Source organism: Myotis myotis, unplaced genomic scaffold, assembly GCF_014108235.1.
Source record: "Myotis myotis isolate mMyoMyo1 unplaced genomic scaffold, mMyoMyo1.p scaffold_m19_p_33, whole genome shotgun sequence".
NCBI lineage: Eukaryota > Metazoa > Chordata > Mammalia > Chiroptera > Vespertilionidae > Myotis > Myotis myotis.
In genome coordinates this window covers 1,417,548-1,478,504 of record NW_023416339.1, presented here as the reverse complement: position 1 = coordinate 1,478,504, position 60,957 = coordinate 1,417,548, and the positions used below count along the sequence as shown (strand labels likewise).

The following is a 60,957-nucleotide window of genomic DNA, read 5'->3' as shown; positions in this document are numbered from 1 at the left end:
CTTTAGGATCGGAGCTAGCACAGCAATGTGAAAGGATGCAATGGAATGGAAGACAAGGGCAAGATGTCCTGTTCGCTTCTTGGTTAGACCAGCAAACATTTAGAGAGCACATACAAGGTGCTAGATTACCAAGGGAACCCAGGCAGCCCAAGCCTCTGCCCTCAAGGAGCTGACCTTTCAATGATTCAGTCTCCTCCATCTGACAGTGAACAACCCGCCACCCCACCCCATACAGAGCATGCATGTGTGTGTGTGAGAGGACCAGGTAATCTCACCATCTCCAGGTTTGGCTTGTAACCGGGATTGCTCAGGCGGGAGCAGATCCGAGAAACAAAGACACAAACGCATCTCGCAAAAGCCAGGACGCTCAGTTCTCAGGACAGGTAAGAGATTTCCTTGTTCTACTTCAAAGCGGGCCACTTGGGCAGCTGGGGCTAGACCAAGAGCTCGCTGTGTGTTCTGGAAACTGTAGTTGTAGGAGGTCTCTAACTGCTACGACCCTGCTCAAGCCTGATTAAATGACTGGGTCTTTGCAGTCCCCAGTGTGAGCCACTGTGCATCACAGCCACACCAGGACCCAGCAGAGGGACAAAGTGAAAAGAGAGAGTGGGCCCTGGGCTTAGCTGCTGAGGGCTGCCGCGTGGGGCCCCACCCAGCTGGCAAACACCAAGCTCTCCATGGCAACAGGTTCAGCTATTGTCCTCCTCTTCCTGTTCTGCTGACCTCTGCCACTCCCACTGAGCAATGGGTTGCCTTAGGTGGCCCAGTACCTTCTGGGGGGACTGTGCCCACTGCCCTGGTTGCACCCGGCATCCGAGATTCTCCCTAGGGCAGGATGTAGGGCCAAAGGGACAGTAGTGTCCCTAGCCAGAATCCACCTGAATCCATCTGCTGACTGATGAGGAAGTGCCCAGGGAGAGGTAAGGGAATTGCCAAAGGGCATAGAACAGTGCCTGGCACCTCTTACCCTCTTTTTGAGTCCCAGAGGCATGAAAACTGAGGCTGGGAGACCCAGCTGGTGAGGAGCGGAGATTTGAGGGTTGCTTCATCCCCTTTGGGAAAAATAAAAATCTGGACCAACTATTACATGCAGACGGAAAGGTTGAATTAGAAAATCACCATTTTTCAGCCAATAGATGAATAAATGATTCATGCCAGGCTCATCATTGAGGAAGTGGACATTCCGCTTCAAAGGACCAGCCTGCAGATTTCTTGTTAAATATATTTCTTTATTGATTTCAGAGAGGAAGGGAAAAGGAGAGAGAGATAGAAACATCAGTGATGAGAGAGAATCATTGATTGACCGTCTCCCGCACACCCCTTACTGGGGAACGAGCCCGCAACCCAGGCATGTGCCCCCGGCTGGAATCGTACCTGGGACCCCTCAGTCCACAGGCTGACGCTCTATCCACTGAGCCAAGCCTGCTAGGGCTGCAGATTGCTTGTTAATTGTAATGGGGAAAAGGTACCAATGGGGAACCTGGAAGGCACCACCTTAACCAAGTGATCAAAGTTAACATCACCAGTGATGGGACTGGCCATGTTCACATGCCCCCTGCTGTGATGTCCTGAGCAGGACACAACATCACCTACAAAATACTTTGTCCTGCCTAAAGTGTTTAACCTGAATCTAATCTTGAGGAGACAATCAGACACACCCTAGTTGAGGTGTGTCTGAAAGGAAGGAAGGATGGGTGGAAGGAAGGGGGAAGGAAAGGAAAGGGAAGGGAAAGAAAAGAAAAGGAAAGGTGAAGAAAATTGACCTGGACTCTTCAAACAGATCTATGTCATCAAAGGCATAATCAGTCCCTAATCAAATGAATGAATAAAAGCCTGGGGACACTTCTAGACTGAAGGAGGCGAAAGAGAGGTGACTACCAAAATCATAGACCCTTGATTGGATCCTCCATAAAAATTTTCAAAAAAAGATAAAACAGCTATGAAGGATATTCTTGGGACAATTGGAGGTATTTGAATGTTGAGTAGATGTTAGGTAATATCCATGTTGAATTTTCTGAGATTAAGCATTGTACTATGGTTACATAAGAGACTGGTCTTCTTTCTAGGTGATACGTGCTGAATTATTTAGTGGCCAATTTGTGATGGCTGCAACTTGTCAAATGGTTCAGAAAAAATATGTATATGGTATTTTTTTTTATATTTTATTGATTTTTTACAGAGAGGAAGGGAGAGAGATAGTTAGAAACATCGATGAGAGAGAAACATCGATCAGCTGCCTCCTGCACATCCCCCACCGGGGAAGTGCCTGCAACCCAGGTACATGCCCTTGACCGGAATCGAACCTGGGACCTTTCAGTCCACAGGCCGACGCTCTATCCGCTGAGCCAAACCGGCTTTGGCAGTATATGGTATTTTATATACAGTATAATATGGTATACATTAGTATTTTTTTAAAATTCTTTATTAGTTAAGGTATTACAAATGTGTCCTCACCCCCCCCATTAAACCCCCATACTCCCTCCCCCACATTAGTATTTTTAAATATTTTTTCATTGATTTCAGAGAGAGGAAGGGAGAGGGAGAGATAGAAACATCAATGATGGAGAGAATCATTGATCAGCTACCTCCTGTACACCCCCTACTGGGGATTGAGCCCGAAACCTGGGCATGTGCGCTGACTGGAAATTAATCGGTGACCTCTTGGTGCATGAGACAGTGCTCAACCAACTGAGCCACACTGGCTGGGCACGCATCCTTCATATCTTACTCATTTGTCCCCCACGGTTGGTCACCAGGCAACCTCCAGCTCCCCACACCACAGGGATAGCCATGGACATACCCCTTTAGGGACCTGGTAAACATCTGCCTAGGAGAGAGGCCTGGATGCAGCGATGCTGGGTCACCGGGCACACTCAATTGCTGTGGCCCCTCAGACTACCTGCCCCCCTCATACCCACTGGCAGTATGGGAAGGTCCCATGTCCTCACATTTCCACCAGCGGTTGGCATTATTCAGCCCACTAAATTTTGCCACTCTGACTCACTGTAAAATGCTGTCACCATTGCTTTATTTTATATTGCTGTAATTTCTAACCATTTTGAGCATGTCCTCATTTGCATGTTAGCCTTCAGGTTCTCCTTGTATGTAAATTACCTGTTCATAGCTTTTGCCCTGTTCGCTCTTGACCTTGCTATCTTTTCTTGTTCGTTTGCATGAGTTCCTCACACAGTTTAAATCTGCATTGTCCAGTCTGAGCTGTCTAACATGAGGACTTGAAATGTGGCTGGTATAAACTGAGATGTGCTGTTAGTGTGAAATACACACCGGATTTCTATGACTTAGTGGAAAGAAAAGAGGATGTAAAATATCATATCTCATTAACTGCTTTTTTAATACTGACTACATATCATAATACTATGGATGTATTGGGCTAAACTAAATGTATTACTCAAGTTAATTTCACTGTTGATTTTATTTTTTACTATTTTAATGTAGATATTAAGAAATTTATAATTGCCCTACCTGGTTTGGCTCAGTGGATAGAGCATCAGCCTGCAGACTGAAGGGTCCAAGGTTCCATTTCTGTCAAGGGCACATGCTTGGGTTGTGGGCTTGATCCCCAGTAGGGAGCGTGCAGGAAGCAGCCAATCAATGATTCCCTCTCCCTTCCTCTCTAAAATCAATAAAAAATAATTTAAAAATAAAAATTTATAATTACATATGTGCTTGCATAGTTCTACAGAATAGAAGTGGGATAGAGAGCCCTTGTCAGTTTCAACAATTACAGATAATGTTTAGATAGAGGCAGGCACTGTTCTAAGAATTTTATATTTATTAAACCATTTAACTCTGAATGGCCTTGTGAGCTAGCTACACTGTTCAGCTTTGCAAATATATCCTCCCATTCCGTCATGTGATGATTTGCTTATATTCTTGATATTCTTCATTAGAGGGAAATTCTTAATTTCAATGTAATAGAACTTATCCATTTTGTGGTTTGTGCCTGTAAAATTTAATCAAGGAGGCCCTTTCTATTGTTAAATCACAAAGGTATTCTTTTTTAAAAAATATATTTTTATTGATTTCAGAGAGGAAGGGAGAGGGAGAGAGAGAGAAACATCAATGATGAGAAAGAATCATTGATCAGCTGCCTCCTGCACACCCCACACTGGGGATAGAGCCCTCAACCCAGGCATGTACCCTGACTGGGAATCGAACTGTGACCTCCTGGTTCATGGGTTGATGCTCAACCACTGAGCCACGCCAGCCGGGCACAAAGGTATTCTACTTCATTTTCTTCTATTCATTCTCTGGTTTTACTTTTCCTGTGTCTTTATTCCATTTCTAATCCCCCTTGGGTTGCGGGGTAGGATACAGTCATATTTCTCCATAACCTGCACTGCTTACCAGCTATGTGACCCTGGGAGAGTCTCTTCCCCCATGTGCCTTAATCTCCTCATCTGTAAAATGAGGGTCATCATCATAGTACATGGGTATAATAATTCTAAAGTTGTTACAATTAATATTAGGATGAAATGAACTACTCTGTGTCAAATGCCTACAGTGGCTCTTGGCAGGTAGTAAGTGCTCAGCCCACTGCAATTATTAAACTGCATTGAGGGTACAGAAATGAATAAACCGTATGGCATAATAGAAACATGATAGAAGTAGAAACCATTATTAAGCTCTTACTGTGTGCCAGGCCCCATGCCGACTGCTTTTTAGGCGTAATTCCACTGGATACTATCCCCATTCCACAGAGGAGAAGACTGAGGCTCAGAGAGGGGGAGCCACTGGCTCAGAGTTGCACGGAGACTCATGGTGTGGCCCCTCAGCTCCAGCCCCAGCACATGGGACATCCCACTGGGGGTGTGAGTTTCATCTGCCTCATTTGAGCCTGGCTCTGAGATAGGGGGACAGAGCAGACTGAGGAATGATGGTGCTAAAGCACATTGCCCTGGCCGACTGGTCTCAGAGTTTGATTGCCTGGCTATTAGTGGCCGGTAGGTTGGACTCCCCTTATAGCCTGACAGGACTGGACTGAGCGGGACAGGCCCGGAGGGGAAGAAGAGGTGGTCCTGACTAGGCTAGGTCTTGTGGCCTTAGGTCTCAGCCCCAGCTTGGGTACCTACCTACCTTTGGCTACAGGATTTTAGAATGTCGAGATAAAATCTACCAGCAGTGCCTTTTTATGAATGGGCAGATCTCTTTTCAAAATACATCTCCAATCATTTCCTATCACCTTGTCCCCACCTGGTCCAGCCTCATTGTCTCCAGCAGTTGACTTTCTCTCTGCCTTCCTAGCTCTTTCCTAGCTGTACCCCCAAGTCTGTTTCCTCCACGGCAGCCAGAGGGCACCTGTGAGTCAGATTTCCCCCCTCCCTGCTCTGCTAATCACCCCCCACCTCCCCACCCCCCCCCCCAATGAGGCCATGTGCCCTCAAAACACTCTTCAGTGAAGTATTTCATCTGGAGTCAGGCCTGGCCATGTTGATGTCTTGCATAATCATCCCAAAGAAAGTTGGGCCCCTAATGAGACAAACAACCCAAGTCCCAGTGCCAACTTCCCGGCAAAAGGAACTCACACCACGTGCCTCCTGACTCAAACTCTTTCAACTGGCTTCTCTGCCTGGGGCACCCAGGCCTGTCTCAGCAGGGCCCAGACATCTTGCCTGTCTGTCTTAAACCTGGGCATGCCCCACCCTGCTCTCTCCTGCTTTCTCACTTCAGACCACACCAGGCCCTAAGGCCTCCCACTCCCAGGCTTACTGGGATCCACATCCCCCGTGTGCCTCGGGGCCTCCTCCACGGGACTTCAGCCCAGTGGCCCACTCCTGAGCCCCAACAAGCTCCTGTCCCCTGGCCTGTGTGCCCAGGGCCTGTCAGACCTCTGCCCTCCAAGCTCTCTGGGCATAGGAAGTGCCTTGCTCAGTGTAAATGGGCTGAATGATGCTCCTTCCCCAAATGATACGTTCCTGTCCCCAAACCTTATTTAGAATGAGGGTCTTTTTTTTTTTTTTAATTGAGCCTGCCCAGTGTGGCTCAGTGGTTGAGCATCAAACCAGGAGGTTGCGTACATTTTAAATATATTTTTTTATTGGTTTCAGAGAGGAAGGGAGAGGGAGAGAGAATCATCAATGATGAGAATCATTGATCAGCTGCTCCTGCATTCCCCACTCTAGGGATAGAGCCCACAACCCAGGCATGTGCCCTGACCTGGAATTGAACAGTGACCTCCTGGTTCATAGGTCCACGCTCAACCACTGAGCCACACTGGCAGGGCTAGAATAAGGGTCTTTGCAGACATAATTAAGGATCTTGAGATGAGTTTATTCTGGAGTAGGGTGGGCCCTGATTCCAGTGACACCTGTCCCCGTAAGACACAGAAAACACAGAGACAAGCAGAGGGGAGGGCCATGTGAAGACCAAGGCACGGATTAGCGCCACGCAGCTACAAGCCAAGGAGCGCCGATGATGGCTATCAGCCACCAAGAGCTGGGAGAGGCCTGACACTGAGTCTCCCTCCCAGGATCCAGAAGGCACTCAGCCTGGCCACACCTTGGGTTTGGACTTCTGGCCTCCAGAACTGTGAGAGAATAAACTCCTCTTGGTGTCAGTCCCCCAGCTTGCGGTGCTTTGCGTGGCAGCCCAGGACACTAAACCCTCTGTGTTTCCCGGAACGCTGTGAGCTTCACAAGGTCTGTATTTCCCAGAAGACTGTGAGCTTCACAAGACTGCTGTGCTTGTTGCTCCCTGGCTCCCCTGGCCCTTAGGAAGGAGCTGCGCCCAAGGACGGACATATGAGTCATGAAGTAGGAGCAGGGCCCAGGAAAGAGGGTCTTTTCCTGGAGCCAAAGAGAACATCCACTCCTCTCAGATGGGCAGGGGCTGAAGGAGCTGGAGGAGGGGGCCCTTCCTGGGGAACCACAGCAGACCCCCGGCCGGGGCTGTCTTTCCTCTGTACACTCCCTGATGTGAACACATGTTGCAGGCCCTCTGGTCTGAGTCACTTTGTCACTCGGTGACTCATTCAACAAACCCCAGAGGGTTACTTCTGGGCCAGGTGTCACTCTGGGCACTAGGGATGCAAAGACGGTGGTGACCTCAAGGAAATATGGTGCTCTGGGAGGGGACCTTCTTGAGTGTTCCCCAGATTGTCTCTCGTCCCCTCATGACAAAGAGGGAAGATGTCTGCCCGAATAGTCACAGAGTTCCAGTCTCCCTTCCCCATCTCATCTTGGACAAGCGTGGAATCAGCAGACGATGAAAGTGTTGTCAAGTCTGTGGGAGGGAACAGGAGTACCTGTACTTTAAGGACTAGGTTTTCATAGATGCTTATTGTTTGTGTTGTGCTATTTTAAGATGAAAGGTTGGTACATTGAAATTTCAAGAGACTGATGATGACATATCTCAGGGACTTGAAGTTCTCTTCCAAATTAAATGACACTCCACCTCCTCACTCCCAGCAAAGGAAAATTAAGAGAAAACAAAAATCAAAAACTTTGCAAGCTCAAAACCTTCACACTCAAAGGAAAAGCCAAACTTCTACCTGCAGCTCCCCCACCCCCTGCTCTATACCATTTGCCCCATCACCCCCACTGTCCTCCCTCCTCCCACTCTCTCCTCCCTCACTCTGCTGCGGCCTCACTGGACTCCTGGCTGTTCCTTAAACAACACAGGCATGCTCCTACTTCAGGACCTTTGCACAGGCTGGCCCTCTGCCTGGAATGCTATTCCCTCGCTCTCCACTTGGCTTCCTCCTTACCTCCTTCTTCAAGTCTTTGCTCAAATGTCACCTTCTCAGTGAGGCATTTGCTGACTTTGTTACTTAAAATTGTGCCCAACACTCTACCCACTTGGTTTAATTTTCTTCATCACTCTCAGCACTAACATATTTAATGCTTTATTTACTCTTAATTACCCACCGCCCTTGACTGTTAGCTTTGCCAATATAGGAATTTTGTCCAGTTTTGTTCACTGCTGTGTCCTTAGCATCAAGAACAGGGCTGGGCACACAGTAGGTATTCAATGAGTGCATATGAATGAATGAGTACTTATGTGTCAGGCAGGCACTATGCTGTGTGCTTTAATAATTAGTAACTATTCAAGGAGACCTGGGGCAGGCTTTCTGCTGAGTGCTTTAGAAAGACTGTCCATGTTAATTACACACTTGCTCTCCGTCAGGCTTGTGGCTAGCTGAGTTCTTGCTCTGGGAAGTGAGAAGGGGTGACTTCTATGATTAGTCCTGTTTCACACGGGAGAAAACCAAGGCTCTGAGAGGTTTTGTCGTTTTTCTTGGGGAATGCAGTGAGCAGAACTTGAACTCAGCACAGCCAACCTCTAGAAACCAAGTTCTTAGCCATGTTTTTTGCCCCGATGTAGTGCCTCGCCCAGTTTTCACAACGCCCCTATTAAGTCTGTACTTTCATTGCCCCTGGTTGTCAAAGGAGGCCACTGAGACTCAGAGAAATAAAGTTACTTGCCCAAGGACACACAAGCAGCGGAGTGGCAGAGCCAGGATTTAGAGCCAGGATGGCTCAGCCTAGGAGTAGAGTGAGCATGGTTGTCATAAGATAGCAGCGGAGCCCCAACTGGTTTGGCTCCCAGATTAATGGGTCCCAGGTTTGATTCCAGTCAAGGGCACCTCAGTTTTAGCCTCGATTCCAGGCCCTGGTCGGGGTAGGTGCGGGAGGCAACCAATCAGTGTGTCTCTCACGTCCATATTTCTTTCTCTGTGTCTCTCCCCCTCCCTTCCACTCTCTCTTAAAATCAATGGAAAGATATCCTCAGATGAGGATTAACAAAAAAACAGATTAATCCCCCTCCCCCCCAATGAAAAATAAAAATAAAAACAAGATAACAGGAGAGTGAGCCTACTTTAGATAGTGTTCTTGGGCTGGGTGGGGGCCAGGGCTCGAGCTAGAGTCTCAGCAACTTTCCTGAGAATTTGTTTTTTAAAGCTCAGCCAAGCCCTGGCTGATGTGTCTCAATTGGCTGAATGTCCTCCTATGTGCCAGTTCCATTTCCAGTCTGGGCACATGCTGGGGTTTCAGGCCTGATCCCCAGTAGGGAGCGTGCAGGAGGCAGCCAATGGATGTCTCTCTCTCCTCCCTTCCTCTCTCTCTAAAATCAGTAAAAACAATTTTTGCCCTAGCTGGTTTGGCTCGGTGGATAGAGCATTGTGAAGGGTCCTGGGTTCGATTCCAGTCAAGGGCACATGCCTGGGTTGCAGGCTCAAACTCCAGTAGGAGGTGTGCAGGAGACAGCCAATTAATGATTCTATTATCATTGATGTTTCTATCTCTCTCTCCTTCTCCCTCTCTGAAATAAAAATATATTAAAAAACTATTATTATTTTTAAAAAATATATTTTATTGATTTTTTTACAGAGAGGAACGGAGAGAGATAGAGATCTAGAAACATCGATGAGAGAGAAACATCGATCAGCTGCCTCCTGCACACCCCCTACTGGGGATTTGCCTGCAACCAAGGTACATGCCCTTGACCAGAATCGAACCTGGGACCTTTCAGTTCGAAGGCCGACGCTCTATCCACTGAGCCAAACCGGTTACGGCTATTTTTTATTATTATTAATTTATTTTTAAAACTCACCCGAGGATATTTTTCCATTGACTTTTAGAGGTGGAAGAGAGGGAAAGACAGAAACATTGATGTGAGAGAAACACATCAATTCGTGGCCTCCTGCATGCGCCCTGACCAGGGCCTGGGCCAGGGAGGAGCCTGCAACAGAGGTACGTGCCCTTGCCGGAATCGAACCCGGGATCCTTAGATCCGCAGGCCAAGGCTTTATCCACTGAGCCAAACCGGCTAAAAACATTTTTTTAAAAAAGCTCAGCTAAGCACACTTGACCTAAAAGACCTGGGCCACACCCCAGGCTGTGAGCTAAGAGAGCTTCACATAAGCATATAGTTATGCTAATAACTGATGCACAGTCCTGGTTCTATGCCAGGCCCTGGGGTATATCTGTATCTAGAACTACTTTACAGCCCTAGAAGAGGTACTACAGTAGTCCCAGGACCCTCATTCACAGAAAACATAGTCCAAGACCCCGTGGATGCCTGAAACCACAGATAGTACTAAACCCTGTATGTACTTTTTTTTCCTATACATACCTACCTATGGTAAAGTTTAATTTATAAATTAGGCACAGTCAGAGATTAACAACTAATAATAAATGAACAATTACAACACTATACTGTAAAAAGAGTTATGTTAATGTGGTCTCTGTTATTGAAAACTTTCACCTTTTCACTTAAAGGAAGCACTTCATGGCTTCTCTTTGGCATATCCAAATAGCCAGCATTGCTACCCTTGTACTTTGGGGCCATTACTAAGTAAAATATTGCTATTTGAACACAAGCACTGAGATACCATGACAGTTGATCTGATAATCAAGATGGCTACTAAGTGACTAATGGTTGGGGGGGGCGGGGGAGGAGCATACATCGTGTGGATGTGCTGGACAAAGGGATGATTCAGCTCTGGGCTGGATGGAGCAGGCTGGCACAAGACTTCCTTGAACTACTCAGAATGACATGCAATTTAAAACTTACGAATTATTTCTGGAATTTTCCATTTAATATTTTGGACTGCGATTGACTGGTGTTAACTGAAACTGTGGGAAGCGAAACCACAGATTGAAGAAACTGAGGCACAGAGAGGTTGTCACTTGCCCAAGGTCACACAGTAGAAAGTGGCTGAGCTGGAACTGAAACCTAGAAGCAGGAACAATGGCTAGGGGAGAGTAAGGGGCCACCAAACACTGACCTGTATCTTCACTCCCATGTAGGTAGGCATGGCAGAATAAAGGAATGAGGAAACTCTTTATTTCCACCATACACTACGTAGAGGAAAAAATTCTGAGTGTACAGTATGCACCATTTATGTAAAACAGAAAAATGCACTTACACAGCATCTCTGGGAAGGCATACACTCACTGGGAATATTCGATGGGTTGGACTCAAATAGCAGGGTGGGAGGATTCTCACTCTGTGCCCTTGCAAGTTTGGTATTTCAATTACACAGCCAACAACTGAACCCCAAATTTAGAAATTACAGTTATACAAGCACACTCTGAGGATGCACAAAAAAATGTTTTTAAATAAAATCTCTGATGCCTTGGCTTGTCTATACGGGCACAGAGGGAAAGGGAGCTGCAGGCCCGAGAGGAGGGGGGGACTTGACTCCTCACCTCAGGCTTGATAAACATTTTGAATTTTGTACTGTTTAAATCATGCAGAAATGTGACACTACTGGTACAATGGACTAAGATGAGGTGGGTAGAGGGGAAGCTCTGCATGTCCTGACAGGCCAGGAACTCCAAAACGTGCTGAGAGGCAGCATGGGAACAGGAAAATGAATCCCTAAAGGGCAGCCCAGGAAGTGGTCTGCTAATGGACCCACCAAACATCTCTGGACACACACATCCAGGTCCAGCATGCGCAAAACAGTGCACACCTGAAAAGCAGGTTTTCTTTCCACTTGAGTCTTTTTTTCACCATGATCACTGCTCTGAAGAATCACTGCCCCACCCACACCCTCAGTAGGTTGTTCCCGCAAGTTCCCATTACTGTGTGCACATTCAGGCTTTGTGCACTTTCGGATATTAAGTTCACAGGAACCTGCTACATAATGGAGTCTGGGGGCAGGGGGTTGGCAGCACTGTGGATGGTGACCCTGTCTGCAGCCAAGTTCAGTTCTGCATTAAATGTCTTCTTGGTGCCTGAGGCAGTTCAGTAAACATCTTGTGATGAGGTCCTTTTTGGTTCTATCTGGGGTCACTTCCCAACTAGGATGGCTCAATGTGGCTGCTCTTCTAAGAAGAGACCTGTCCTAGATTTGGGTGAAAAGCTCTCAATTCTAGTTCTGTGCTTTCCAATAGTTGCCACTAACCACATGCAGCTGCTGAGGACTTAAAATGTGGCTGGAGAGACTGAGAAATTGAGTTCTTAATGTTATTGAATTTAATTTCCATTTAAACACAGAACATTCCCTTCATTATAAAGTTCTCCTGGACAGTGCTGCTCCCAGACTGTTCTCAGTGGTTAAATTGCTCTAGTGGGAAGGGAAAGCCACTCCTAGGTTGACTTTAATATGGTGTTATTTTTACTGACTTTTGTAGCTAAGTAGCAATACATTGTTTCCAGCCTGTATAATTACTTACCTTATAGTAAAACCAGTCCCTTAAAAAAAAAAGTTACAGAGTAAAAGCAGCCTCCGTGGTGTGCAAAAGAAGGGAGAGCAGGAAGCTGTCTTCTCCAGGGCAGGCAGCCAGCACCGGCCTGGAGTCCTAGTCAGGCTTGGCCAGGGCCTGCCCAACAACCCAGCCTGTTCCAGCAAGAAAGGAGTGGAAGAGGATAAGAGGACAGAACATGCACTGCCCGCCTGGGCCCCAAAAGACAGAAAGGAGAAATGCTTAACTTTGGCCCCAACCTTCACAAACAAATAAGCTCTGAATCCAGTGGGGTCTTGGATATCTAGATGCAGAGTCTGGGTGGGTTGACACTCCCCAACCGACATGGAGCCCAGGAGGGAAGTTATCTCTTTGGCAGAGGACTCCTGCCTCTCCTGCAACTCCTCCCTCCTGTTCTGGCTGGAGGGATACCCAGCCCCGCCCCAGTCAGCAGAGCCCTCAAACAGAGTCGCAGGACTGCTCCCCTGAGGTTTAGCATCAGACTTTAATGCTGTCTTTAACGCTGCACATTGACAAGTCACACACTTTGGTCTTGTATTGGCAGTGGCAACTTACAATGAGTCTAAGGGTCTGAGCACCAGACTGGCCTCTAGGGAACAGATACTCATCCCCCCCGCACCCCACCCCCCCTTCCCTTCCCATTATGGGCCTGTACAGAGAGCAGCAGCTGCCATGGACTGGTTTCATTTGAAAGTACAACTTTACATGGAATTATAAAAACATATTTACAGACGTCCCACAGTGCTCCTATAATCAGGAGCAAAGACCCTTTTATCAAAAGGGATTATATCTAGGGCTGTGCAAAATTCAAAAGGATCAGATCCTTTTGAAAGAGTCCAGAGTCCATTAAACAAAGCATGTCCCGGGCCATTGGGAAGGCCCAGTGTGCCAAAGATTGCCTTAAAGGAAAAGACCCTTCAGTGAGCACACTTGGCCTCGGAGCCTGAGGTTGAAAAGGGCTCCTGACTCTCCAGGGAGAGGTGGCTGTGCAAGTCACTCTGAGGCTGGCTCCCTTGGTCCTGCTGGAATGAGAGGTATTGCTTGTGGGTGCAGGCCGGGCCTTTCTGCAAAAATAGTCTAGGTTCTCAATTTGAGATGGCAAAAGATGGGATTCTTCAGAGGAAGAGCAAGACATGGGAGACAAATACAGAAGGAAACACAAATTGGTCACACAACAAATTGAAGAGCATACAGGGAAGGTGTGGTGACCAGGATGGCAGGTTGCCATCACCTAATGGCCGCAAGCAAAGGGATGACAGAGGGCTCAAGTCCAGCTGCAGGGCTGCCTCTCGGCCCTGGGCAGGGCCTGGAGGAGGGGTGGGCCCATCCCAGGAGGGCTGCAGAACCCAGTGGGGCAAGCTGGAACGCCTTCTCCTGCTGTCACCACCACCTACCGCCCTATCGGCTCGAAAAACCACTGAAGTCTAGTGCACGACTTTGAAAGATTGTAATATATTCTCTGGAAAACATTCAGCAGTACGAAAGCCCTCCCTGGGCCCTCCCGCCCTCTCACGGGTCCACAACTGGTGGAACGGTCCAGAAATCCTTGAGCTCTGGAAAGGTCCCTGGTCAGTCCTTGGGGAACACAGGTGGCTATTTTGGAAGAACCTGCTCAAGTATGGTTCTTGACGTCTGGGGAATCCTTTCGGGGAAGATCACTTCAAACTCAATAACGAGGTCCCCGCGTTTCTCGGGTGTTTTGGGGAGAGGGAGGCCTTCTCCAGGAACTTTTCGCCGCATTCCAGGCCTGATGACATCTTTGAATACGATGGGTATGGTCCTGCCGTCCAGAGTGGGGACATTCACAGTACAGCCACACAGAGCCTTAGAAAAGCAAAGTGACAGCATTAGGTAAAGGGTATAACTTAGGAAGCTCCACTCCAGCCCAGAGGCTGTTTGGGGTGGGGTAAGAGCCATCAGGCCTCTGCAACTAAGACTCTGCCCCCAGGTCTACCCAGGTCAGCATCATGGAAGCTCCAGAAGAATGGAGTTTTGATAAGCTGTGTACCTGGTGCCCCCTCTTAACCCTCCCCTCCCCCCCGCCCCATTCCCCAAATCTAACAGACACCGAGAGCTCAGAACTATCTGTCAAACAAAGACAAGTATGTGTCAAAAAGCAGCCCTTTCTCCAGACACCACTCTGCCTAGTGCCTTACCTCCCGAAGGGTGACCCTGGCTGGGTAAATGACATCAGAGCCATCTCTCTTAAAGATATTGTGTGGCTTGTCCTTTAAAACAAAGACGATGTCAGCTGGAATGTTGTTAGAGGTCTGGTCTCCCTCCTTGGGGAAGGTGATTTTGGTCCCTTCTTTCCACCCCCGTTTCACTTCAATGGTCAAGATTTTGTCTTCGTTGCGAATGCTCTTCCCATCGGGGTTCAGCCTTTTATGGGAGATCTTCATCTTCTTGGTACAGCCGCTGTAGATCTCTTCAAGGGAGACCCTAAGGTCATGGGTGACAGGGGGGTCTTGCTTCTTTCGGGTGGGCTCTTGGGCAGGGCGAGAGCGGACAAAGTTCATGTTGGTGAAGCCACCCATGCCCATGGGGAAGCCAGAGAACGGGTCATCAATGTCCATGCCTTCTTCCCCGTTCCGCTGTCCAAAAAAGGTGTCAAAGGGATTTCGGCCACCGAAGAACTCAGCAAACATGGCATGAGGGTCTCCATGGAATGTGTAGCTAAAGGAGGTACCGTTAGCACCACCGCCGCTTCCACCACTGGGGCCACCGCCCTTTAGGCCTGAAAGGAGAATTAAAAGAAGTCAGATGGCTGGCCAGGGGCTTTCCTTAAGGGAAAAAACCTTGGGAGCCACCAGGAGAGGAATTTTATTTAGCCTGTCAGAGAAGAACAAGGGAACCCGAGTTTTTGTTGTTGTTCATCCTTACCCTAGGATATTTTCCCATTGATTTTTTTTTCTTTCTTTCTTAGAGAGAGAGGGAGGGAGGGGAGAGGGGAGAAGAGAGAGATCAATGTGACAGACACACATGGATTGGTTGACTCCGGCACATAACCCGACCAAACAGGGAGGGGGATTGAACCTGCAACCCTTCAGTTCAGGGGCCCATAGTCTAACCACTGAGCACACCAGCCACGGCAAGAACCCGAGCCTTTACCTCCATCAAGGCCCTTCAGTGTGGCATGACAGCGGCAAGGAGCTCAGGCTCTGAAATGGGCCTCTCTAGGGGCTACCCAGTTCCTGTCACTTCTTTTCTGACCCGCCCTCCCAAAATGATATAAGGACTTAAAAGAATTCACTAAGAGATCGGATAAATGCCCAGGGGACTTGGCTCAGTGGTTGAGCATGGACCTATGAACCAGGAGGTCAGGGCTCAATTTCCCGTCAGGGCACATGCCCGGGTTGCAGGCTTGGTCCCAGTGGGGGTGTGCAGGAGACAGCCAGTCAGTGATTCTCATCATTGATGTTTCTCTCTCTCCCTCTTCCTTCCTCTAAAAAATCAATTAAAAAAAGAGAAAGAGATCAGATGAAAAAAACCTGACCGAGGGTCAGCTTTCAGAAAGTGCTTACTCTCAAGTCCTTTAGGGCTGGAGCCATGTGTGGGGAGAATAAAAACGTTGGTAAAATACTCGGAGGTTTTCAAATTCTCACACCCTGGCACCAACTGCCACCATATAAAAAGCCAGTTAATTTCTTAACACCAAATCCAGAAGCCAGTCTGAGTCAACCATGAGCAACTGGACAAACAAGAAAGCCGCTTTCTCCTCCCCGAGGAGGGCTACCCGGGGAGGCGGGGCGGAGGCGGGCCCCTGTTCTCTGCCCCTTGCCGGCCGCAGTGGCGCAGGCTGCCATCGCTAGGCCTGGCTCTGGGCTGGGTAAGCCCTTGACTGCGATCAGCTCACCCCGCCCTCCCTGGCCGGGGAGTGAGGTGGAGAGAAGTGGCGCTCCCAGTGCGGGCTCACCCTGCACTCAGGTGGTGCGCGGCGCTCAGCAGGGGCCCGGCCCCGCACCCCTGGACAGCACGGCACGGCCTCCGCCAGGCCCAGGTCAGCCGGGGCCTGTGGGCCCGCAGCGTCACCGGCCGAAGACACGTCCGTTCCCCTCTGCGTCCGCACCCGCACCCGGGGCCGCGGGCGGAGGCGCCCAGGGAGGGGCAGCCCCAGATGTGTTAGAAGCTTCTGGGCGAGCGACGCGGCCAGCGTTCCTCCTCCCTTCCGGCGGCTGCCAATCCGAGGGCGTAGGCCCGCGCGGCCAGAGGGCGGGGGCTGCTCGCCGCCGGCCCCGGCCTCCACCCCCCGCCCGATGCCGCAGCCCAGCTGCGGTGCCTCGGTTTCCCAGCCTGTCAAACGGCGGGGGCGCGCCCCGGGCCGCGCGCGCACGCACCTTCCTCTCCGTAGCGGTCGAAGATCTCGCGCTTGCGCGGGTCGCTGAGCACGTCGTAGGCCTCGGCGATCTCCTTGAACTTCTCCTCGGCGCCGGGCTCCTTGTTCTTGTCCGGGTGGTAGCGCAGCGCCTGGCGGCGGTAGGCCCGCTTGATCTCCTCGTCCGACGCGCCGCGGGCCAGGCCCAGCGTCTGGTAATAGTCCTTTCCCATGGCCCCGCCTGCGGCCTGCCGCCCAGCTGTCGGTGTCCCCCCCGCTCCGCCGCCCCGTCCCGGACTCTATATACCCGTCCGGCGGAAGCTTCCAGATCCCGCCAGCCCCCTCCAGAACCTTCCGTCCCGCCCCCCGCGACGCGTCGGCCAATCCCCATCGCCCAGCCCGAGACGCGCGACATCCGGGGCGGGGCCGCGCCGCCAACGGCCGCCCGCTCGTGGCCACACCCCTTCCCTCCGCCTTCGGCAACGCCTCCCCGGGCCGCGCGCACCGGGCCGCGGGGGCCTCGCGACCTGTTTCCCTTTCCCGGACGCCACGGCCGGCCGCACGGCCCGCCCCGGCCTGGGCGACAGGGTCCCACCAGGGCGGTGGGGCGGGGCGGTGACCGTGCGGGTCCGCCACGCCCGGTCGGGTCCTGACGGGAGACCCCGGGCAAGTGGCTAAACCTCCTCCTGTCTCACCCTCCCTTTCCCGGCGGCGAGGAGCGTGCGGTTCGGAGCCCCAGGACTGCCCCGTCCGGTCAGAAATGTCCTAGGAAGCCAGGCGAGGACCTGGGAAAGCTCACCTCCCGAGAGGTCCTCCCAGCCCCGCTGCTCCCGGGCCTTTCACTTTACCGTTTTCCCGAGAACACGTGCCACTGAAATCTGAAATTATCTTGGTTTCCACGGCCAATGTCACCCGCTCTCAGCCTGCGACCCCACCAGGGCAGGCCCTGGGACCTGTCAGTGCTGGGTCGGCGGTACCTTGAACAGTGTCTGGCACTCGGTCGCAGTGGACGCTTCGTGAATATTTTTGGCTCTTTTGAACGCACCTCCTCTTTTTCTCTCGCCACTACCTTTTGATTTGGGGAACATAGTGTGTCCGACACCTCTCAGGGCCTGTTTCTGCGGGTGACGTGATTCCTTTAGGCTCTGGGAGCCCGGGGTGCCTGTGGTCCCAGACAGGGCTGATGGGAAAAGGAGGTTCAGGAAGGGATAGCCTGGGAAGGGCACCGGGAAGAGGGGGGGGGCACTGCCCCCCCCCCCCCCAGCGGCCGGTTCCTGGAAGTACGGCTTGGGAGGTCAGGGAGGGGTGACATCGGCTCCAGAGCCAGACAGCTGGGTTTCATTTCTGCTTCCAGCACTTCCTGGCTGCGTGACCCCGGGCTACTTACCGAGCAAGCTATTCTGGGCCTCAGCTTCCTACTCTGTGCAATGGGGATGGTGGTGGTACCTGCCTCATAGAGCTCTGAAGTGGACATGAGTCGACCTTTGTAAAGTGCCGGGGACAGGCCTGGCACAGAGGAAGTGCTCTCCGCGGGGTAACAAACCCTCTTGTTGAGGGAGGGGCTGCCGAACCACCAGCTTCCTGGGAACACCACAACAAAAAGTTCAATGACTGTATCCTTATGCAACCTGGGACTCCTGAAAAGATGACGCTGGCCTTCCCTGTGGTCTAGTAGCGGGATTCCAGCCCTCCATGGCCACTCACGGACCCGGGGGCTCGGACGCACTGCCAGCCTGGGAGCTGCGTATGGGCTGGTGTCCACTGGCACAGCATAGCGGGGGGCATGAACCAGTCATGGGAGAAAGAGAGTTTGATTTTTAAAAAGTTACATAAATAGACAGCAGAAGAGTCACATTATGGGAAAAACCCACAGTTTCGGGACTTGCTCATACTTATAAGCTAGTATTTATTTTATAGGATAAATTTAGAGTTACAAATGTGACAGCTTCCAAAGTTCCTACCCAGTTGTTCAATTAAACACTAATCAAAGTGTTGCTATGAAGGTATTTTGTAGATGTGGTTAATATCACCAATCAGCTGACTTTAAGTGCAGGGGATGACTCTGGATAATGTGGGTGGGCCTCATCCAATCAGTTGCAAGGCTTTAAAAGCAAATACTGAAAGGTCTTAAGACAAATACTGATACACCCCTATGGTCCATTGCAGCATTATTTACATCAGCCAAGCTGTGGAGGCAGCCCAAGTGCCCATCAACAGATGAGTGGATATGTCCTGGCCAGTGAGCTCAGTGGTCAGAGTGTCAGCCTGCACACTGAAAGTCTCAGGTTCAATTTCTGGTCAAGGACACGTACCTGGGTTGCAGGTCCAATCCCCGGCCCTGGTTAGGACATGTGCGGGAGGCAACCAATCCTCCCTCTCTCTTTCCCTTCCACTCTTCTCTAAAAATCAATGGGAAAAATGTCCTTGGGTGAGGATTAACAAAAATAAATTAAAAATAGATGCTGGATTAAAAAAGCTGTGTTATATATATACAATGGAATATTAGTCATGAAAAAAGAATGAATCTTACTATTTGCGACAGTGTGGATGAACCTAAAGGGTATTGTGCTAAGTGAAATAAGTCAGTTAAAGAAAGACAAATACCATACGATTTCACTTATATGTGGAATCTAAAGAACAATATAAACAAAACAGAAAAGGACTCAGATACAGAGAACAGACTGATGGTTTTCAGTGGGGAAGGGTGTTGGGGGACTAGGTGAAAAAGGCGGAGGGATTGAGAAGTACAGATTGGTAGTTCCAGAATAATCATGAGGGTGTAAAGTACGGCATAGGAAATATAGTCAATTATATTGTAATAAGTATGTTTGGTGACAGTTTGGTGCTGGCAATATCAGGGGGAACATTTGTGAAGTATATGATTATACACTATACTGTACACCTCAAACTAATACAAAATAATATTAAATGTAAATTGTAATTGAAAAGAATTAAAAAACAAAACAAAAGTTAACTATAAATGAAAATACTGAAGTTTCCCTGAGGATGAAGTATCAGCTTCTGGCCAAGAGTTTCCAGCCTGCTGGTCTACCCTACAGATTTCAGACTTGCTTGCCACTCCCCATAATCGTGTAAGCCAATGCCTTAAAATAAATCTCTTAATACTCACACACTGACAAACACATATAGCCCATTGGTTCTGGTTCCTTGGTAGACCCCTGACTGATATAGGAACTAAGCAGGTGAGTCTGGAGTTAGCCTCAGCTGAAATCCCAGACCCACAATTTACTCATTTACTACCTGTGCCATCTTACATAACTTGCTTGATCTCTCAGAGTGTTAGGTGTGTCCTCCATAAAATGAGGATAAGAGTAGCTCTTACCACCCAAGGTTACTATGTGGAAGGAATTAAGAGGAGCCAGGAAATGAACATTATAATAACAGTTAACTATGTGCCAAGCCATTTTCAAGTGGTCAGTGTGTATTAATTCATTTAATCCTCATAATAATCCTAGGAGGTTGGCCTAGTGTTAACCTTCTTTTTACAGTCGAGGCTCTGAGGTCATGTGACTTGCCTGAGGTCACCCAGGGAATAAGATGCTGAAGTGTAGCATGTTTAGCACACTGAGTGCTTTCTGATAAGCACTGAGCTTGTGTAAGATATGATTCAGATGATGATAAAGCCTTAATTATAAAAAAAAGTGCATCACCACTCTTTTCAATTCTCTTCATCAAAAAGGCCTTCAAAAGCACAACTGCCATATGAGCCAGCAATCCCACCCTTGGTAGAACACCTGTGTGAAATAAAAACCTATGTTCACATAAAACCCATGAACCAATCATTATCAAGGTTTTACTCATAATTACCGACAGCCATTAAAACCTAAATGTCCTTCAGTGGGTGATTGGATAAACAAACTGGCCTAGCAACACGATGGAATATTATTCAGCCATAAAAAAGAAACAAGCTACTGATACAGGAACTCTTTAAATGCAGATGCTCTTTAAATACATGGTTAGTGAAAGAAGGCAGACTCAAAAGGCTATTTCCTGTGTAATGCCATATAATAGCACCTTCTGGAAAAGGCAAAAGTATTGGGGCAGAAAGTGGTTGTTGGCGGCTGGGATCTACTACAGGGGGTACAGGAGAGATTTTTGGGATGCTGAAAATGTTCTATATCTTGACTGTGGTGGTGGTTATACCACTATCTGTATTCAGAACTATAAACTGAAAAGGTGTATCTATATTATACCATAATAAAAATAAATAAATAAACATCCCATGGGCTTCACAATAAAAAATGCAAATCAGGGCAGGGCTTGGGAAACCTCTCTCTGGGGCTCCTGACACAGCAGAAAGTTGCTAACCAGCCCTAGCTTGTCTTTTCTCTGCTTCACCTTCCCTCACAATTCGAACCAGCTCTATCATGCACTCCCAAACCAGCCAAGCCAGGTTCTGGACAATCAAGATCCTACCTAACTCATGTGTGGGATGCAAACAGAACCTGTGAGCTGGATACAACTGAACACACCAGATCTTTGGTGTCCAAATTATTGTGGGGTCCCCCAGGTCCAAGATCCCAGGAGGCCCCACTTATCTTTCAGCGCTGCTAAATGCAAGATCTGTCTGGAATTTCCTCTTTGGAAATTGCTCCCAGGGGCTTGTTACAGTCAGCTCAGCAACACCAAATGTGTCTACTTGTCACTGTTATTACCCACTGAGGCTAATAACACAAGCATGATTTAGCTGTCCCCAATGACAGGCACAGCCAGAGCCGCAGTACAGTGTCATGAATGGCTGTACAAAGTGGCCAATTTTCATTCCAAGGGTGGATTTGATTTTTGCTGACAGCCTGGTTACTGGAAGCCAGACGAAGCCAACAAGAGGTCCTTACTCCTTCAATACTTGTCAAAAATAAAGAGGAATTTTCTCCTCTGGAGGCTTGCTCCTGCCTTTCTATGAACTTCTTGTGGGTGAGCAGGGTGGAAATTATTTGTATGCTCCATATGGCACAGAGCATAGTAGGTTCACAAAATGAGTTGGTTCCTGTTGAGTGAGTGCAGGGCTCAGGAAAGCAATCTCAAAAGGGGAACTCCAGAATGTTCCAACTCCCTAGGAATGTGTACAGAATTCCCCCAAGGATGCCATCTATTTGGTCAGGACACCACAAGCCTCACCTAGCTGGAACCCAGTGATACGGAAGAGGCGCCGATGCAGACTACACTGGAGAAACTAGAATTTGACAGAACTAGCGAAGTAGCAAAACATGGCTAGATTTTAGGGTTTCAACTCTACCCGCTTAGTACCTCACAATTTGACATCTCAAGTAATTCAACTTGGTAGGATTTTAAGATGTGGTCTCAGAGTGAGTACTCTCATTGTTTCCCCTCAATGACGGCAGCAAATGAGGCCGGTTGGGACACAAAGGTTTCAAGATACTGTGAGCCCCCCAACTACCAACAGAATAAAATCGATGCTTTTGAAAGTGCGATTATAAAACACCTTTGTGTTTTCATCTGTTTTGTCAGGATAGGCCGAGTGAAAAAGATAGTTTCTGAAGACCACAGCCTTTGCTGTTACTTAGAAGTCTCCAAAAGTTGTAGCTTCAGAGTGTTTAGAACCAACCTGGATGATTAAGGGCTCAGCAATGACTCACCCTTGCCCCACCCTATGACTCAGAGGTCTACCTTTGAGGACTTCTCACCATGTCCCTGATATCAGATCATCATGGGTTTCCAATGATGCAAGTTGATGGTGGCTCAGGGCAGGCCTGGAACTGGGAGAAAGAAGAGAAGGTGAGGGAGTGTACCAGGTACTGCCCGTTCAGCCTGTCCAGAAATGTTGTATGCATGAGTATGAGTGTGTGTGTGTGTGTGTGTGTATGCGCACGCGCGTGCGAGGCACAACTGCCAGCCATAAATGGGAGCTGTGTCTGTGATTTTCAATGTTCCAATAGGTACGTTAAGAAAGTAAGATGATGCCGAACCGGTTTGGCTCAGTGGATAGAGCGTCGGCCTGCGGACTCGGGGGTCCCGGGTTCGATTCCGGTCAAGGGCATGTACCCTAGTTGCGGGCACGTCCCCAGTGGGGGGGCGTGCAGGAGGCAGCTGATCGATCTCTCTCATCGATGTTTCTAACTCTCTATCCCTCTCCCTTCTTCTCTGTAAAAAATCAATAAAATATATAAAAAAAAATAATTTGAACTTTTTTTTTTTTTTAAAAAAAGCAAGTAAGATGAGTGGCTCAGTGGTTGAGCATGGACCTATGAACCAGGAGGTCATGGATGGATTCTGGGTCAGGGCACATCCTGGGGTTGCGGGCTCTATCTCCAGTGGGGGGCGTGTAGGAAGCAGTCAATGATTTTCTCCTATGGTTGATATTTCTATTTCTCTCACTCTCTACTTTCCTCTTGGAAATTAATAAAAATATATCACCAAAAAAAGTACTTTGTTAAAAAAAAAAGTAAAATGAAACAGGGGAACTTAATTTTAGAAATATATCTTCTTCCAATATATCCAAAATATTATCATTTCAAGGTGTAATAAACATAAAAGGTTATTATGAGATTTAAAAAAATTATTTCCTTTTCGTACTGTCATTGGAATTGATGTGTCTGACATTTATACAACACATCTCAAATTGGACCAGCGTATTTCAAGGGCTCACCAGCTTCATGTGGTGACCATACCGGACAGCGCAGGCAGAAACAAATGTGGGTCCCCTGCCATAGGGAGACGGGAGCTTGCACTAAAAAGGGCAGTGAAGACACCCCCTGATTTCAGATTGGGAGGGTCTCAGGGTGCTTTCCCCCACCCATTTCCCCTTTCCTTCCCTCCCATTCATGACAGATAGGGGTCTCCTCGCCGGAGGCCACTCCATACCAGCGCTGCAGCCCACGCCCCCAACCCCTAGACCTCTTCGGTTGCTCCCCAGTACCCCAGGGGCCGCCAACCTCGGAATTCACCTAGCTTCGCCGCCCGCCTTGTGGATGCTGCCCTCCCTGTCACTCAACTTCTTGCTTCCGCCCCCGCCTTGCAGTAACCGTCGCTTCCTTTCGTTTCCACAGCGACGCCATCAAGAGGCGGGGAAAGGGGCGCGCGGCCTCGAGACCCATTTTGATTGGTGGAGGGCCACGCCCCTTCTTTCTCGCCCACTTCGTGCCTGCGTACCGCCCCCTCGATGGATTCCGCAAGCTGATTGGCTAGCATTATGGTGAGAGCGGCTAGTCTACGCTCAAACCAGCCCCGTGGGGAAGGGACGAAGGTGGGCTCCCTACACGCTGATTGGCTGGAAGGGCACCGGCTGCAGGGAGGGGCGGGGCGGACGCGGAGCCGTGGTTAGTCTCGCGCAGCAGTCGTGAGCGCGCGAGGGACCTGTGCTGCGTTGCGTGCTGGGAGGCAGCAGCAGCAGTAGCAGCTGGAGCAGTAGCCGCTGTGTGAAGAAATCATGAAGCATTACGAGGTAAGAAATGAGGATACGGCCACCGCAAACCCACTCTTTTTTCGCGGGTCCACGAGATCCCCCTTTCCTGTCCTGTGCCCGGAGGACTGCTGGACGGCGCAGGCGCAGTGGGCGCGGTTGTGCCCCGGGACGCTCGCAAATTTCAGTGCGCATGTGCAGAGGAGGTATTTATAATTCTGCAATCCAGGCTGTTTTGGGGATGCCTTTTCTTGGGGGTCTCTGCTGCACCTGAGGAGTTTGCAGTTTCCTGCAGCTCTCCCAGCGGGCAGAGTTGCAGGCTTTAGCAGGGGAGGAACGAGGGTGCGGGACCCTTGCTCCCAATGCGTAGGTGTCTTGCACAACCTGGCACCGTGTCGCCACCTCGGGCTTAGGAAGGGGCTTTGCTATCAGCCCTCTCTGGCACGACCTTTGGACCCCTTCCCTCGCCTGGCACGTTTCCGAGAAGCTTAGGAGGTGAGGAAGGTGCTGCCAGGGCTGGTTCCCGCCAAGCAACAAAGCTGATCTGGCTTCCTGGTAATCTAAGAGATCATCTTTGTCAACCCTTGTGTGTCACAGAAGTCTCACGCCCACAGCCACTCTTGAAGCCCGTCTTCTGACTCCTAAGCTGGGCTTCTTTTTTTCCCGTAAAACGAAGTTTCTTCAGGCTCGTAGAAATCTCTCTGATAATATTAGTAATTTTATCACTTAATTATTGCTGACTTTTTAGTGACTCATTTTAGCAAGTGCTCACTCTTGTGCTAATAAAATTCAGTTTCCTTCTTCTCTTATCCTCATAGCCTATGAGGTAGGAGACTGTTATTGTTATTATTTCCATTTTTGTAAACCGAAAAACGGTCTCAGAGATGTCACGTGACTTGCTCAAAGGTTCCCAGCTAGTAAATGCAGAACACAGAGAGAAACTCAGAACTCCAGAGTTCCTTGCCCTGGCCGGTTTGGCCCAGTGGATAGAGCGTCAGCCTGCGGACTGAAGGGTCCCAGATTCCATTCAGGCCAAGGACACATGTCTGGGTTCCGGGCTGGATCCCCAGTAGGGGGTGTGCAGGAGGCAGCCAAACAATGATTCTCTCTCATCATTTATGTTTCTGTCTCTCTCTCCTCCCTTCCTCTCTGAAATCAATAAAGAAATATATATTTAAAAAAATAAACAAGAAAAAAACTCCAGAGTTTCTAGTTATTAGCCACTATGTCATGCTGGTCCCCAAATAAAAATTAGCAGGTTGAGAGATTTCTCCTCCCCTCACCAACTAATTAAAATTTTTTTTGGTAAAATATGTATGAAATTTATCTTTTTTAAAAAAATATATTTCTTTATTGATTTCAGAGAGGAAGGGAGGAGAGAGAGATAGAAACATCAATGATGAGAGAGAATCACTGATCGGCTGCCTCCTGCACACCCCCCAACTGGGGATTGAGCCCGCAACCCAGGCATGTGCCCTTGGCTGGAATCGAACCCGGGACCCTTCAGTCCACAGGCCTATGCTCCATCCACTGAGCCAAGTCGGTCAGGGCCATCTTTATTCTTTTTAAGTGTACAGGACAGTGGCATTAAGTATGTTCACATTGTTATGCAACCATCATCAGCATCCATTTCCAGAACTTAATTCTTTTCATCTTGCAAAACTGAAGTTCTGTACCCATAAAATACTAACTTCCTATTCCCCGCCTCTGCCCAGCCTCTAGCAACTGCCATTCTACTTCCGTCTCTGTGAGTTGCACTAAGGTTAGGCACCTCATGTAAATGGAAGGAAGGATTCATTGTTTTTATTCATAAGTTGAATACCACTACCTCTGCCTTTTATCCCATAAGTCCTCAGTCATTTTTGGCATGGTACTAAGAATAAGGAGGTACAGTTCAGTAATCTCTCATGCCCCATTTAACTTTGTGACCATAAAATAAAGTTCTTCTAATATAATTTTCCCTTTTAAACCCTCTGTGTAACCCTGGAGAAAAAGCCACATTCAGTTTGAAAGATGTAGGATGGAAGGTCTGTGTGGCATTTTTATAGTGGAGTTTTAACCCCCCCCCCCCCATTAAATTTATTGGGGGTGACATTGGTTAATAAAATTACATAGGTTGCAGGTGTACAGTCCTATAATACATCATCTGTATATTGCATTGTGTGTTTACCACTCAAAGTAAAATCTCTTAATTTTACTAGTCAGATCAAGTAGGCCTCTGAGAACCCGTGGGGTGGGCACTTTTGTTCTGAGAAGCTGGGCACAGATTGGAACCCATGGTTGGACTGGAGAACATGTTTTACCTTACTCAAACCTTTCCCTCCCAAAAGGAAGGGGGAGCGTCAAACCCACTGTTCAAAATAAAAAAAATAAAAAAAATGAAAAAGAATAGTTATTTTGCTGTGTTCTCTGTTATCATTCTCTGCTAACCTTTGCCAAGTATTCACTAAGATGATAGCTACAGAGTTTCTGAATGGGAGGAGCAGTCACCTCCCTGCCGGGTTTGCACAGCAAGCAGATGAGTCCAGGGGTGTGTGTTTTTACAGATTTATAAAAGTAGCAAGGATGCTTTCACTCACATTTAGCAAAGATTGAGAAAAGGTTTCAATTACTGTCCACATCAAAGAATATATTTCTGTTTGGGACAAGTGATCCCCTGTCCACAGAGAGATTGGCCTCCCTCAGAAGGCCTTTTTGGCCCCAGAGGTTTCTCCTAGATGGTAAAGTCCAGTATACAAGTGCAGTTGATGAGTGATTGAAGTATTTATACAGAAAGGAGCAGGACTCATGCAGTGTCAACAGCAAGCTAACCAGGATTGACATCTGATGTTATGGCAGTTAGAAGTTCAGCTAAAGGGAAGGTTTGTTGTAGTTCGCTGTCACTGCCTATTTTCCCTCTGTGATCTGAAATGAAAAAGTATTCCTTCAGTGGCCTGAGACAAGCCTGTAGAGCTGGTCTCCCTCTGGCCTTGGCTGAAGCTGGCTTTTGGAAGTTCAGAGCTGACCTTGGGATTATCTTGGGGTCAGAGCAAGTTAAGATAAGAGAACTACTTATCTCAAACTATAGGTTTTTTTTTTTTTTTTAATTGCAGTTTTTGCCTGCTGATTAGAGGTCAAAACAATGATACCAGTAGCAACTGGAAAAACAGCTTATTGCATCTTGTAAATGAAGAGAATCGGCACCTTAGGCCTCCCAAGCCCAAGTCCCTACTCATTTCCTGCAGCTGGGTACCCCGAGGTGAGGAAGCCTCATCCTCTCGGGGTCCCCACTGCCCTCATATAGGATCTTCCATCACCTCACCTCAAAGGGTAGCTCTGTTGGTGCCCATTTTGCAGATAATTCTAGGCCAATATTGTGCCTTGCCTCAGGCATATTGCTTCAGCTGCCTCTACAGGTGTAAGTATGTGAAAGGTCTGTAACTAGAATACCAGTCATGGGACAGTTTAGAGCCAGAGAACTGAGTAGGAAGGTGAAAATTAAGGAGAAAGTGCAAGTCATGTTTAATGGTGTCCTAGGTGTGTGGGCTTTGACTAGCCCTGGGCTGAGTCCTGGCTCTGCCACTCTAAATAATGGCATGACCCGGAGCAGCTTACTTCACCTCTGTGAACCTGCCTCTGGGTACTCCTTGGAGTGAAGCAAAGTTTTAAAGTTTTAAAGAACAATATGAAGTTGCTGGAAACATACTAGCAAGGGGTATACATAGAAGGGGCGGTGCTACATGCAGATCTGGGTCATCCTTTTTAAATGTTTTGCACAATTCCATTGTATGAAAAGAAATCAGTTTGATTTACCTAGCCATTCAATAAATCTCCAAATATCCTGTTGAGTGGAATAAAGCAAGTTGCAAAAGATTCTGTAAGTTGAAAAAAAGGAAGTACCAAGTGAGACTTACATGTACTGTTGTTTATGGGTATATACCTAATCTAAGGATAAACTGTAATACAAGGTGAGAAATGTGTGGGAATTACACAGTAGTTAGAAGAACCATTGCTTTGGGAGAAAAAGATGGGGAAGAAAAGTTATGGGGAGGCTTTAGCTATGCCTGTTTTATTAAAAAAAGAAAAAGAATCTAATATAACTAGAATAAAATGAAAATTTTACTTCAGAGATGGGATTCTAGGTGTTTCCTGTAATTTTTTCTTCTGAATTCTTGTGTCCTTTTGAAATAGAAGGTGAGGAATAAGTAGGGGTGTTTTTGGCCATCGAACCCTGTTTTAACATGTGGTTCTCTGATCCTTGCAGGTTAAATTTGGTGCCTGTTTGCAGGAAGGTGATGTGTTCTAAGATGGGGACTGCTTGATCTCTTTACTCTCACCTTTTTTTTTTTTTTTTTTTTTATTGCTTTAAGTATTACAAAGGGTATTACATATGTCTCCTTTTTTCCTCCTCCCTTGACAATCCCCTGGCCTCCCCTACCCCCAGTGCCTTATATCCATTGGTTATGCTTATATGCATGACACCTTTTTTTTTTAATGTTTTTAAAAAAATTGATTTTAGAGAGAACAAGGGAGAGGATAGAGAGATATAAACATAGATGAGAGAGAGACATCGATCAGCTGCCTCCTGTACCACCCTTACTGGGCATCGAACCTGCAACCCGGGCATGGGCCCTGACCGAGAATCGAATTGGGGACCTCTTAGTTCATGCGTCGACACTGAACCACTGAGCTACACTGGCTGGGCTCTCACACCCTTCTACATTGCATTGAACAGGTCTTCAGAAAGTGCTTTTGGGGTTGATTTTGCATTTGCAGACAGGATGGACCTTAGTTGTAGCACCCTCATCTGAGCTATCTTTTTGTGGCTAGATAGTGATAAAAGCAGGGACACTTGACATTTACGGTGTCCTTCCAAAAACCCTGAGAGGTGGGTACCTTTGTCCCCCATTTTGTAGACTAGGAACTTGCCCACAGTCAGTCACATCATGATGGAGACAGGATCCAGACCTAGGTCTGTCTGATTCCTCATTGATAGAATAGCGTGATGCTGGTGCTGCTGACAGCTGCCATTGTTTATTAAGTCCTATGAGCGTCTGATCAGGTGGGCAAGAGTATTATTTCTACTTTACAGGCTCAGAGAAGTAATTAAGTTGCTCAAGGTCGTAGACCTAGGAAACAGTGTGCCTGTCCCCTGTTACTGTCCCTGCGGTTGATGCTTTCCTGATGCTGCTCCAGGCCGCGGATGGCTGTGTATGTTTCTGAGGACACATCCATGGCTGGAGGGTGGGAGAGGCGCCGTGGGCCAGTGGGGACTGCTGGCAGAGGGTCTACCTCTGCCTTAAAATCGGTGGACTGTAGAGTTCTGCAGCCATGAAAGCTTGGTGAGCTTTAAAGGCCTTTCTTGTGATGGCGTGCCTCAGGCTAGGAGCCTGTGAGCTGGTTTTAGGCTTTTGACACCCTGCAGATTTCTTGCTCTGAGCAGGTAGTGATTCACTGTTTCAGATTGTCCTGGTGGGTCCCCTCTTCTGTCCCTTGGTAGCTCTGCATTTCAGCCACTCCCTTCCTGCGAGCCTGAATCTGAGAACCCCGAGCCTGAATGAGCTCTAGAATTCTCGGGTTTGTCTTCTGTACTCTACAGGTAAGGGATCTGAGGCCCAGAGAGGAGGGCCTTTGCCAGGGCCACAGGGCCAGTCCCTCACTGGGTTTGGCAGTCCTTCCTGCAGGCTTTGGATCTGAGTTGGATTCAGATCCTTAACTGCCCCATAAAAAGCTGAAGCCCATGGACAGGTTCTGCAACCTCACAAGCCAGTTTTCTCACTCATACAGTGGGGGTCAAGGGTGTGCCCTGCTGGCCCCTCCCCCTTCAGAGCTCCTTGTTGCACACTGACCATTACCCTGCTGGGCATAATGGTCCCTAACCTCACTGGGTTATGGCTTCAAGGGGCTATTGCTCTGGTGAACATTAGATGAGCAGATGCCTGGAAGGCACTCAGCTCAGGGCCAGGCAAAGCACAGGACGGCAGCTAACATTTAGCAAGTTCTGTTGATCTACCTGCCTTCAGAGGCCTTGGTGCTGAGTTGGAGGAGGCAGGTTGGGGTGGGCTGAGGTGGAGAAGGGGAGGGTCTAGGCCAGTGGTTCTCAGCCTTCCTAATGCCACGACCCTTTAATACAGTTCCTCGTGTTGTGGTGATCCCCCAACCATAAAATTATTTTCGTTGCTACTTCATAACTGTAATTTTGCTACTGTTATGAATCGTAATGTAAATATCTGATATGCAGGATGTATTTTCATTGTTACAAATTGAACATAATTAAAGCATAATGATTAATCACAAAAACAATATGTAATTATGTATGTGTTTTCCGATGGTCTTAGGCGACCCCTGTGAAAGGGTCGTTCGACCCCCAAAGGGTCGCGACCCACAGGTTGAGAACCGCTGGTCTAGGTGGAGGAGGCAGGTAGGAGGTGGGTGAGGGTGGGCTCCAGGTGGGGCAACTGAGCCCCACTGGCTGGGACTGGGAGTGATCCTGTGCTTAGCAGAGCCCCTGGAATAATTGGTTCCTGAGGAGAGGGTAGTTGGAGGGTTGATAACTGTGCTTGGAAGGGACCTGCACCTGTTGTGACACGGTTGTTTAGTTGGGAATCTCTGCACTTTCACTGACAGGCTTGGCTGGGTGAGAAAGGCCAGAGACCTCCAGCTGGTGGGTCAAGTTCAGGCTACGTCTTAATACCCTCTTGCAGACATTGACAGTGGCAGCTGAGAAGGTTTGAATACAGGAAACAGCCAGAGCATCATCATCACCACCATCAAGCTACTGCCAGTGTAGTGCTCACTTTAAGTGCTTTTTATCTAGTAACTTGTTTAACCCTTATAATTAATCTGTGAAAGAGATACTGTTTGACAGAGGGGGAGACTGAGGCACAGAAAAGCAAAGTGACGTGCCCATGGTCACAGTGAGTGGCAGAGCCCAATTCTCCCAGACCCACATGGGCTCTGCTGTGTGTGGGCCCAGGTGCTCATGCCCTGAGGAAGGGATGAAGGGGGTGGCCTGTGGAGGCCACTGGGTGGATCTGCCTTCGGACATTTACCCTATCAGTATTTCATTTTTCTCACCCGTGAAGTCAGGATGCGGACACCTGTCTCAGAGGGCCACTGGGGAGTGGGAAGTGCCCAGCGCATTCCTGGCCTCCAGTCACTGTCCAAAGCATTAGGTGGATCAGAACCAATCGCTGGCAGATAAAGACAGATCTGCATTAGTCATGCACCTGAGTGCTTTCTGCATGTGGTCTCTTGAACACCTGAAAACTGTCGGTGAGCAGCCAGTGGGGCTACTGGAGATGGCTTCGTGTGAATAACATCCCCAGGAGGTGGAAGAAGCAGCCAGATGCCAGGGATCAGCTTTGACATAATGTCATAGTTACATTTTGGGATGATCCGCTCTTTCCTGCTTTGTGGGACGACCCTCAGTGAAGGCAAAGTGCTCGCAGAAGCATGGCAATGGGAGGGTCTTAGCACTCTGGCTCCCACCTTTTGAGGCTTCTAGTCATTCTCTGTCCCCTGCTTTCCTCACTCAACACTGCACGCTTTCACTCTTCAAACACCCACAGCCATGTCCCTGCTCCAGGAGCACATGCTGATCCCTCAGTCAGGAATGCGCTTCCCTCTATTCTTCACTTGCCTGGTCCCTTGTTTTTGAGAGCTCAGCTTCAGTGTCATGCTGAGAGGCCTTCCTGGACCATCCCATCTGGAGTACAACCCTCAACCCTACTCCCCAGCCCCCCCGTAATCCTTTCATGGGCTGTTTCGGCTGTGGTGTTCTCATTTGGTTACTTGATGGTCTTTCTATCCTGGTCAGACTGAGCTCTGTGAGGGCAGGGCCTCTGTCTTGTTCCTACAATCTCCTCAGCATTCGGTTAGTGCTTCTTTGTTGAATGAATGAGTGGATGAATGAATGCATCTTCTTCTTGGAGTCAGGCTCACAGGGAGCAGAGGGTGAGAGTGGGGTCCGCTGCAGGGGCCTGGATGAGTCTGGTTTCTCACATGGTGGGCTGAGCGGCCTCGTTAGGGGTCCTGACGTTGGGAAGGCAGCTTCTTATGGCTTCTGGCCACTTGCTCTGGGTTTACCTAATCTCAGCAGGACTATTCCCCGTCATCCCACCCCTTCAATGTGAGCTGCCAACACTGCACCTGGGCCCACCCCTCCCCACACAGGTGGCTGGCAGGATCTGCTGCTCTGGGTGTACTGTGGGGCTTCATTTACCTGTTTCCAATCTATCACTTCATTAGTCCGCTAGTTCCACATGTTTTTTTTTCTCTTTACCCCTCACATACCAGGAATACTGGAGTGAATGAATCTCAGCCTCTGCCCTCAAGGTCGTGAGCCTAAGTGAGGCCTGAAGGAGGGGGAGGGGACCAGCATGTGCTGAGGCTGGGAGGCCAGACTTCCTTGGGTGTCCCACATCAAGAAATGAGGCCGGCCAGCCAGGGCTTTGTAGCCACCCGGATGCCTGTGCACTTTAACCCGAGGGTGATGGACGTCCCTTTTCCCTGTTGATTTTATCTAAAAGGTTAATTTCCAGGGGGTGGTTTAAGTCCGTGGGGGCTCTCTTGTTATGGTGTTTGTTACATAAATGCTCAGGGTAGTTCCCTATTGACAAATGGTTAGTTAGAGATGGGCCAAGCCTCCCCCAGCCCTTGGAGGGATAAAGGGCCTCTCATTAGCTTGCAGTGAGTGACTGGCAGGCTGGCACAGCCCTGCCCCGTCCCTGCTTGAACCAGGCTCTTATGTAAGCAGAGTCCCCAGGCCATTCAGTCAGCCCAGGGGACTGCAGGGTATGTGTCCTACCCTGGGCCCTTCGGAATTCTTATTTTCTTCCTGTTTAAAGGGAGCGTTGGCCAGGGCCATGCCAGTTGTGTGGTGGGCCCATGGGAACAGTGTCTGTCATCAGGGTGGATGTGGGCTGGCCAAGTCTGGGAGAGGGTGGTTTAACATTGGCACTGAGGCTTCACGGAGCATTAGGAAGCAGGTTGAAATTTGAGGGGGTCACAAAGGGAGCCTCCAGTCTTATGGGGAGAAGCTGTCTCCCAGGCACCTTAGGAGTCTATCTCGGCAGGGGGTTGCTGCATCAGGCTTGTCAAGAGCTGGGGTTGGGAAAGCGTAGCTCTTGAGGGTGGGTGAGGGTAATATCAGAGTTCTTGGGCGATCTGTAGTCTGAAACAGTATATTATTGGATACTATTTGCTCTAGAGAATCAAGTCAGACAAAATCTCCGGGCTGGGGGTGAGGATCTGTAGAGGACAGGGCTGGAGTTCAGATGGGTAACTCCAGTGCTGGGACGTTTTGGGGAGAGGCTGCTATTCTCATCTTGTGTGGAAATCCTGTCATTCAGGTTTCAGCTTGAATGTCACCTCTCTGAGAGGCTCCCCCTGACCCAGCCAGGCCACCCTATCACCTGTCACCCTATCACCTCTCCTGTGTTAGTTCTCCACACAGACGTAGCACCTCCAGGGAGCATGTCAGTGTGAGTCCCTCACTCTCCTCTTTAACCGCGGCTCCTGGCGGGGCTCGGGAGACATGTGGAGCGAGTGATTTGGTGTGTCTGCTAGAGACACTGTCCTGTAGAGCAGGGTGCAGGGTAGGCCCAGGCAGTCAGCCATGCCCCCCCCCCCCCCCCCCGAAGGCACCGCAACTCCAAGGGAAGGACCTTTGCCTGCTTGCAGGGTGCTTGTTTGTTTCAAGGCCTGGAGTTTATGGCTTGGAGTGCATGTGGCTTCCCTGTGTTAGCGTTGGCCCCCTTCTGTCGTGAAGCTGGTCTCTGCTCATCTTGAGCTATTTTGGAGCTTGACCATTCTCTTTTTGCCCCTTTTGACCCAAAGTTACCTGAACTCTTGAGTTGTCCTGTAAGGATAAGATGGGGATCCTGTGGGAGGTGCTGAAGCCATGATCAGTCCCCAAAAATACTTCCTGCCAGACTCCTAGGCCAGCTCAGGAACTGCAGTGCCCACCACATTCCAGCTCACCTGGGGCCTCTGGACAGACACCATTTCCAGTCTCCGGCTGGGTCTTAGAACATGTACCATCCAGGGAGAAAGTATGGGGAAGGATGTCCCTGTCAAGACTCTTCGATTCCTTTCCTCTTGCTTCATTTCACTTTCAACCAGAAGGGCAGAGCAGAGCCAGCAGGCACCTGTGGGGCTTGCAGGTGGGAAGACAGCCGTGGGCGTCTTCCTGAACCTCTCGCAACAGGTAGGGCTGGCATTTTCAGTTTACCTTTCCCTTGATAGATGTGGCTAAACATTAGAAACATTCCAGAAACCCAGTACCCTCTTGCTCTTGTTACTACTCTATCTTCATCCCAAAATGTACATTTTTCCCCTCAGCATTTTCAGAAGTTCCTTATGATATATATATATATATATGTGTGTATATGTATATATGTGTGTGTATGTATATATGTGTGTGTGTATATACAAGATATATAATTTATATCTTGACATAGGAAGTTTATTTTTTCTCTTAAAAGTCGGCGGCTTGTTTTGAATCAGTGACAACTCAGGATCCAGGAACTAAGGTGTCTCTTCACCACTTGCCACCTCTATGCTCCAATATAAGCCACAGAGTCTCTGGCCTGGGTTGTTTCTGAGACTCTCTGCTGTATCTGCCTGCTTGCGGGCCTTGCCCGCCCCCCCACTGGCTGCCCAGCAGGGAGAGGGGTCCTTCCAAAAACCAGACGAGTTGTGGCACTCCAGCAGCTTTCCAGAGTGCTTGTCCTGACCGCCCTTCCAACCTCCTCCTCTGTCGTTTGCTTGCAAGTCACTCTGCTTCAGCCTTTTGATGTTCTTGAGCCCTGCAAAGCTCCGTGCTGCCACAGGGCCTTTGCACCTCCCCCAGGGAAGCCTTGCGGTTTGGTTCAAATCACACTTCCTTAGAAAGGCCTTCACTGACCACTCCTGTGGCACTCTGGTCTCCTGCCCTTTGTTTTCTTTTTGGCGCCTGGTACAACCTGACCTCGTGTCACGTGATAGATGCTTTGCATGTGTTCCCCTTGAGGGTAAGTAGATCCCGTGGAGGGCATGGCCTTCTTGGCTGTGCTCACTGTTGTATTCCATCACCTGGAACACTGCCCAGCACCCTGCTGTTACAAATAGTTCTTTCTGTTCATCCTGGAGCCCAGCACCTAGCACGGGTTGGCACATGGCTCGGCTCAGCAAGTGTTTGCTGCGGGGGTGAAGAACACGAACTTCTCTGCCAGCAGAAAAGGCTTGTAGAGGTTCCAGATGCCCTCTGCACACTGTTGAGCCCTTTGCAGGTTCTGTGCAGCAAGCATATCCTTGCTCTGTGTGGGCGTGGGCCATGGCTTCTAGTAGGGAGGGGTTCCCTGGTCTGGGCCAGCTGCTCTGGAGGAGCACGGGGACCGGGCTTGCTATGCAGGAGGCAGCCACAACCACTCAGCCGCCCTCGGGCTGAGCCCAGTGGCTCACTCTTACATACTGAGATTTCATAGCCTAGGTTCGAGCTCCTTTGGGCCAGGTAGGGTCCCAGGAGATGGGCAGCCAGGAGAGCTGTGGCCAGACTGGAAGGTGGGGCCCGGATCTCCCACCCTAACCTGGTAACACCTGCCATGCCACTTGCCTCTTGGGGACCTACATGGGGGTGAGAAAATGAGTGATGCCAGTCCCTGGGGACCAGGTCCTATTGCCAGTCCTAGAACTGGGTCCCAAGTCTTTACTTTCAGAAAAACAGGGGAGGGGTGCCTACCTAATGGGTTAGTCATTGTAGCGAAAGCAGCCCTAGACAATACGTCAACCAAGGAGCATGGCCAATACAACTTTGTGGATACTGACATCTGAATTTCTTGAAGTAGGTTTCCTTTGATTTTTTCCAACCATTCTTAGCTTGTACACAAAGAGGCAGATAGGGGACCGGAATTGGCCTGTGGGCCATGGTTTGCTGACCCCTTGGTCTAAGCCAGTGGTTGGCAAACTGCAGCTTGGCAAACTGCGGCTCGCGAGCCACATGCAGCTCTTTGGCCCCTTGAGTGTGGCTCTTCCACAAAATACCAGCTCTTCCACAAAATACCGACTTCTGCGCATGGGCCACGAAGTTTCAGTTGCACTGTACGCGCGCGCCCGCACGTGGTATTTTGTGGAAGAGCCACACTCAAGGGGCCAAAGAGCCGCATGTGGCTCGCGCGCCGTGGTTTGCTGACCACGGGTCTAAGCCATCCTTTATTCGTGATAGAATTATTCCAATAGCCTACTGCCACCATGTTTCTTTACTGCTCCTTTAAGAACCCAAGTCAGGTCATGTTCCTGCTCTGCCCAGAACTCTCTATAGCCCCCACCTCACTCGGAGTAGAAGCCAAAGTCCTTACCCAACCTATGAGACCCTGCACCCCTGGTCAGCACCCTGCCCTCATCTCCTCCCAGTCCCACCCTTGTTCCCTCCCTCCAGCCACAGGGGTCTCTGCTCTGTTGCTTGAATGCACCAAGCATGCTGCACAGGCCATTCCTCTGCCTCCATGCAGATCTCTGAACTGCTCTTTCCTTCACTGCTTGGCTCAATGTCCCTTTAGGGAGGCCTTTCTTAACTATATGTAAAACTGAACACCGCTTTACTGCCTCTCCTGTCCCCTTTTCCTATGGTACATGTCATCTTCTATATATATAAAAAAGCCTAATATACAAAGTGTCCCCTTGGGAGTTTGACCCACCGGGAGTTCGATCACTCGTTATGACGTGCACTGGCCACCAGGGGGCAGCGCAGAATGAAGGAAGGCCCTGGCCTGTAGCTGGCAGCCACTAGGGACCCTACTCATGTACGAATTTTGTGCACTGGGCCTCTAATCCTCTGATATGTTATGTGTAACTGTCTCCATTCCCAGACTAAAATGTCAGCTCTGCAATGGGCAAGGTTTTCTGTCTTCTTCCACCCCAGAATCCCTAGAGCCCTTAACAGTGCCTGCTTGGCTTGTAGTAGGTGCTCAGCAGTATTTATGCAGGAAATGAATAAGATTGTCTCCTCATCTGCCAAAGGGGGCTAATAGTAAAGGAGGTAATTCACGTGGAGGACGTGTCTCCGTGTCTGGCACACTGTAAGTGTGCAGGAAGCACCAGCTGCCGCCGCCTGTGTACGGCTGGCAGTGTGGACTCCAGACCGGCTGTTCTGCAAGCTGAGCTCCCCGGGGTGGACTAACCTGCTTGCTGCACTGGGGCTGGGAGAGCTGGGCGCACAGGTTGGGGGCCGGCCTGGATGAGCTCCTCCTGCCGCTCTGGTCAGCCTGTGTCCACAGGGGTCAGCATCTCCGGCCTCTTCCAGTCTTCTGATCCAACAGTGCCTTCCTGCCCAGAGATACGGAGAGACAGGTGGTCACCAACCTCAGACTGGCTATGGGGTACAGGGGTGCAGACCTGGGTCATCTCTGGGGGATGGGCCTGGGACAGCCCTGGAGGAAGAGTATTCAGTTCCTGAGGAGCAGAGACAGATGGGGTCCTGCTCCTGGAGCTTGTGCCTGTGTGCCCTTGAGCGACGACCTGTGCTTCTGAGCTTCGGCCTCCTCCTCGGTGAAATGGTGTGACTGCCAACCTAAAAGGGAGCCAGTGGTGGTGGTGGAGGCTGTGTGCTCAAACCCACGGGAGGGGGCAGTGAAGGGGGTGGGTTGGCGGGAGAGCGACCTCAGGGGTTGGCTGAGGCCCCACTGCAAGGGTCTGGGAGGGCTGCCTCTGCTGTGGTAAGAGTTTTGGGCTTCTTCCAGAGGGCAGGGGTTTGAGGAAGGCAACCCAGGTTGAGGGGTCGCCTCAATCTGTCACCTGGGAACTTCCGAAGCTGTGGATTCCGGGCCCCATCAGAGATCCCGATTCCCTTATCCAGGCTGTCTCACAAGCAGGCAGGGTTTAGGACCACTGGGCAGGGCTTCTGTGTTAGGTCCTTTTACGAACATTCCCATTGACCAGATGGAGAAGCCAAGACTCAGGCGGGGAAGCTTGGGCAGACTCTGGCCTTGCAGCACTGCCTCTCGCTCAGTGTTGGCTCGCCTGTGGCACTGCTTTTCTGGGCCTGTTGATGGCCTTAGCCTGTGACAGGAAAACGTGCGGGAAGGGTTTAGACGGCTGCTGAGCCTGCCTGGGACCCTCTGTGTGGTGTCAGGAGTTGACAAGCCTTTTGCCCTCCATAAGGCCTGACTTCTGGGGCCAAGGGCGGCTGAGGCCAGGGAGGAGTAAGCTCAGTCCTTGGGCTCCCCTGCAGGGCACTCCTTCTGTAGGTGGCATCTTTTGCAGAGTCCAGACCTTCCAGACTGGTGTCCTGAAGTTGGAGTGGCAGCAGGGAGGAGGGTGCCTTCCAGATAATCTGATCCAGGGCTTCCCTGTCTTTTTCTGTTAGCATTTAGTTCTGCTTTTCAGAGTGGAGGCTGTATTGCATCATAGTGACAGGGGCTGTGAGCCAGCAGTCTGGGTCGGTGTTGGCTCTGGTACTTCCTGGCTACATGTCTTGGGCAAGGGCCCCCTTGTTTTTCTTTTTTAAAATATATTTTTATTGATTTCAGAGAGGTAGAAACATAAATGATGAGAGAGAATCATTGGTCGGCTGCCTCCTGCACGCTCTCCACTGGGGATGGAGCCCGCAACCCGGGCATGTGCCCTTGACCGGAATTGAACCTGGGACCCTTCAGTCCACAGGCCGATGCTCTATCCACCGAGCCAAACCGGCTAGGGCCGTGGTTGGCAAACCGCGGCTTGTGAGCCACATGCGGCTCTTTAGCCCCTTGAGTGTGGCTCTTCCACAAAATACCACATGCGGGCGTGCACGTACGGTGCGACTGAAACTTCATGACCCATGTGCAGAAGTTGGTATTTTGTGGAAGAGCCGGTATTTTGTGGAAGAACCACACTCAAGGGGCCAAAGAGCCACATGTGGCTCGCGAGCTGTGGTTTGCCGAGCTGCAGTTTGCCGACCACTGGGCTAGGGCAAGAGCCCCCTTGTTTTTGAACCCTGTTATGTGAGCCACCCAGCAGGGGTCACAGGCCGAGGTGAGGCTAGGTGAGTTATGCAGATGAAAGTCTTAGCTGAGTCCTAGGAACGAGGTCAGCATCTGATACATGTTACTCGTGGTGGCATTTCCAAATGGAACAGGTACAGCCTGTAGTCACCCAGAGAGGTGCGTGGGCTGTGGGTGCTGGCGAGCAGCCAGTCAGATCCAGGCCTGAGACCCAGAGTCCCCCGTTGTGTTAGTCCAGCGCCCCTTTCATCTTGGGCCTTCTGTGGTCTCAGTGACCAACCTGGGGGCACCCGAGCACCTGAAAAACATCCTCTGAGGCTAGTTGCTACCAGATACGTTGCCAGCTTCTCCTGGCCCTGGGTCCCACAGCCTAGGGACATGGCATCCAGACTTTGTGACCCCTCATCTGGCCAGTGGGCGCAGGGTCTGGGAGCTGGCTGGGTGGGTGCCTGGGAAGAGTGATCAGCTTCTCTCTGTCCTTTCCCGGTCTGGGATGATGACATTCCACCCCCACCTCTGCTGCCCCGGGCTCTTCGGCTGCCCTGGGCTCCTCCGAGAAATGGGGTCACAAGGCGAGGCCACTGGGGAAGGAGGTATTTCTGGCTGAGCAGGTGTGGCCTGTGCTGGCATCCTGGCAGCTGAGCCCAAGGTCTTTTCAGCTGCTCTGGCAGGAGCAGTGTGACTTCGATATTTTGGAAAGTGTAAGGGAAAGCGAACCTAGAGTGCTGAGCTGCTGAGTGTGGCAAGTGCGCTCAAGCCTCGCATTGGTGAAGTTGGTTAGGTAGCCGAGATGGGCCAGGCCGCCATCCTGCTGTGCCCTGTGGTGGCTGTGGGAGCTGAGTGCCTGGGCCGGCCGGCTGAAGGACCTGCTGGGTCATTTTCATTTTTGCCTGGAGTCCTAGGCTGCTCTGAGCAGGGTTTGCACCACAGCAGGCCTCTTGTGCCCCAGCTTGGGGAGAAGATGTTGCCCACCAGAGCACACAGTCCTCTGCAGGTACTGGCTGGGTGCTGCTAGGCTGCCCAGCATGCCACAGCCCAGTTTAAGGGCCTTTTCCTGGCAGACAATCCCCTGTGGCATCCCAGAGAGCCTGCTGGAGGCTGGGTGTGCTGCCCTGTGCCACCTGTGTGTGGGCCACTGTAGAGCATGTCCTGGCTGGAGGTGCAGCCCCAGAACACTGTGTGTGGTTGCTGGTCTGGGCTCAGGCATTTGCATGACTTGGGTGCACTCTGCACCCTTTGGAACTTGGCTTCCTCATGGCTCCTGCTCCCTTGGCCACCGTAGGGACGAGGGAGGATGAGGAGAGGGGGCTGGGAAACTTGCCATTCCGGACCAATTGTCCTCATTCATAGCCACCAGACATTCCCTTCTTAGGACACACAGCAGTTCCTGCTGTAAAGGTGGGAGGTGTTAAATCCATGCTGACTTTTTGGCCTCTTCCAGTCCCTCGTCCAAGGCCCTTGAGGCCATGGAGTCTGGTTTACTGGTGGGAGGAGCCTGGGAAGCACCAGGCTGGCTGTGCTTGTAAAGATGGCGAAGCACAGGCTCCTGGCTCCGTGACCTGGGCACTGGTGCTGGGCCCTGTGTGTTGTGTTTGCCTGGTGGCTCCTGCAGAGCGGAGCAGCATCACAAACAGCTCTTCCTGCCTGGGCTCCTCCCACCGGCCTCCTACTTGCTCTTCCCGCTCGTGGGGCTCAGACAGAAACCTCAGGTTTCTCTCTCCTCTCATCTCCACATGCCAGCAAATGATCAGCAGATCCTGTTTCCTCCACCTTCATAGTCTGTCCGCATTTCCCACTTCGCACCCCCATCCTCACCTCCATCCTGGTCTCCCAATTCCCAGGTGGCACCTGTGAACACCTGAGTCAGGTTATGCTCCTCTTCTTCTCATGAACCCTCCAGGCTCCTGCCTCACTCAGTAAAAGCGAGAATCCTCTCGGGTTCACAAGGCTCTGTAGGAGCTGCCCCTTTTACTCCCCGTCTTCATGTCCTCCCACTCTCCCCTCACTCCCTCTGCTCCGGCCGCGTAGCCTTCTTCCTGCTCCACAAACGCGCCTGGCACCATTGCACTTGCCGTTCCCTCTGCTTGGAATACTTCCCCCCGAGATGTGTGCATGGTGTGTTCCCTCATTTCCTCCTGGCCTTGGCTCAGACGCCCACCCTGAGGGAGGCCTTCTCTGATCACTCTGCCTAAAATGGCCACCCTCCCCACTCCTGATGCCCCAGCCTTCCCATTCTGTTTTACTTCGCAACCCTGGGTGACACAAATCATGCCACTATTGCCTGCCCCTACCCCCTGCTTGCCGCCCCCCAGCACACAGACTGTAATGCAGGTCCCCTAGAGGCAGGGGCTTGGTTTTGTTCACTGCAGCTCCCAGTCATGGGAAGGAGGGGTGCAGGAATGAATGAAGAAGCCTCTTTGCTGGTAGGTGGCAGAGCTGGGGTTAGGGCTCGCTCTCTTGGTCCCTTCCTGGTCCCATCCTGTACTGGAATTGGGACGCGGAGTTGGGACCAGGGGACTGTGGAGCAAAGCTGCTGCGAGCACCCTTCCAGGATGTGGGACTGTGGGATGGAGCTGCTGCCACAAGGGGGCAGCAGAGATGTGGCAGCCTCCAGCGCTGGTGAACTGTAGTAATACCCTAGTAGGGACTGCGGCAGAGGCCCCACCTCTCGTCCCAACCCGAGTCTTACTATTGTTAGGGTTGTGCTCACTGTCAGCAGCTGGATGAAGCATCATCGCACCAACCCCCTGACGTTGATGTCCTGTAGATGGGCCCTTTGATGTCCGTGGTCAGGATTTGGGGACAAGAGGCCTGGCTCCCTGGGCAGTTGGCAGTGCTATTTCACTAGTATTGGTCTGCATTATATTTATCCTTTATAAAACTTAATTCTAGGCTGGCTGTATTTATGTACTTTTTTTGGTGGTTATTATCTCTGTAAATCTTGCAGTAACCCTTTGAGATGGCAGGTGGGGGCAGCCTACTTTGTAGATGAGGAAACAGGTAACTTCAGGGCCTCACAGCCAGGAAGTAGGTGAGTCGTTGCTTAGGAGCCTTACACGGGTGTTTGCAGAGCACAGCTCCATGCTGGGGTATGTTCCGGGTGCTGGGAAACAACTGACAGCCCAGTGGGAGGTAGATGGTAAATGTCTGGGGGTTGATATTTTAAGCTGATGGCCAGGAAGGGCCTCCTCACTGCAAAGTCGTCTGAAGGTCTGAGGAGATAGGGGAGGAGCCCTGTGGGGTCTGGGGGAGAGTGTTCTAAGCAGCTGGAACAGCATGTGCAAAGTCCCGAGTCTCTCTTACGGTTGCATAACTATGCTCTTGTTCTGTCATCGCCAGACAGGGCCGACCCCTGGATCCTTGCCTCCCTGACAGCTCTGGGCACTGGCGCTAGCTTGGAGCAGGTGCTCAGAAACCGCTCCCCTCTTTCTACTACTGCTACCTTGATCAGTAACATTTTTATTTCCACGAAGACAGTGAAGGCCAGGGGCCCTGATGCTCCACAGTGGCTCTGGGTGCTCCTCTCTGGGTTGGGGAAGACCACAGGGTGGCTTCTGCTCGTCCCCTCCTGCGAGGTGGGCTGTGGTCTTGCCCCTTGTCCTCGCCACCCCCCACGCCCCTCTGCCACCTTGTGCTGCCACGAGTTGCTGTTGGCTGGGCCCCAGAATCTCAGGCCTCTGGGTGAGAATGCCTCCCAGGCTAGTGGAATGTCATCGTATGCACCCCAGGCCAGGGTGCCTGCCCTGCCCTTGTCCTCTGTCCATTGTAGGCCATGGGGCCACACTCCCTGCCTACAGCCACTGATGGACCTTGAGCCAGTGACCTCCTCACAGGCCTCACTTCATCCATCCATAGAGTAGAACATGTTGCCCTTTCCCAGCCCCTTCCCTCTGTGGGGCAGGAAGGGCTGCCCCTGTGTTCCTCAGTAGGGCCCACCACTCCTTCGCCTTCTCCCCAGGATGGGGCCTGGGCCTGCTGTCTTTTCTGTGCTCAGCAGTTGCCTGTGCTCTTTGACCTCAGGCTTGGGTCCTACCCTGGGCCCCTATCCCACTCTGGCCTCAGGGCTGGGCAGGCATGTGGTACTTGTGTTTCTGAAGCATAGGGCATGGGAGGCATGCTTGGGCACAGAGCAGGGGGTAGGGGTGGCGCTGAGGTGGGGAGGGTTGCAGTTGGGGGGGTGAGCTCAGGGACTGAAGACTGGGAAGCACATGACAGGGCCCCCACCTTTAGGCCGTCAGTGTGGGTGGGGGAGGGGGTGAGGAACCTCTGCTGCTCCCTGCCCAGAGACCTTTGTTTTGATGGGTAATTGGGACTTGTTAGCCTTCCCACCTAAAAACTTAATTGAGGTGAAATTCACATAACACAACACCCATTTAAAAGTGAAAAGTTTAGCGGCACTTAGTACATTCACAATGTTGTACAACCACCGACCTCTTCTAGTTCCACAACTTGCCATCTCCTCGAAAGGAGACCAGGTCCCCATTAGCTGATGCTCCCCTTCCTCACTCCCCCAGCCCCTGGCAACTACCATTCTGCTTTTTGCCTTTGGGATTTAACAGTTAGGGACATTTCATATACAAAGTGACCCCTTTGTGTCTGGCTTCTTTCACTTGGTAAAACTTTTCCCCCAACTAGCATAACTTTTTATTTTGAAATAATTATAGAGACACAAGGAGATGCAAAAACAGTACAGAGAGGTCCTCGGACATCCCCCCCCCCCCCCCCCCAGGGCCTTTCAGACCTCTCTTGGGGTAAAGATGGCCTCTGGGCCCCAGGATTTGGGGCCAGGAAATGGGAAATGAGGACTGATCCTGTCGGGTGGCCTGAGCTGGAGCAGCCCCCACCCTGGTGGGTCGGGCCCCTCGTACTGCCCTTGGGCTGAGCTTACCTCTGTGAGGGCTCAGTCTCTCCTGTCCTTTGGTCTTGGGCTGGCCTGGGCGCAGTGTGGCGGCTGCTGGGAGTCTCGCCCCTCTCCTGGCCGCCCTCTCCTGCTGCCCAGCTTCCTCTCCCAGCAGCCAGTTGGGCCCCCGACGGCTGTCCTCTCCTCCTGGGCCCTGGTCTCATGCCCAGTTGGGGGAGGGTAGAATTTTAGCCCTTCCCCAGCAGCTGGCAGGCAGGGAGCGGGCTGGTTGTATTTTAAGCTGTTGAGTGGTTCAGCAGGAACTCAGAGGCCTCTTTCCCCGGAGGCACGGTGTTGCCTTCCTGTGGACCACACCGGCTCTGAAGGCATGTGGGCACTGCCCGCCTGGGACCCAGCAACTATTAATATACCCGCAGCCACGGGGCAGGCACAGGGCCCTGCTGTTCTAGCCCTTCCCGTACATTTGTGTGTGCCCCGTCCGTCTCCCATGAGGCCCCTTGGTGGGACTGGTACTCCAGGTGATGAGACCAGCTTTCTGTTTTTGGCCCCTCTGTCTGGCCTTGTTACCCCTGTGGCTCAGAGGGTTCAATAACCTGTGCCCAAGGCCACAGGGCCTGGCCGAGCTCTCTCTAGTGTGTGAACAAGGCAGGTTGGCCAAGACTTCTTGGGTGCTGGGCCCTCTCCTACCGCAGGTCCATGGGGTGGGTGCTGCAGCCACCAGCTGGCCAGCAGGGAGCTGGGATTTCACCCCAGGCCATGTCCTTCCCTTCGTGGCAGCTCCACAGGCTTTGGGACATTGTGCGTCTGTCAGGCACCACGCTGCACTTCTCGTGCGTTGTCTCATGGGACCCTCCCAGCCCTGCTATGTGCTCCCCAGGCCGAGGCCCAGAAGAAGTGATTCTGTGGCAGGGCCAGATTGTCCCATGTGCTGTCCACCACATCCCCTGCTTCTCTCACTGTCGGTGTGTGTGTGTGTGAGGGGAACCCCTTCTTTCAAGGGCCTTGGGTGGGTGGCATGCCCTCAGAAAGCCTTGCGTGGACCTTGCATGGGGTTTCGAGCCCTGCGCCTCTTCCCCACGCTGCCACTGACTGAGGGCCACCAGGGGTGGGAAGGGTCCTCAGCACGTGTTTCCCAGTGGCCGACTTGGGGACAGACCCAGCCCTACCTGCCCCTGCTGGGTTTGAGCTCTGGCACGTAGGCCTTTCAGGACCGGCCTGCCCACCGGGCCTCAGTGCTGCTCTTCCATGTCCGTGGTGTCTGCTTTGACCTGTGTGGGGTGGTGGGTCAGATCTCCCCTCCCTCCTGGAGCTTCTTCCCTCCCAGCAGCACCCCTCTGCTCTGCACTGTCTGGGGTTCAGGGAGACCGTGTGTGAAGTGGGCTGTGTGCTCTGGGCTTTGGGGATCTCAGGATCTGGGCAAGGCAGCTATGTTGGGCTTACATGATGGGAAGACTGCCCTGAAGGTGACCTTGAACATGGTCTGGGTGGATCTAGTGAAAATGTGTGGAGAGGGAGGTCAGGGAGGTGGGGCCAAGGCCTCATCAGCCCAGGCTGGGGTGCTTTCTGGAAACTTCCCGGTTTCTTTCCCCTTTCCCCTCAGAGGCTCTCTGCACCAACAACTCTGGAATCTGTCACCTCCCTGGGAACACAAATGCACAAGGGAAATAATCCGAGTGTCTCTCACAGCTCAGAAGGGGAAATGGATGATCTAGCTCTCGGATTCTCAGATAGCTGGGATTCCTCCAAGCCCAGTGATCTCTGCCGGCCTGAGCCGGGTGCCGGGGTGTGGGCTGGCCTCTTACCCTCCTCCTCTCTGGGTATGGGGGCCAGGAGACACCTCCATGCCTTCCTCTGGAGACCTCCCTACCCACCAGTGTTCTTTGGGGGCTATGTCCACTTGAAAACCTCACTTTCAGGGTGACCCAGCCCCTGGGGGGCTGTCCGCGATCTGTGCCATGGCTCCTCGGGGGCTCAGTCTGGGAAGTTTTATATTTAGCTGGGCATGGCTGTAGGGCCACTCGGGTTACAGCTGCACAGAAGGTGGCAGTGCCAGGGCAGGCGTGGGCTCCTTTCCAGCGCCGCGGCAGAATTTGATCGCATGGCCTGCCCCAGAGCGCTGTGCGTGGGGAGGTCGGTGGTGGGGCCTGACAGCCGGCAGCTTGGGCCACTGGCCTCGTGGGCAGAGCAGGGTGGCATGGACCTGAGTGTGAGCTTGGTGGCCCGGGAGGCCAGCCAGGGCCAGGGCCCCAGCCCTAGCGTAGGCCTCAATGGCCTGCCCCGGCCTGCACCCCCCAAAGTGGCCAAGAAACCTAAAAAGGGCGTTCTCTTCTTTGAGGTGGAGATTCTGGATGCAAAGACTCGGGAGAAGCTGTGTTTCCTGGACAAGGTAGGACCGCGGTGCCGGCTGCACTGGGTCAGGGTGCTGGGCCCATGCCTCTTCCTTATGGGGCTCCTGACCACAAGGGAGATGGGGGTGCTCCTCCAAACTGCTTGGGAGGTGCACAAGGGGTCCTATCCTCAGGCCTGGGCCTGTCCCTGCCAGCTCGGGGTAGAGCGGGCAGCCCTGGCCGCTGGGTGTGGCCGGGACTTGGCCTCACCGTGCAGGAGGAGGTGAAGCAGCCTCAGTGGAGCCTGCAGGGCTTTGGGCTGGGAGGGGGTAGAATTGTGACCAGGCCAGGGCAAGGGGCTTGTCCCTTCCTAGGGGAGGTCTGGCCTGGACTGTGGGTCTTTACTCTGGGGGAGATGTGGGTAGGGGTGGAGAGGAGAGGCCCAGCTTCTCCTGCTCAAATGTCTCCCAGCTTGGCTGGGGGCATCCTGGCTGCCTGGTAAATCTGGGCCCTCAGGCCCACTGCTGTCCCCACTCTGACAGGCCCTTGCTGCTCCTCTCGGCCATATGGGTCTGGGGCTTGGACCCCAACCTTCCCCACTCCCATAGCAGCTACCCAGGCCCCCATCCACCCCCACCTCAGCAGGAGGGATCCTGGATCAGGGGTCCTGGCTCCCCCCAGGGCTGACTTCCCTCCGGCCCGTGCTTCCCTCAGGTGGAGCCCCATGCCACCATCGCAGAGATCAAGAACCTTTTCACTAAGAGCCGTAAGTCCAGGGCCCAGCCACACTGCCTCCTGCAGCCCCTCTGGGCAGGGGCCTCTGGGTGGGACCCCTCCTGGCAGCCTCTCCCGCCAGGGTCTGCAGAGATGCCCATAGTGGAGCCCAGGACTTTCTGGGCTTGCCCGTCGCAGCGCCCCCGTGTGGCCACTGGTAGGAATGCCCTTGCTTGATTTTCGGAAGGACAACATCCAGCTTCTGCCAGTGCTCTTCCGGGCTGTGTCCTGGAGCCACACAGGCCACAGGGGCCTTGCTCTCAGTTGGAGGAGCTGTGGGGTCCTTGGGCCGCACCAGGCTGTGTGCTGTGACGCCCTGCTCTCCCCGCAGATCCACAGTGGTACCCTGCCCGTCAGTCCCTCCGCCTGGACCCCAGTGAGTACAGCTGTTGCTTGACCACCCCTGGGCACCCCGGTGGCAGTGGGAGGCCTGGGTAGCTCCTGAGCTGTGGCCTGCCTCTCTGCAGAGGGCAAGTCCCTGAAGGATGAGGACGTTCTGCAAAAGCTGCCTGTGGGCACCACAGCCACACTGTACTTCCGGGACCTGGGGGCGCAGATCAGCTGGGTGACGGTGAGTCCTGACCCTACTACCTGCAGCCTCCTCTCCCATCAGCCACATTGGGGTGACTCACCTGCCCGTCTTCCCAGGTCTTCCTGACGGAGTACGCGGGACCCCTTTTCATCTACCTGCTCTTCTATTTCCGGGTGCCCTTCATCTATGGCCACAAATATGACTTCACGTCCAGCCGGCACACGGTGGTGCAGTGAGTGGGTCAGGGTGGAGGGGGTGATGGGGGGTGGGGAAAGGCCCGTGGATTGGCCCCTCTGAGCCAGCTCTCCTCCCAGCCTCGCCTGCATCTGCCACTCATTCCACTATGTCAAGCGCCTACTGGAGACGCTCTTCGTACACCGCTTCTCCCATGGCACCATGCCCTTGCGCAACATCTTCAAGGTAAGGCCCCGGGCCTGGTGTCCCAGGCCCACCCACCCTAGCCCCGCCCTCGCAGGACCCAGCTCTCTCTGCCCACACCCTTTAGGGTGGACCCCCACCCCCCGGACCCCGCCCTCCACTGGGCCAGGCCCCATCCTGGCCCTGCTCCCTTTCAGAATTGCACCTACTACTGGGGCTTCGCTGCGTGGATGGCCTATTACATCAACCACCCTCTCTACACGCCCCCCAGTAAGTGGCTTTGGGACCCTGCTCCTCCTGTGAGCCCCCATCCCCCACCAGGCTCCTCTCATCGGCCTCCCCTCTGGCTTTCTTTGCAGCCTACGGAGCTCAGCAGGTTAAACTGGCACTGGCCATCTTTGTGGTAAGCAGGCAGGCTGGTGTGTGTGATGGGGTGGAGGGAGTCTGGGGGGCTCTGGGCTGACCCTGCTCCTCTGACAGATCTGCCAGCTGGGCAACTTCTCCATTCACATGGCCCTGCGGGATCTGCGGCCAGCTGGTGAGTGGTCTCCTCTGGGCAGGGGGTGGGCAGGCTGGGCCAGGGGGTCTCACTCACCCTTCCCATCCTGCCTGTCAGGATCCAAGACCAGGAAGATCCCATACCCCACCAAGAACCCCTTCACGTGGCTCTTCCTACTGGTGTCCTGCCCCAACTACACCTATGAGGTGAGGGCCTGTCCTGCTCCCCTCTCCCTTATGGGACTTCAGGTTCCATGTGAAGGGGTCAGTCCCTGGAAATAGAGGTCTCGGCCCTGGGGCTCACCAACATTTACGAGGTGGGGAGTGGGGAAGAATCAGGTTGCCTGGCTCAGCAGTTGCTTTTGCAGTTTGAACCTGAGAGCATCTGGAGATGCAGACTGTGGCCCCGGGGGGTTGGGAGTTGTGTAAGGCTGGGCTTGTGGCTGTTAAGGGCTGAGGGGCATGTGGGCCCCCGCCCCCCACCCCCAATAGCTGGCCTGCCCTCATCTCCACCCTGTGCCCACAGGTGGGATCCTGGATAGGCTTTGCCATCATGACACAGTGTCTCCCAGGTGAGCCCACTTCCCCCCTCAGCTGGGCCCTGCCCCACTCGGTGCCATGCACCCTCCCTAACCTCCTGCTCTGCTCTGCAGTGGCCCTCTTCTCTCTGGTGGGCTTCATCCAAATGACCATTTGGGCCAAGGGCAAGCACCGCAGCTACCTGAAGGAGTTCCGAGACTACCCACCCCTGCGCATGCCCATCGTCCCCTTCCTGCTCTGAGTCGCCTGCCTCCACCAGCAACTACAGTCAGGCTCTCGGGAGCCGGGCTCTCGTACCCCACCGTGTCCTCCTCGGGGAGGAATGGGGTACACTGCTCTCCAGCACCTGGAATAAAATCTGCCTGCCCGGCTGCACTCGGACTCAGGCTCTGTGTGTTTCTTTGGGGGGTTTGGGGACCAGTATACCACAGGAATAGGCAGGGCATGGGCTGAGGGCCTGGAGGCTTTTATTTCTCCCCTTGTCCAAGGGTGGTGGGTGGGCCCCACTACACGGCCACCTGGCTGGACCCCTGGCTTCTGGCCAGATCTGCCTCCCTCTGCTCCCGCCGCTTCTTCCGCTGGAGCAGCCGCCGCTCGCGCTCAAACTCCTTCATTCGCTTCACGTAGCTATGGGAGAGCATGAGAAAGGGCGTTACAGCTCCCTGGCCTGAGGTCCCCCCCTCAGCCCTGGGAAGCCAACAACGGGGCTGGAACTCCACCCCAGAGCACTCTGGGAGGCCTCGGAGACCTGTGCCTCTGGTTTAAGTCTGGGGTCTGCCCCCTCTCTGCCTCTCTGGTGGACCCCAGTGAGCCCTGGGCCTCCTGCCTGGAACCCTGGCTTGGCTGATCCTCCAGGTGGCCTCAGGATGCCTGCCCCACCCACCTGACCCTTCCCCTGCCTCCACCCAACAGACCCCCTGAGAGCCTTTTTCAACTAAGGCTCGAAACTCAGGTCAGTTCACTGTCCTTTGCCTCAAGATCCTTGAGCTGAGGGTAGGTGGGGGTGGGGAGTGAGGGATAAGGGGTGGGTCTGGGGCTCACTCGAGGTGCTCGCAGTAGTCCCAGTCGTGCTGCTCGTGCTTGCAGGCCAGGAAGTTGGGGAAGCTGTTGCGCTTGCATTTGAGCAGCCGGATAAGGTAGTGAGCAGTAGTCTCGCTGCTGGAGCACCAGCTGTGCATCATTCATCTGCTGCTGCGTGGCCACCATCTCTGTGGGGAGGGAGAGGGAGGGACTCAGCCAGGGTGGGCTTTCGGGCCCCTAACTTCTGGAGGTTCCCATGATGCCCTGAGTCCAGGGAGACCCAGCCACCCACATGCAACCAGGAGTCACAGCTCAGACCCGTCCCCCACAGGTCAGCTGTGTGGCAGCAGGTGACTGGCGTCCTCTGATGGAGGCAGATGGAGTGTCCTTTTCTCATTTGTTCAAAGGCAACCTGGACACCGAGGCCCAGGCAAGGGGAGTCCCTGTCTCCCCAAGCACCTCAGCATCCACGTGGATCCTCATCTCCCCAGACAGTCCCACCCTGCAGAACCCACTTTCTCCCAGCGCCCCCCTCTGCCGGGCATAACCCAGTGTGGGGGCTGGGCAACCTGGATCCCAGCTGTGCCCTCTCACCAGAGTGTGGCCTCTCGCAAATTCAGTTTCTTCCCCTCAGGAGTGGACTAACGTCCCCACTCCCAAGTCAACCGAGTGAGCGTGAAGGAACGAATGTAGGTGCTCAGTGCCCCCTTCAGTGAGGCTGAACTAGCCACTGGGCTGCGCCCCATTCACCTGGCAAATCTGACCTGGGACCAAGTCAACCTTCAGGGGTTGATGGGGGCCCTTAGAAGTAAGTCTGGGCGCACACTCCATGCCGGCAATCTCCCAGCTCCCTGCAATCTTCCCCACTGGCGTCTCTTCCCTCTGCTTCTGAACCCTGTGCCTCTGCCTCCTTCAGGCCCTGGTCCTCATCTCCTGCCCCTGCACAGAACCCCTGGCTTCCACACTTCGCACAGCCCTGCCCACACAAGGCTCTCACAAGGGCAACTGAGACCCCAGGACACTGCCCTTCCTTAGCTGCTTTCTTGAACATTCTCTTCCCCTGGCTCTCCCCTCCCCAGGCTTCCTCCCATCTCTGTGGCTTTGGCTTCCTGAGGTCCTCGCTGAGAGCCTCTGCTCCTTTTAATCCATGGCTTCCATCACCACCCGATAGACCCTTAAGCCCCAACTCGGTACCCCCTCCCTCACCTTGTCTGAGCGCCAGGCCCATAATCCACCTGTAGCCAGCCCCCTGCTGGTTTCCATGGCAATGTGACTGCAACTTGCACCTGGCATAACCAGTCAGCAGTTAGGATTTATGGAGTCACTGTTAGGGATCCTGCTCTTGGAGGGAGACACAGTACAAACAGGTGGAGCCAATGTCACAGAATGTCCAGAATGCTAAGCATTGGAAAAGAAAGCAAGGGAGAGAGAGGCAGTGTTGGAGGTGGGTCACAATTTTAGTGAAGGGATCCTTTAGAACAGTGGTTCTCAACCTTCTGGCCCTTTAAATACAGTTCCTCATGTTGTGACCCAACCATAAAATTATTTTCGTTGCTACTTCATAACGGTAATGTTGCTACTGTTATGAATCATAATGTAAATATCTGATATGCAGGATGGTCTTAGGCGACCCCTGTGAAAGGGTCGTTCGACCACCAAAGGGGTCGCGACCCACAGGTTGAGAACCGCTGCTTTAGAAAGTGGCATCTGAAGGTGAGGGAATGAGACATGAAGACCCCCGGGGGAAGGGCATTCCGAGTAGCGGAACAATAGGTGCAAAGGCCTTAAGGTGAGGGGACAGCCTCAGGATGCCCCAGGGATTTGGATTGAGCATGTGGTCTGAGTGTGGGCTTGCCAAGTGCAAGATGCTTGTTAACACTGTGGAGAGATGCCAATCAGGCAGCGGGGTCCATGAGTCTGGGGTTCAGGGTCAAGGCCCATCTGCAAGTAAAAACTTGGGAGCACTGGGACACAGAAGGCATTTGAAGCTAGGACACTAGCAGAGAACCCCAGGGAATGAGTGGAGACCCGGGCTCCCCAATATTTACGATACGGGGAGTGGGGTTGGATCAGTGAAGAAGCCCACATTGAGGTGGGCAGGAGTGGGGGAATCCTGGCAGCCGGGTGAGGAAGGGCTTCCATGAAGAAGCAGCGATCAACTATGACTGGCATTGCTGCAGTGGGGTTAGTTGGAACTGGGAATTGAGAGTGGGTATAGCAATAGTGCGTGCGACAAACTTGATCAGAGCTCCTGCAGTGAAGTGGAGAGATAGCTGGAGGGGGAGGGGGTCCAGGAGGGGATTGAAAACAGTCAAAGTAACTATTGTATTTGCATGTTGATGGAAAAAACAATGTTGCAACAGAAAGGGAGAATGATAGGGGTGCCCTTGGATAGGTGAGAGGATGGGATGGAGGTCACAAGGGGTTTTCTGGAGCAGGGTCAGATCATCTGAAGTAACAGCAGAGGAGTGCCAGGGAGCCATGAGAGCTCTTTTGACAAGTTTCTATTTTCTTTTAAAAATATGTTTTTGTTGATTTATTTTAGAGAGAAGAAGGGAGAGATAGAAACACCAATGAGAGAGAATCATTGATCAGTGCCTCCTGCACACCCCCAACTGGAGATGGTGCCTGCAAGCCAGGCATGTGTTCCAACCAGGAATCAAACCATGACCTCCTGGTTCACAGGTGGACATTCAACCACTGAGCCACACTGCCGGACTCCACTGATTTTTAGAGAGTGGAAAGGAGGGGGAGAGACAGAGAGAGAAAACATTGATGTGAGAGGCACACTGATTGGTTGCCTCCTGCACGTGCCCGACCAGGACCAGGATCGAACCTGCAACTTGACTGGAATCGAACCCGAGACCCTTCAGTGTGTGGGCCAACGCTCTAACCACTGAGCCAAATAGGGAAACAGCTTCTATTTTCTTAATAAGAGAATTCAAAGTGACTAGCTGAAAGGAGGTACTGGAGTCAAGAGAGAAGGCATGGGACACTCATCTAGGAGGGAGGGGGCGTGGGAAGGGGCAGGGAATGTATCAGGAAAGCCAGCAGCACGAAGGATCAACCAGGGGGTTGGTGGGGAGAACAGTTGTAGAGGCCGATGATGTTCAGCTGAATAGGGGCAGGAGCCAAGGAGAGCTGGGCTTACCCAGGGTTGTGGTTTAGCCAAGCAGGAGGCTGTGGGTGTTTGCAAAACAGAGCAAAGCAGGTGTAAGAAGGCAGGTGGATCAATGGACGGCAAGTTCATGCAGGGCTGACCAACTACCAGGAATCGGGCCACTGAAGGAGTCCACCTCCCAACGTTCTCTCAAATCCAGACCTCTCTGCACACCCCCACTTGGAGGTCTCCCCTTCTCCAAGTCCTCGCCCACCCGGCAGCCAGCACAGCCTTTTGCCAAAGCAAATCTGATCGTGTCTCCTCTGCTTACAAACGCTGGCTCTCCCCTCTCCCGAGTCTCCCTGTGGTCAGCTCCCACTCCTTACCCTGAGGTCTGGCTTCCAGCTATTGCCTCCTGGAAGCCCGCCTCCAGACTTCTCCAAGGTGTAGCCCCCCCAGATCTGCCTGGTGCCGCTGTCTCACTCCCAGGGCTGCGAGTTTCCTTTAATCAGTGCCTGCTGTATCCATGGTGCCCAACTTGGGACCCCGGCCCAGGACTGGCGTTCGATGTGCTTGTGATATTACTACATTAAAAAGCAACGTGCAGCCCTGGCCGGTGCGGCTCAGTTGGTTGAGCGTCGTCCCAAGCACCTAGAGGCCGCCGGGCTGGATTCCCGGTCGGGGCACATGCCCAGGTTGCGGGCTTCTTCCCGCAGCCCATCGATGTTTCTCTCTCTCTCTCAAATCAATAAAAACATATTTTAAAAAAGGCAACGTGCACGACAGAATGCATGGCGTGAGTCCCCGTGTGTCTCCTTGCGCATACCTAAGAATAGAAGTGACATCGGGACAATGAACACGGCCCTTCGCAACGAGCCCTCCCCTGGGTCCGCGCGGACTCCAGGACAAAGCCCAGCTCCCAGCGCCTGGTTAGCCGCTATCGCCACCTTCCCCCGGGTTTTTCCTCGAGCCGTGCCGCTGCCCTGAATGCCTCCACACTGAGGCAGGGTCACGCCTGCCCGCCGCACTCCCCCCGGCCAGGTCAGTGCTGGGCCCAGCCCTGCGGACCCCGGCGTTAAGGCGTCCGCACCCCACTCTCGTTGGCCGCGCCTGCGCATTGGATCTCACCGCGCTCCTTGCGCCCGGGGAAGCCGTAGTCGGGCGGAAAGGTGGGCATCCGCAGAGGGTCTGGCTCCCCTGAGGAATCGCCCAGGTAGTGCCTGGCCAGGTGTTCTCCCATGGCTGCAGCCGCCACAGATTCCTGTGGCGGTCAGGTCACCTCGTTCCTATCCGGAAGCACTGCCCCCTCGCTAGTCTCAGCTTCCGGGTTGCGCTGGCTGTCACGGGGATCATAGAGACGAATGAGTCCGGAGGACTTCCGGTATTTCTGGCGTCACCTGGCGGCCATTCGGAGACATTGCAGGCGCGGCGCGCCCCTTCTCGGGATCTTGTAACTGCCAATGAATGCGAGTGTGTGTAGGTTTTTTTTGCCTCTGGATAGAAATCCACTTGGGTTGGGAACTGAAGGGGGGACGATGTGGGTCCGGGGCCTTCCCCTATCCTCACTGGGCACCCCTGATCTCCCCAGGCTACAGCAAAAATGAAAAATTTTTTTTCATATTATAATCATATTTTTTTAAAACATGGTTTTTCACAAAAACATTGGAATTTGTTTTAAAAAGCCTTGCACAGTATCAATGATATATTTAATGAATATCAAAAGTTTAAATAAAATTATTCCAAAAAATATTTTAGTGAATTTAATTTAAATATGCAAATAAAGTTATCTAAAATGTAAAAGGCTAAGCAACCATTCCACCATCTGAACGCCAGTACCTATGATGCACACTGACCACCGGGGGGCAGACGCTCAATGCAGGAGCTGCTGAGCTGGGGTGACTTGGCAGCAGTGTTTCTCAGGTGACGCATCCCAGAACCAGAGAAGAGGGAGCCCGATTCCTCGCGGGGCCACGTGATTCCACCTTCGGCTGTGGGTTATATTGTTGCTGGGGCACTGTTGGCCAAGAATCTGGCTTACTGCCGAGCTGCAGTGACCGCAGACACCCTTCGAGCCACCCAAGGTGCTGCCGGCCAGGGAGGGACAAAGGGAGGCTGGCTCCAGGGCGTGTCCGGGCCGTCTTGCCCAGTCCCACCCTACCGGCCACCTTCTAATTAATTTCCTTTCAATGTGCACAAACCTGTGCACTGGGCCATTAGTCTATACCCGTGGTCGGCAAACTGGCTCGCGAGCCACATGCGACTCTTTGGCCCCTTGAGTGTGGCTCTTCCTAAGCCTTAGGAGTACCCTAATTAAGTTAAGAACAATGTACCTACTTATATAGTTTAAGTTTAAAAAATTTGGCTCTCAAAAGAAATTTCAATAGTTGTATTGTTGATATTTGGCTCTATTGACTAATGAGTTTGCCCACCACTGGTCTATACTAATGAAAGCCTAGGTGGCCCTAGCGTGACATCATCACAAGATGGCCACCACAAGATGGCCATGTGCAGGCCGGCAGGGGAGGGCAGTTGTGGGAGATCAGGCCAGCAAGGGAGAGGTTAGGGGGCAATCAGGCTGGCAGGCAGAAGCAGTTGGGGGCAATCAGGCAGGCAGGAGAGTGGTTAGGAGCCAGCAGTCCCGGATTGTGAAAGGGATGTCCAATGCTGGATGTCTGTTTAAGTCAGACATCCCCTGAGGGGTCCCAGATTGGAGAGGGTGCAGGCCAGGTTGAGGGACACCCTCCACCCCATGCACAAATTTTGTGCACCGGGCCTCTAGTTTATAAATAAAACTATTGAGAGCCAAAATGTTAAATAAATCCTATTGAATGCTTTTGTGAAAATGAAACAAGTTGCAATTCTAGTATCCTTCTAGTGGCCACTGTAAAGAAGTGGTATTACAACCCAACGACGTGGCTCAGTGAGCATCTACCTATGAACCAGGAGGTCACGGTTTGATTCCCAGTCAAAGACACATGCCCTGGTTGTGGGCTTGATACCCAGTTGGGGGGGGCATGCAGGAGGCAACAGATCAATGATTCTCTCTCATCACTGATGTTCTATCTCTGTCCCTCTCCCTCTCTGAAATCAATAAAAGCATATATATATATATAATTGGTATTACATTTCACACCTATTACATTAGGGCTTACATATATGTAAATTTAAGAGTACATTAGTTAATACTGCTAAATACTCCTTGGTCTCAATGTGCAACTGCAACAAATGTGCTAATTTGTTACTCTCTCTGGAATCCTTCATTGGAACACACAGAGCAGCCATTCATTGGGAGCTTGGCAGTGTTGGGAAATGATACTTGGTTATGTAAGAATAGATTTCATTAGACAAGGGGTTGTGGGTTGAAGTGTGTCCCCTCACCACAAAATATAGGTTGAAGTGAAACCCAACTGGTGTGGCTCAGTGGTTGAGCATTGACCTATGCACCAGGAGGTCACCAGTTTGATTCCTGGTCAGGGCACATGCTTGTGTTGCAGGCTCCATCCCCAGCAGGGGCTGGCAAGAGGCAGCCAATCAATGTTGATATGCCCTTGATGGGAATTGAACACGGGACCTTTCAGTCCTCAGGTTGACACTCTATCCACTGAGCCCAACAGGCTGGGGCAAGGGGTTTGTGATTTTAAAAAGTCCAGCAGAGGCATGCTCCCTCTGAAGGCTTGAAGGGAGAGTCTGCTCCTGGCCCCTCCTGCCTCTGGTGGCTTATCAACAACAGAAAGTCATTTCTCAGAGTTCTGGGGGCTGCAAGTCCAAGATCAGGGTGCTGGCGTGGTCAGGTTGCAGATGGCCAACTTCTGGCCGTGTTCTCACATGGGGGAAGGGATGAGTGAGCTCTCTGGAGTCCCTTTTATAAGAGCATGAATCCCAGTCATGAGGGCTCTACCCTCACGACCCAGTCTCCTTCCAGAGGCCTCACATCCTAATACCATCACAGTGGGGGTTAGGATTTCAATATATGAGTTTTTTTTGGGGGAGGGCCACACACATTCAGTCCATAACACACACTCAGACCACACTCCTGATTTGCCTGCTCTCTTTCTCCCAAACCTGCTCCTCTCTCTGTCCTCTAGTTTTGGGCAAATGGCTGCTCATTTTTCCAGGGGCTCAGGCCCCAAACCTTGGGATCACACTTGATTCTTGCCCTTCTCTCACTTCAGGGAGCCAAATCATTGGCCCATTCTTCTGCCTTCACCACTGAAATCTGTCAAGGCACCATCACCTCTCCCCAGTATGACTGCAGAGCCATCTCCTTGTCCTCATCTTCCGGAATCGCATTCTCAGGGTGCATCTGTCAAAAGGGAATCAGAGAAAAGGTGGGGGTGGGGAGGGTGGGTGGGAAGGGATCAATCAAAGAACTTATATGCATACTAGAGGCTCAGTGCACGAATTTGTGCATGGATGGGGTCTAGCCAGCCCGGCCTCAATCAAGGGCATATCAGGCTGGGCCTGTAGGGAGGAGGAGATGGCGAGAGGTTAGCTGTGGGGAGGGTCCCCAACCCCGATTGGGCTTGGGGGCCAATTGGGGGTGGGGCTGGCCATGGGGAGGGACTGTGGGAAGTGGGTCATCCACCCCACCCACGAATAGGGTGGGGGTGCCGACCAGGGGCCAGGGGCCTGGGGGTGGGGCCATGGGTGGTTGGCCAGCCATCCCTGCCCCCTATTGGGGTGGGGGGTTGATCAGGGGTGGGGCTGGCCAGGGGGAGGGGCTGTGGGCCAATCAGGGTGGTGGGGCACATAGCGGGTGGGGATGGCCAGGGGGAGGGGCTGCGGGATGTTGGCCAGCTGGCCCGGCTCCCTATTGCAGTGGGGGGTACGATCAGGGGCGGGGCTGGCTTTGGGGAGGGGCTTCAGGCTTATTGTGGTGGGGCCTGCTGATCAGGGGTGGGTGGCCTCGGTGAGGAGCCACAGGAGGTTGGCCTGCTGGTCCCACCCCCTGATCAGGCCAGTTTTCTGGCCACAGTGGGCATCATAGTGACCTCCCATTGATTGTTATGGACGCTGGCTTTAAATATATCTACTAGAGGCCCGGTGCACAAAAATTTGTGCACTCACGGGGGGGGGGGGTCCCTCAGCCCGGCCTGTGCCCTCTCGCAGTCTGCGACCCCTCAGGGGATGACTACCTGCTGGCTTAGGCCTGCTCCCTGGGGGATTGGGCCTAAGCTGGCAATCAGACATCCCTCTGGCAGCCCAGCAGCCCTTGAGGATGTCCACTTGCCAGCGGGGAGCAGACCTAAGCTGCAGTCGGACATCCTTAGCACTGCTGAGGAGGCAGGAGAGGCTCCTACCACCACCGCTGTACTGGCAGCCATCAGCCTGGCTTGTGGCTGAGCAGAGCTCCCCCATGTGAGAGCGTACTGACCACCAGAGGGCAGCTCCTGCATTGAGCATCTGCCCCCTGGTGGTCAGTGTGTGTCATAGTGACCAGTCATTCCCAATCTTTCTGCTGTTAGGGTCAGTTTGCATAATACCCTTTTACTATATAGGATAGAGTCCTGGTGCACGGGTGGGGGCTGGCTGGTTTACCCTGAAGGGTGTCCCGGACCAGGGTGGGGGTCCTGCTTGGGTGTCTGGCCAGCCTGGGTGAGGGCCTAGGCCATTTTCAGGCTGGCCACACCCCCTTTAGGGTGGGGGTCCCCACTGGGGTGCCTGGCCAGTCTGGGTGAAGGGCTGAGGGCCGTTTTCAGGCTGGCCAGCGACTGAAACTCCCAGCCTCTCCTTTTTTTCTTTTATTTTGGGATTTATTTACCTTCTATAAATGAAACTTTGTTGCCGTCACTGGAGCTTAGAGCTGGCTCCTACTTGCTCCAGTTCTGAGGCCACAGCCTGCTGAAAGCAGGTATCTGGGGTTTGTTTAGCTTCTATAATTGAAACTTTGTTGCTTTCGGAGCTCAGAGCTGGGCCGCGGCAGGTGGGGAACCTTGGCTTCCTCCATCACTGAAGCAAGCAAGCCTCCTGCTCACTTCAGCTGCGTGGCTGCCGGCCACCATCTTGGTTGGGTTAATTTGCATATCACGCTGATTAGCCAATGGGAGGCATAGCAAAGGTACGGTCAATTACCATGTTTGTCTATTATTAGATAGGATATCTCCAATAGCGTGGTGAAGGCCTGGGGCGGGTGTGGGTGGAGGCAGGCAAGAAGGGGCCAATGGGGAGTGGGGACATATTTAATACTTTCAGCAATAAAGACTTAAAAATAAAAGAGAAATCAGATCATGCCATTCCTCTGCTCAAACCCTCCTTTGGCCCCCCCATTTCATGTGGAGGAAAAGCCGAACCCAGCCCGGAAGTGTCTGACTCGGGAGGTCTGGGGTGTAGGGCCCCAGGTTCTGCATTTATAACAGGTTCCCAGGTGATGGTGGTGTTGGTCTGGGGAGTACTCTTGGGAGGACTGCCGAGCTAGACTTTCATGTGTGGAAATGGGGGAGTGGCCACTCTATACTAAGTGGAAAAGGAAGCTTTGGAGAATAGACCAGTGGTGATGGAGACTTCCTTTCCCCATGCCATGACCTCCATTTGTGCTCATCCTGACTCCGGAGCAGACTCACATTGTGGTCTTTGTGAAGGGCACTCCTGGGGCTGTGCAGTGCACAACCTGCACAGCTGTACCCGGCAGCCCTGCCCGCCCTCCCCGGGTGTCTCTCCTCCCCCTTCCTTTTTCTGTGCTTCAGCTGCTCACCCAGAGGTCAGAGCTGGGAGGAGACTCAGGGAGGCAATTTCAGGTCCCGGACCGCTCACCCTGGATGACCATGGGAAGTCCTCTTTCAGGGTTACTCAGTTTACTCATCGGTGATACCTCGTGCCATGTAGCCTGAGATCCATTTGACTTATTTATCTTGTTCACCGTCTTTTCTCTTCTCAAACGTCAGTTTGGTGGAGCAGGGAATATTGTCTGTCTTGTTCATTGCCATATTCCCCGCACGTAGAATGGAGCCGGCCCATCATAGGTGCTTAGTCAATCTTGTCAAGTCCACAAATGAATAAATGAAAGGGATGATTAGGAGGAGTCAGTTAGATGGTTGGGTTCATGAAAAGCGCTCACTGCCTGGCACCTAGTTGATGCCCAATACATGCTCTCTAACCAGGCGGCCAACCAGAGGCACTCCCTCCTGGGTCCAGTCATGTCACTGGAGGCTGAAGGGGTCCAAGCCAGGGATGACTTTGGGTAGGGGGTGGGATCGGGCCCATTCTGTCCTGAGGTCCTTGGACTGAGATGCTTCAGTCTGTCTTGTCCATGCTCAGAGTTGGGGACCTGGGGGAGATGATGTTAGGGTGAGGGTGGTATTAGGCAGCCTGTGCAAGGGTGAGGAGGGAGGGGCTGGGCCTTAGTTACCTGTGCCCACAACCTTCCTGTTTTTTCTCTACCAACCAGCTGACAAGGAGCCCTTCCTGTGTCCCCCGCCCGTGTCCTCCCCCGCCCCAGGTGCCCTGGTTCACTGCCCACAGCTTCTCTGCACCTCCTTCCCCCCTCCCTCGCTCTCCTGGCCTGCCCCAGGGGGGGCTGCTCTGGCATTTTGTGAGCAGAACAGCCTCAGAGGCCCCAAGTCGACCGGGGGTGGAGAAGGAAACTTTGGGCAGCGTCTGTGCCTTGGCATGGTCTGCTGGCTGGGAGATCGGAACCTTTGGGTAATTCAGTTCCGGGGGAGGAGGAAAAACAAGGTCAGTGAGGCCTGGCCAGAAAACCCCGGGGGAGGGAGGGGGGAGGAGGGAGGGAGGCCGCCTCCCTGGCCGTGGGGCAAACAGGACGCTAGCCTCTAAGCTGGTCCAGAAGCTGTGCCTTCGTGGAGGGTGGCTGGCTGGTGCTGAGGACGCGTGAGCCTGGAGAGGCCTGGCAGCGCAGTGGCCTTAGTCAGTGCTTTGGTGGGTAGAATGTCATTCATCAATTCAACAAACATTCGTTGGGCACTGACTGTGTGCCAGGCCGTGGAGTTGAGCTTCTAATCGCAGGGAAGACAGGCAGTGGCAAGAGAAAGAAGTGAGATATATGCATGTCAGGTGGTGATAACTTTTAAGGAGAAACATAATGGTGGAACGTACGAGAAAGGGTGGCTTGGGAATTTACATTTTAGAAAGGGTCATTTTATTTTTTTTAAAATATATTTTA

General features: G+C 52.3%; 3 protein-coding genes and 1 long non-coding RNA gene across 5 annotated transcripts; 1 reads left to right on the top strand and 3 right to left on the bottom strand.

The window, feature by feature from the left end:
• Positions 1 to 13,606: 13,606 nt before the first annotated feature.
• Positions 13,607 to 16,795, bottom strand: DNAJB1 (DnaJ heat shock protein family (Hsp40) member B1). Its single transcript, XM_036302772.1, has 3 exons — positions 16,514 to 16,795; positions 14,333 to 14,913; positions 13,607 to 14,000 (listed from the first exon to the last, which is right to left on the bottom strand). The coding sequence occupies exons 1-3, from the start codon at positions 16,722 to 16,724 to the stop codon at positions 13,770 to 13,772; spliced, it is 1,023 nt and encodes a 340-aa protein (XP_036158665.1). The 5' UTR covers positions 16,725 to 16,795; the 3' UTR covers positions 13,607 to 13,769.
• Positions 16,796 to 18,908: 2,113 nt separating this feature from the next.
• On the bottom strand, positions 18,909 to 44,208 carry LOC118652708. Its single transcript, XR_004966681.1, has 3 exons — positions 43,700 to 44,208; positions 37,012 to 37,156; positions 18,909 to 22,229 (listed from the first exon to the last, which is right to left on the bottom strand). It is a non-coding gene; the product is annotated as an uncharacterized LOC118652708 (long non-coding RNA).
• Positions 23,730 to 49,102, top strand: TECR (trans-2,3-enoyl-CoA reductase). 2 transcript variants are annotated; one of them, XM_036302782.1, is made up of 13 exons: positions 23,736 to 23,914; positions 46,008 to 46,058; positions 46,714 to 46,765; positions 47,105 to 47,149; positions 47,241 to 47,344; positions 47,422 to 47,537; positions 47,620 to 47,725; positions 47,881 to 47,953; positions 48,043 to 48,086; positions 48,164 to 48,221; positions 48,300 to 48,388; positions 48,708 to 48,753; positions 48,835 to 49,102. In XM_036302782.1, the coding sequence occupies exons 1-13, from the start codon at positions 23,900 to 23,902 to the stop codon at positions 48,960 to 48,962; spliced, it is 927 nt and encodes a 308-aa protein (XP_036158675.1). In that variant the 5' UTR covers positions 23,736 to 23,899; the 3' UTR covers positions 48,963 to 49,102. The 2 variants fall into 2 exon arrangements, with proteins under 2 accessions (XP_036158676.1, XP_036158675.1); XM_036302783.1 differs by lacking the exon at positions 48,708 to 48,753 and having other exon boundaries at positions 23,730 to 23,914.
• Positions 49,103 to 49,165: 63 nt separating this feature from the next.
• NDUFB7 (NADH:ubiquinone oxidoreductase subunit B7) lies at positions 49,166 to 54,168 on the bottom strand. Its single transcript, XM_036302785.1, is given in 4 exon segments — positions 49,166 to 49,348; positions 49,763 to 49,864; positions 49,866 to 49,929; positions 53,970 to 54,168. Coding segments are annotated over 4 exon segments (399 nt in total). The 5' UTR covers positions 54,082 to 54,168; the 3' UTR covers positions 49,166 to 49,227.
• Between the last annotated feature and the right edge of the window lie 6,789 nt (positions 54,169 to 60,957).

What these genes read in the sequence shown, in the direction of transcription:
- DNAJB1 (XM_036302772.1), bottom strand. Translation starts at nt 16,724, where the DNA reads ATGGGAAAGGACTATTACCAGACGCTGGGCCTGGCCCGCGGCGCGTCG. An exon ending in CGACCGCTACGGAGAGGAAG is followed by an intron (nt 14,914 to 16,513) that starts GTGCGTGCGCGC and finishes TTCTCCTTTCAG; the next exon opens with GCCTAAAGGGCGGTGGCCCC. An exon ending in CCAGGGTCACCCTTCGGGAG is followed by an intron (nt 14,001 to 14,332) that starts GTAAGGCACTAG and finishes TGCTTTTCTAAG; the next exon opens with GCTCTGTGTGGCTGTACTGT.
- TECR (XM_036302782.1), top strand. An exon ending in CCTTGCGCAACATCTTCAAG is followed by an intron (nt 47,726 to 47,880) that starts GTAAGGCCCCGG and finishes GCTCCCTTTCAG; the next exon opens with AATTGCACCTACTACTGGGG. An exon ending in CATGACACAGTGTCTCCCAG is followed by an intron (nt 48,754 to 48,834) that starts GTGAGCCCACTT and finishes TCTGCTCTGCAG; the next exon opens with TGGCCCTCTTCTCTCTGGTG.